This window comes from Spinacia oleracea, chromosome 4 (genome assembly GCF_020520425.1).
Source record: "Spinacia oleracea cultivar Varoflay chromosome 4, BTI_SOV_V1, whole genome shotgun sequence".
In the NCBI taxonomy this organism is placed as follows: domain Eukaryota; kingdom Viridiplantae; phylum Streptophyta; class Magnoliopsida; order Caryophyllales; family Amaranthaceae; genus Spinacia; species Spinacia oleracea.
This window is the reverse complement of record NC_079490.1, coordinates 70302990-70375078: the sequence shown is the minus strand read 5'-3', so window position 1 is coordinate 70375078 and position 72089 is coordinate 70302990. Positions and strand designations below refer to the sequence as shown.

The window sequence follows — 72089 nt, the reverse complement described above, 5'->3', positions numbered from 1 at the left end:
GAACTTGGGAAGATCACATGTTTGTTGACTTAATGGTTCTTCATTACAAAATGCGTAGAACCACTAATGTAGCAAGAAAGACTAGATCACAAAATAAACATACTCAAAAGATCTTATCATCATATCTCGAAGAACATTCGATGAAAAGGATATTAAGATTGGCAAAGCATGATAACTAAACCTATGCAACAAGTGAGAAGCAACACTCACGTTGTAGCACTGGAAATCAAGCATAGCTTTGAATTCCATGAACTGTTTTAAAGATGGGTTTGAGGCCCATGGTTGTAAAACATTGGGGTTGAACATTTATCATATATGAAATGAATTTTCATATTCCATTTAATCTTGGTTTAGTATTAAATGATGAGTCCCTTCAATTTGACGATATATTCAAGATAGATTGTCAGGACCAGTCCTGTGACTAAGAAATGTTTATCAAGTGAACTTGAATGTCAAAGGTTGAAAATGGTCCCTAGTCGGAGTTCTCTATAAAATTGGACGCATAGAAAATGTTAGACGACTAGAATGCAAGATGACTAGTAGTTATGTTTCTTGAACTATGTGGACATGGCAATGTCATAATCATTTGCATAGATACTTACTTTGGGAAGACTAGTATCGGACAGACCTATGAAACTTTACTGTAAGAGATGAAAATCTGTCATAAGTAAATTTCATTAAAATTATTAGACACTAAATCCTCAATACCTGAGTGATTTGAGATTACTTGTTTGAGAACTGGTTGCTTTGACGTTGACCAACCGTCGCACCGTAAAAGGAGGCTATAAAGGCAACGCTCAGGTAATCACCTATCAAACGAAGTCTAATCTCAAGATCGCAAGATTGGGATTGTCCTCCCATAAATCGGGATGAGATGCTTAAAAGTTGTACAAGGCCACTCGGAGAGCTAGAAACTGTGAAATGCATGGCCGTGCTCGGATGAATCATAGGCTATGATTATCTGTTTATTTGATCAGTTGAAATCTGAAACCGAGAAACACCTCTGGACATAATAAGGATGACAACTCTTACCTTATGTTCAAGAGCAAGCATCGAGCGACAAAGGAATTAGGAAATGCACACTTGTCCCTAAGGACAAGTGGGAGACTGAAGGAAATAATCCCTTGGTCCAAGTATGCATTCTATGTTAAGTCTAATAAGTGCGGTTCAGTATTAATTAACAAGTTAATAATTCAGTGAGATCAAGTGAGCTGAATGCCTAGCTAGAGGCCGCTTCAGTTCAAGTGGAATTAATGATATTAATCCACAGCTTACTCTTGACTGAACCCGTAGGGTCACACAAATAGTACGTAAACGGATCAAGTATTTAGTGGCATTAAATACTCTATCTATGGATATTCGGAATCGACGGATCTTGGTTTCAGTGGGAGCTGAGATCGTCACAAGCAAGAAATGAATACTCCGGAAACGATGATATTGCCGGAAACGGAAATATGGATCGTGTCGGAAATATAAATATTATCCAAATCGTAGATGTTTCCGGAAACGGAAACATGGTACGTATCGGAAAATATTACCGGAATCGGAAATATTGCCGGAAACGGAAATATTGTCAGAATCGGAAATATTATCGGAATCGGAAAATAATTCCGGAAACGGAAATATTAACGGAAATTGATTCCGGAATTTGAAATATTAAATATTGTTCGTATCGGAAATGAATTCCGGAACCGGGAATTTAATCGGAAGCGTATCGTACGAATAAGCATCGGACGAGGCCTGCCGGACGAGGGCCCAGCACGAAGCTAGGCCATCGCCCAGCAAGCCAAGAGCGCCACACGAACAGCCAAGGCCACGCCAGGCCCAGTGCAAGGCCAGGCCCAGCAGGCCATGGCAGCGCGCGCAGCAATGGGCTGCGAGCTGTGCTGCTGCTCGCGTGGGCTTGCGGCTCGCGTGGGCCGAGCGGTCGTGTGGGCTGTGCGCGGGCATGGCCTGCACGCTCGTGGGTCATGCTCGTGTAGAGTTTGTGTTCACATACGAAACCTAAATTGTATAGGATTTGTTTGATGATTAAATTCCTAATCCTAAAAGGATAAAATTAATTAGTTAGAGTCCTACTAGGATTCTAGTTTAATTAATTAGTATCCTAATAGGATTCCAGTTCCTTTTCTATACCTCTATAAATAAGGGCCTAGGGTCATTATTTGCAGGTACGATTGAAGTATTCAAAGGGTAAGTTTTTGAAAGAAAAATCAGCCATACACTTGCAAACACATAGCCGAAATTCCTAGTAACCTTAAGGGCGATTCTAGTTGGTCTAACTTGAGGCGGATCCGGACGTACTGTGGACTATCTACGGAGGGACGACATTTGGAGTCCTAAAGACTTGTTCTTGTTCGGTTCGGGCGCAGCTAGGGAAGGCACGCTGCAACATGTATGCATCTATTCTATGCTAAATGATTATGTGAAAATAATATGCTTTCCTGGCTTTATGGTTTTTCCGCATGATTTATGAATTGTCATATGTATCATAACCTAACAGTGTCGTTCCTCCGTAGATAGTCCACAACACGTCCGGATCCGCCTTAAGCTTGACCAACTAGAATCGCCCTTAAGGTTGCTTAGATTTTCGGCTATTTGGGTGCAAGTGTTTGGCTGATTTTTGATTAAAAATCTTACCTTGAATACTTCAATAATCGTCTGTTAAATATGTGACCCTAGGCCTATATTTATAGAGTTTATGGAAAGGAATTACAATCCTACTAGGATATGGATTTATTAATTAGAATCCTATTTGAACTCTAAATAATAAATTTAATCAATTAGGATTAGGATTTTAATCATTGCACGAATTCCGATAGGATTAGGATTCGTTACGAACACGAGTGTCGCACGACCACGAGGGACGCACGCACCCGCGCAGGCCTTGCGGCCCACACGAGTGGGCGCTGCCTCGCAGCCCACGAGCATACGCTCCAGCGCGCGCGCCTACGGCCTTGCTGGGCTGGCCTTGCGCTGGGCCTGGCAAGGCTGTGGCCTTCGTGTTGGGCGCTTGGCTTGCTGGGCGCGGGCCTGGCTTCGTGCTGGGCCTTCGTCTGGCAAGCCTCCTCCGATGCTAATTCGTACGATGCGCTTCCGATTAAATTCCCGGTTCCGGAATTTATTTCCGATACGACCAATATTTAATATTTCCGATTTCGGAATTAATTTCCGTTTCGAACAAATATTTAATATTTCCGTTTCCGGAATTATTTTCCGATTCCGATAATATTTCCGATTCTGACAATATTTCCGTTTCCGGCAATATTTTCGATTCCGGCAATATTTCCATTTCCATTAATATTTTCCGATACGTACCATGTTTCCGTTTCCGACAACTTCTACGACTTGGATAATATTCATATTTCCGATACGATCCATATTTCCATTTCCGGCAATATCGTCGTTTCCGGAGTATTCATTTGCTTGCCTTTGTAGATCTTAGCTCCCACTGAAACCGAGATCTATCGATTCCGAATATCCATAGATGGAATATTTAATGCCATTAAATACTTGATCCGTTTACGTACTATTTGTGTGACCCTACGGGTTCAGTCAAGAGTAAGCTGTGGATTAATATCATTAATTCCACTTGAATTGAAGCGGCCTCTAGCTAGGCATTCAGCTCACTTGATCTCACTGAATTATTAACTTGTTAATTAATACTGAACCGCATTTATTAGACTTATCATTTAATGCATACTTGGACCAAGGGCATTATTTCCTTCAGTCTCCCACTTGTCCTTAGGGACAAGTGTGCATTTCCTAATTCCTTTGTCACTCGATGCTTGCTCTTGAACATAAGGTAAGAGTTGTCATCCTTATTATGTCCAGAGGTGTTTCTCAGTTTCAGAGTTTAACTGATCAAATACACAGATAATCATAGCCTATGATTCATTCGAGCACGGCCATGCATTTTTTACAGTTTCTAGCTCTCCGAGTGGCCTTGTACAACTTTTAAGCATCTCATCCCGATTTATGGGAGGACAATCCCAATCTTGCGATCTTGAGATTTGACTTCGTTTGATAGGTGATTACCCGAGCGTTGCCTTTATAGCCTCCTTTTACGGTGCGACGGTTGGTCAACGTCAAAGTAAGCAGTTCTCAAACAAGTAATCTCAAATCACTCAGGTATTGAGGATTTAGTGTCTAATAATTTTAATGAAATTTACTTATGACAGATTTTCATCTCTTACAGTAAAGTTTCATAGGTCTGTCCGATACTAGTCTTCCCAAAGTAAGTATCTACGCAAATGATTATGATATTGCCATGTCCACATAGTTCAAGAAACAGAACTACTAGTCATCTTGCATTCTAGTCGTCTAACGTTTTCTATTCGTCCATCTTTATAGAAAACTCCGACCATGGACCATTTTCAACTTTTGACATTCAAGTTCACATGATAGACATTTCTTAGTGTAGACACCTACTTTTGTCCCCATTCCCAAAAGGGAAAGGTTCGATGATGAAAGCATAAATCTCCACTTGACAACGCATCTCCTATAAAATAAACGAATCTCAATTCCCCTTTTCATTTCACCTGAAACCTGCTATTTATGGAAACCTGCTAAAAATATCAACTGCCGTAAAAGGTAGCTTCTAAAAGTGGCAAATCATAAAGGATAGAAACCTGTTAGAAGTAGGTGTTGCATTCCAACATAAATCCTAAATGAGATAGAAAACTGCGAGAATCCTATTCCTAATATGATTCGGAAATAAGAGTTACGTATTAATTAAAATCCTAAAGAGCCTAGAGTTCGTAACGGGCCCAGACGCATTCCGTCATAAAATTGATACGCGCTAAAAGACTCGATTAAATCTCAAACTCTACGGATTTCAGGAATCCGAATCTGACTAAAGAAAACAGCCCAGACCCTATTTTCAACGCCTGGCTCTGGGCGCCGAAATCTTCGGCGCCCAGGCCTGGGCGCTGAAAATACCTGGGTACGTGTTTTTTCCTAATTCTTTGTGGATTAGAACTCTGCAATTCTATCTTTCCACGAACTCTTCCCTATAAATAGACCCCTAAATTCGACGTGAAAACAACACACACAACACACAATTATATTCTGAGTATTGACTCCAACCCTTAGCCTAAGCGTCACGCTGCGAAACTGTTCACGCGTTCTGTCGCAATCGATCCATAAATCGAACAGAACTTATCCTGTCCCATAATTGAGATTCGTTAAATAAAAAGGAGAAATAGCAAAGTCAAAGTGGTTAGTTTTCTGAGAACCGTGACGCACCTCTCAAGGGTGCGTCGTAATGTGTCCCTTTTCGATGATTTAACTGCTTTCCTCGCCCTTTTTATGAACTGTTAAACTAACTAAATCTGATTGTTCTATCACGCCTAACAAATATAATATTTTTGGGAAATCGGATTATCATGCTAGGTCCCTTAATGCTATTTAAATCAGATAATCACGATCGAATTAGTATTATATGTTGCATATTGCTAAAATCAACTCAGATTAGTTTAATAGTTAACGCATGTCCCTTCAATTATTTATGCTGAGCTAGTAAGGATATCCTGCCTCTGGAGTTATCGACGAGCGAAGTACTCCTCTCGGTAGTTACAGTCCCCCGAACCCTCAATCTCTACCTTGCGGGTGTATGTTGAGAGATCCCCACACCAGGGATCACAAGGGAACCTACGGCCGTCGTGGTCAAACATAATTGCACTCCCTTTATGTGACGATAACCGGGTTTTGTTAGTTTTTCTCATTGTCGTTAAAAACTGAATGGCGACTCCTATATTACTAGTCAATTGGGTGTAAACTCACAGGAAATCCAATTACACTTGATTGAATCAAAAGAATCGTCACACCCACGAGGGACGAGGTCACGCATTAGCCTCGTGCTTTTTCGACCCCCTCACACTTAGTCACAGGACTGGTCCTGACAGTCTATCTTGAATATATCGTCAAATTTAAGGGACTCATCATTTAATACTAAACCAAGATTAAATGGAATATGAAAATACATTTCATATATGATAAATGTTCAACCCCAATGTTTTACAACTATGGGCCTTAACCCCATCTTTAAAACAGTTCATGGAATTCAAAGCTATGCTTGATTTCCAGTGCCACAATGTGAGTGTTGTTTCTCACTTGTTGCATAGGTTTAGTTATCATGCTTTGCCAATCTTAATATCCTTATCATCGAATGTTCTTCGAGACAGGACGATAAGATCTTTTGAGTTTGTTCATTAAGTAATCTAGTCTTTCTTACTTCAAGAGTGGTTCTACACATTTTGCAATGAAGAACCATTAAGTCAACAGACATGTGATCTTCCCAAGTTCAATGAAGAACTCATTAATATAAACAACTCCGTTTTATTGCTTCTTAGGCAATAAGTACTTTTACTTCAACTGTTTAGGTTACTAGTGATGCTTTGTTTGGATTACTTATCCAAGTAGTTCACAGATATGTGGAAGACTTTCCAGCTGTATCTTAGAACATAGAAATTAATATTTAACTTCCCATGCAACAACTCATGATCTCCGATCCATGTTGCCATTTCAAAACACGATGCTCTATAGCTCGTCCTTGTCAATGGTTAACTCCAAAGGAATCTTGCTTGATCCTTTGCCAGTGTTTATGCGTGTAGCATCAATATTTAGCATATCTTTATTTCCTTGAATCAAGAACTACTCTTATGTACCTTTTCAAGTACCATAAGTTTTTCTTGATCTCTATCTAGTTGATGTTCACTTAGATCAATAGAGATTGGTATATGTTCGTCATGCCTAAAGTCATACGATACGTTTTTGGCGATCCTCATATTATATCATACAGGATAAATTCTTTTGCAGAATAATTCCCAATTGAATTCTATTCATGTAACTTTAGCTCATTCAATTTCAGTAGATATTGAATCCAGCTAAATTCTTTGACATATAATATAGGTTAAGAATCTCATTTAGATCCTTTGATGTTTAACTTAGTAAATGCTTATACATAGTTCAAACATTCATTACTTAGATTTATTCACATGGGTCGAATATCTCCAATGGAGTCTTCCGTGTTTGATTTAGTAAATGCCATTACTTAATCCAGAACAATATTATAAGATCTTTGTGAATGGATCTTAATACCCAGTATGCACTAAGTTTCGCCTTGGTCCATCTTTGATGAATAATTTCAAATCTAAGTTATTAGCATTTGAATGTTATTTCATAATAGAGAGATATGTGTGTGATACACATAGGACCAGTTAAGTTTTATGTACTCCCACTAAACTTCTTATATATCTATAAGAATCATGTACATTTTATGAAACTAAAATACTTATTAGCTTCACTAAAATATAGTTTTAATTCCCAATTGCTTGCTTAAATCTGTACTTAGATTTTATAAGCTAGCTTTCCTTTTCAAGCATTTATTTGGATCCACAAATCCTATGACATACCATGTACATAGTTTCTTCCAACATTTGATTGAGGAATACGTTTTGTCATCCAATTGCCATATGTATCAATATGCAATCATTGCTTGAATTATAGATTTGAGCATTATGATTATGCATGAGGTTTCAACACAATCCAGGTCGTGAATTTGCTTGTAACCTTTAGCAACTAATCTAGCTTTGTGTGTGAACACAATTCCATGTTTGATGGTTTTTATCCTTAAAACAAATTCGCAACCAGTAGGTGTGAAACTATTCTTGCAAATCAACAAAATTTCAATTTTGTCATCAAAACATTGGTTATGTTTTATGGCCTTTAACCAACTAAAACATTTGAGTCTATATATGGCCTCTAACCATTTTAGGGAATCTGGGTTTCGGCATAGCTTTCTTACAGGTCACAAACTCATTAATCTACATGATAATAGTTTGACTGCAAGTTGTAGGTTTCTTCACTATCTAATAGAAGAATCGCATAGCTTCAGTGACCTGAACTCCATGTTTCTTCACTATCTAATAGAAGAATCTCATAGTTTCAGTGACTTGAACTCTATGCCTACTAGGGTATAGAACATCAAACGATAGAATATCAACAGACACTTGAAAGTTCTTTGAATATTCTGTTCTCCTTGAAGCACTTGTAAAGTCTTCTAAGAGATGTCTATTCTTTAAAGCCACTTCTAAAGTCCTTAAAGAATACGTGTTCGGATTTTCTAAAGAACTTCGAAAAGCCTCCGGAATGTCCGTTTATGTTTGTTGTTCGCCTCGAAGACTTTCGAGGTCTATTTTCTCCCACTTGTCATTTTGGAAACGAATCTTCAAAAGGACATTATTTCGAGCAAACAAACATTATGTTCTCAAAAATTCGTGGTAGAAACAATACCTTGTGTCTCATTTGAATAAATCACAATGAAACATATATCTATACTTGGGCCTTAGTTTGTTGAATAACAAACACTAAGCTCCCACTGAGTTTAGGAACTCTTTAGATATATTATGAAAAGATATTCTGAAATTATTTTTCAATAGCTTTGACGAATTGGGTTTAGTTTGGTGGTAGTTGAGCATTTTGTTTATAAATTATAGGAAAATTCTTTATGATTCATCATTGATCAAATCAAATACTAATTGACTTCTCTCATTCCAACTTAGATATGCCATATCTTATAGAGCTAGATCGTGAAATTACAACACACAATCATTGATGATCATTCTTGACTTAAGCAATCATCAACAAGATCTAACCTAGACCTTTATGATTTCTTACCAAGTGGATTTTATACTTCTGAATCTTGAACTAGCCAAACAGATTCAAACTTATATCACTTTGAGTAAATAAACCTATATTACTCAAATCTATGTGAAATAATGAAGTCATAAAATCTTTCTTTAGCTTTGAACTCTATTGTCTAGGCGTTCTAACAATAGTTCATATCTTTTGTTACTTTCAAAAAGTAATACTAGCCTGTCTTGAATGATCTAGAAATCAATCAACTTTCAAAAGTCCATCAAAATAGAGCTTTAGAACGTTAACTTGTTGATATGGTCTAACCAACAATGCCAAAGATTAGTGGAACTCAAATCAAGGGGTTGATTTGAACCTAGTAAAGTTCTTATTGTTAAAGATTTGTTGGTTTTAATCAAGCATATTGACTCAACCCGTAATTGACCATTTCATTCAAATAAACAAACAAACATTGTTTTTGTTTTTCTTGAATGTGAGTCTTTCTGTGTTCGAAGCAGAAATTTAGGTATGCTGATTATGGAACAAAATAGCCATTAAGTTCCAGCCTCTAAAAGGACTTAAAACAAACCAAATGATCCTACAACTAATGTAGCATTGCCATGCTTCATTTCCCACTTGTAGGTCATTAGTGTAGCCTAGCTTCCATTGTTTGAGTTATTACCGTAGTAAGAACCTCAAGCGGTATATGATACCAAGGAAGTATGATTGCTAGGACACTATTCTTTAAACATAAACTTATAGGTAGAAACGAAATCGTAAAATTTCTTTCATTTGTTCCTTTGTTTCCCTATTTCTTGTACCCTTTCTTATAGTCTTAAGAACTGAATCCCTAGTGTTGACTTTTATACTTTGTTTAGACATGTCCAATGTCACTCCAACAAAGTTCTTACCATTTATGTTGAATATTCTGTTTCAACTAGATGATCTTACCAGAAGCTTCTAAAGTTCTCTAAGCATCGATCTATTCGAATGTCTAGGTACTAGACTCATTTGAGAATTAAATGGAAAAAGATTTTAGGTTGTTAACCATTGGTAAAGCTGAGCGTTTAAACTCAATGCTTTATGATCTCAAAACTACATTGTATTTTGAATTCACAAGCACCAATTGGTTTGCCATTCGATTTTGATACTCGAAAACAACCATAAAAGTCGCTAAAAGAAACGTACATTTTAAATTGCTCACATCTCTCATTTCCGTGAATCGTTCTTGGATTCACTACCAATCGAGGAAATTTACTATTACCTTTCTAAAAGGATTTATTGCAGTGCAAGATATTTAATTATAAACAATAATTAAAACATACATTGAAGCATGCAAAGTCTAAACATTTATCATGAGTAATAACTTGAAAATTAAAGCAATCATGCAATTTGAACAAGTTATTGGCATTTTATTCGAATTTATTGTTTCGACAGGTGTGAATAAAATGATTCCAAGATCCTAAAACCCATTGAAGAATTAAGCACATTATGTATTTAGACTCAATTCTAAAATATTTTAGGTAAGCAAAAGCCTTTTGCTAATAGTCTAGAAACTACTCTTGGTTGATAGGTACGTCTAAGAACTTATTAGGTAAACCCATCGATTTTGCCACGACATAAAAGAACTCCTTACTTATATCGTTGAGTTTTACCAAACCTAACATGTACTCACAATTATTTGTGTACCTTACCCCTTTAGTATCGATAAGTAACACCTCGCTATGGCTGAAAACTATTACTAAGATCGATGAAAAAAGGATGTCCAAGTAAGTGTTATTTTGGCATGACACCTTTTAACTCAATTTTTAAGTTTGGAACTTAAGGCTCTTACTATGTTGGTTAGATTTTAAGTGAACTAAAATCCTTAATCATGCAACATAGTCAAGCCACAATCTCATGCATATTTAAGACATATTTAAAAGCAATAAATAACTTAAAGCATGCATAAGATAATTGTGATCTAGTTGAAGGAAATAATGCCCTTGGTCCAAGTATGCATTCAATGTTAAGTCTAATAAATGCGGTTCAGTATTAATTAACAAGTTAATAATTCAGTGAGATCAAGTGAGCTGAATGCCTGACTAGAGGCCGCTTCAGTTCAAGTGGAATTAATTATATTAATCCACAGCTTACTCTTGACTGAACCCGTAGGGTCACACAAATAATACGTAAACGGATCAAGTATTTAATGGCATTAAATACTCTATCTATGGATATTCAGAATCAACGGATCTTGGTTTCAGTGGGAGCTGAGATCGTCACAGGCAAGAAATGAATACTCCGGAAACGATGATATTGCCGGAAACGGAAATATGGATCGTATCAGAAATATAAATATTATCCAAGTCGTAGATGTTGCCGGAAACGGAAACATGGTACGTATCGGAAAATATTATCGGAAATGGAAATATTGCCGGAATCAGAAATATTGCCGGAAACGGAAATATTGTCAGAATCGGAAATCGGAATCGGAAAATAATTCCGGAAACGGAAATATTGAATATTTGTTCGAAACGGAAATTGATTCCGGAATCGGAAATATTAAATATTGTTCGTATCGGAAATGAATTCCGGAACCGGGAATTTAATCGGAAGCGTATCGTACGAATAAACATCGGACGAGCTTGCTAGACGCAAGGCCTAGCACGAAGCTAGGCCCAACGCCTAGCAAAGCCCGCGCGCGACCAAAGCAAGCAAAGCCCAAACGCGAGAGCAAGGCCAGCAGGCGCGCGCCCCTCGTGGGCTGCGAGCACTTGCTGGGCCTGGGCTCAGCGCGCGCGCGCATGGCGCCCCTCGTGGGCTGCTGCGCCTGCGTGTGTGTTTGTGCTTGCGTACGAAACCTTGATCGGTTAGGATTCGTATAAGATTGATTTCCTAAGTCTACTAGATAAATTAAGTGATTGAATTTTAGATTAATTCAGATTCACTAAATGGTTTCCTAGTAGGATTCTAATATCCGATACCCATGCCCTATAAATAGGTGATCAATGCTCACAATTTATATCGAGTATTTTCAAGTATTCAAAGTGATTTTTGAGAGCAAAAATTCAGTCATACAATTGCCTATATGTGCCGAAAATTCTAAGTACCTTAAGGGCGATCCTAGTTGGTCAAGCTTAAGGCGGATCCGGACGTGCTGTGGACTATCTACGGAGGGACGACACTTGGAGTCCTAAAGACTTGTTCTTGTTCGGTTCGGGCGCAGCTAGGGAAGGCACGCAACAAAGTGTATGCATCTAAACTATGCTAAATGATTATGTGTAAATAATATGCTTTCCTGGCTTTATGGTTTTTCAGCATGATTTATGAATTGTACGTCATATGTATCATAACCTAACAGTGGTATCACGAGCCTCTTATTATTTTCATAATCTAAATTGCATGAACATGGTTAAATATTACAAATTTGCAAGAATTAAAAGGGGTGATTAATTTTCGTAATTGTTAATTAATTGCAAATTGCGTTTATTTAATTATACGTACGCAGTTTTTCGGCAGTTTCTTCGTTACTCATCCAAATCGAGTGATTTTTGTGTCAATTCCGCATGTAAAAGGCATTCTAAAATTCGAAGCCTAACTATGACTTTTCGGAGGTTTTAGTTTTTCGAATGCAAAATTTCGTAAATTTAAGATGTTAAATTAAATATTTGCGATTCTTGTTGATAAATCTTGAATTTTTGATTGACCTACTGTATATGTTTAACAAGTTTGAATGCCTAGCCTTGTTAATTATGCAATCTAATTTGTAATTATGATTAATTTGTTGAAAATTGGAATAATTTAGAATTAATTTGATTTTCATAATTAGTTATAATTTAATTAGATACCTATGATTAAAAACCACCATAAAAATTGTAAATTTATGTTAAATTTTAAATTTTTATGACCTAGACTTGAATCCATGTTAATCGGAAATCAATTAAATAATAAATTTTCGATTTTCGCCCTAAAATTATGAAATTAATATTATTTATTAATTTGTCATTAATTTTGAATATAAATTTTAAATTTTTATGCGATTCGCTCATATAACTTGCACGCACAAAGCAATGGACGCTACGTGTTACCCTTAAGGGGTGTTGTATAGTGCGGGCATGTGACGACGAGCAAGGGAGCTCGTCGCCCATGCGGTACGAATGCAATGAGCAAGGCCATGGTGCACGAGCACAAGGCAGCAGCCCTGCCTTGTGTCGTGGGCTGTGTGCGATAGGCGAATGGGCGAGGGCGAGAGCAAGGCACGAGCAGTCGCGTGTGGGCAGCAAGCGAGCTGCGCCACAGCGCGCACTGCCTCGCGCAAGCGTGCGGAGCCTCGCGCGCAGCGAGCGCAAGCTCGCGTGCCACGAGTGCTACGCCCCAGCATCGATCGCTCGCGCGCAGCGAGCGCTATTGTGCGTGCGACAAGCACTGCGCCCAGCGATGGCGTGCAGCGTGCTTGTTGCGACGTGCGACGAGCGCTGCGCCCAGCGATGGTCAGCAGCTTGCTTGTTGCGACGTGCGACGAGCGCTGCGCCCAGCGATGGCAAGCAGCTTGCTTGTTGCGAATTGCGACGAGCGCTGCGCCCAGCGATGGGCTGCGGCAGCATGCTCGTGCATCGAGCGCTGGCGCGCGCAGCGAGCACCAGCTCGCGTGATGCCTTGCGATGGTGAGCAGCAGCGATGCGATGCAGCGCATGGGCTGCGCGCACATGGCCAGCGATGGCTGTGTGCGTGTGGCCCATGGGCGTGTGATGCGTGGGATTGTTGCGTTGCGATTAGATCGTTTTGAAATTTTTAATTTGAAATTTTCAGTTTACGTAATTTTAATTAATTTTAAAATTGATAATTTAAATTATTTTCTTGGATTTTAATTTTGAATATTGTAATTATAATAAATTTTATTTATTCTAATTATTTTACTAAAATTAAAATCATGTATTAATTTAAATACGACTGAAATTAAATTAAACTTTTGGATTCAATTATAAATTTATATGAGCTTTAAATTTTAATTAAATTTGTATGTTTCCGGTTAGACTAGAAATACATTTTTATGTTTAAAATTAGTAAAGCATATGAATTTATTGGTTTAAGTGGGAGCCCCTTTTAGTCATAAACTCTTGATTAGGTCTACAAATCCTTAAGGTTAAAACAACTTGATTAGAATTAATAAGGACTGAATAATTTGTAGATTATTGGTGCCCTTGATTAATTGCTGCAAATGTTTATGTGATGCATAATGTGTTTTACTAACCAGCTATGTGGGCCATTCATGATAATGAATGGGTGAATGGTATATATATTGTATATGTACTATTTTGCAGGTTATGAAGTGACTAGTATGGCCCAAATAGGATAGAAAATATGGTCTGCGTACCATTAATTTGAATGTAATTGGTCTAAAGAACCAAAGTTGTTTTTCAATTCAAATATGGTCTGCGTACCATCAAATAGTTGTAATTAGTTTTAATTATAGCTTATCCTATTTGAAGAAAATGGTGCCTCCCACGGAGATTTTCAAGACGGACTTTGAAGTTAAAGCTTCAAGATGAAGTCGGGCCATACTAGATCACATTTATCTTATGCATGTTTTAAGTTATTTATTGCTTTTAAATATGTCTTAAAATGCATGAGATCAAAAGCTTGATTATGTTGCATGATTAAGGATTTTAGTTCACTTAAAATCTAACCAACATAGTAAGAGCCTTAAGTTCCAAACTTAAAAAATTGAGTTAAAAGGTGCCATGCCAAAATATACACTTGCTTGGATATCCTTTACATCAATCTAGTAATAGTTTTCGCTCAGCGAGGTGTTACTTATTGGTCCTAAAGGGGCAAGGTACACAAATAATTGTGAGTACATGTTAGTTTTGGTGAAACTCAACGATATAAGTAAGGAGTCCTTTTATGTCGTGGCAAAATCGATAGGTTTACCTAATAAGTTCTTAGACGTACCTATCAACCAAGAATAGTTTCCAGACTATTAGCAAAAGGCTTTTGCTTACCTAAGATGTTTTAGGATTAAGTCGACAAACTGTGCTTAGTTCTTCAATGATTTTAGAATCTTGGAATCATTTTATTCACACCTGCCGGAACACATAACTTGAATAAAATGCTTAATGAACATTGAATTATGCATGTATGCTAGAATTTAAGTTTATTCAGAGAAACTGTGAATGGTTATTTATTTGTTTATTCTTTTCAATTGTAGTTTTAAATATGGCAAACAACAATTCATTCAACATTCGATCAATTCTCGAAAAGGAGAAGTTGAACGGGAAAAACTTCCTTGACTGGCAAAGGAACTTGCAAATAGTTCTTATGCAGGAAGAAAAGGAGTATGTCCTAGAAGAGGCGATGCCCGAAGCCGCAGGCGACGGGGTCACTCAGGCAGCCCTCAATCGTTCGATTGATGCCAACAAGGATGTGAAATGTCTAATGCTCGCCACCATGAGTGCAGATCTGTAGAAAACGTTCATCAACTCAGATGCTTTCACAATCATCAGTGAGTTGAAGAACATGTTCCAAGATCTGGCTCGAGTCGAAAGATTCGAGACTCATAGGAAAATTCTTGAGACCAAGCTTAAGAAAGGCGAGCCCGTAAGTCCACATGTTCTCAAAATGATTGGACTCATTGAGAATATGAGTCGGCTGGATCAACAATTTTCTCAGGAAATGGCTATAGACACCATCCTCCATTCTCTTCATAGCGGGTATGATCAGTTCAAACTGAACTACAGTATGAATAGTCTGGACAAAACGCTCACTGAGCTTCACGGTATGCTGAAGACCGCTGAAAAGACGCTCAAAAGTGATAAGCAGGATGTGCTTATGGTGAGTGGGGGCAAGTTCAAGAAATCTGGAAAGAAGAGGAATGCTAAGAAAGGTGGCAACAAGGCCAGCCCAACTAAGCAAACTGGCGCCAAATCTGTAAAGAGGAAGGCCAGTCAACCCACTTCTGAATCCGAATGCTTCTACTGCAAGAAGAAGGGGCATTGGAAGAGAGATTGCTTGAAGCTAAAGGAAGATCAGAAGAACGGAACAGTCATTCCATCTTCAGGTATTTTCGTTATAGACTGTATACTTGCTAATTCAACTTATTGGGTATTAGATACAGGTTGTGGCTCACACTTATGTTCCAATCCACAGGGACTAAGAAGAAGTAGAAAGTTAAGCAAGGGTGAAGTCGACCTACGAGTGGGAAATGGAGCACGGATTGCTGAATTAGCTGTAGGAACTTATTATTTGTCGTTGCCCTCCGGGCTAGTTTTGGAACTAGAAGAATGTTTCCATGTTCCAAGTCTTACTAAAAACATCATTTCAGTTTCTTGCTTAGATGCTAAGGGATTTTCCTTTTTAATAAAAGACAATAGTTGTTCGTTTTAATTTAAAGAGATGTTTTATGGATCTGCTAGATTAGTCAATGGACTTTATTTATTAGATCACGACAAACAAGTATATAACATAAATACCAAAAAGGCCAAAAAGGATGATTCAGATCTCACCTATCTGTGGCATTGTCGATTAGGCCATATAAACTTGAAACGCTTAGAAAGACTTCAAAAGGAAGGAATTCTAGAACCATTTGACTTAGAGGATTATGGTAAATGCGAATCATGTTTACTTGGCAAAATGACAAAGCAACCTTTCTCTAAAGTTGGAGAAAGAGCAAATGAACTATTGGGTTTAATCCATACAGATGTATGTGGACCAATGAGTACAAATGCTAGAGATGGTTTCAGCTACTTTATCACTTTCACTGATGACTTCAGTAGATATGGTTATGTCTACCTAATGAAGCATAAGTCTGAATTCTTTGACAAATTCAAGGAATTTCAGAGTGAAGTAGAGAATCAATTAGGCAAGAAGATTAAGGCACTGCGATCTGATAGAGGCGGTGAATATCTGAGCTATGAATTTGATGACCATCTGAAAGAATGTGGAATTCTATCAGAATTGACTCCTCCTAGAACACCACAATGGAACGGTGTGTCGGAACGGAGGAACAGAACCTTGCTAGACATGGTCAGGTCAATGATGGGTCAGGCCAAACTTCCATTAGAATTTTGGGGACATGCACTAAATACAGCTGCACTCACTATAAATAGAGCTCCGTCTAAAGCTGTCGAAAAGACTCCATATGAATTATGGTTTGGAAAGCCTCCAAATGTGTCTTTTCTGAAGATTTGGGGATGTGAAGTATGCGTCAAACGATTAATTTCAGACAAACTTCATCCAAAATCTGACAAATGTATCCTTGTGGGCTATCCAAAGGAAACAAAGGGGTATTACTTCTACAATACATCTGAGAACAAGGTGTTTGTTGCTCGAGATGGTGTCTTTTTGGAGAAAGATCACATTTCCAAAATGACAAGTGGGAGAAAAGTAGACCTCGAAGAAATTCGAGTCGAACAACAAACTCTAGAAAATGCTCAAGATGACATTCAGGGTGAAACTCAGAGATCTTTAGAAGAATCTGGTGAGAATCATGGTCAATCTAGAAATGTTACCCCGCGTAGGTCGCAAAGATATAGATCTCAACCGGAAAGGTACTTAGGTATTTTGACGAACGAGAGCTATGACGTTCTATTACTTGAAAGTGATGAACCTGCGACTTACAAACAAGCTATGGCGAGCCCTAGCTCCAAGCAATGGCAAGAAGCCATGCAATCTGAATTAGACTCCATGTCTGAAAACCAAGTATGGGATTTGGTCGATTTGCCAGATGGCTACCAAGCCATTGGAAGCAAATGGGTTTTCAAACTGAAGAAAGACAAGGATGGGAAACTTGAAGTTTTCAAAGCTAGATTGGTTGCAAAAGGTTAAAGGCAAGTCCACGGTGTGGATTACGATGAAACCTTTTCACCAGTTGCAATGCTAAAGTCTATTCGGATAATGTTAGCAATCGCTGCATATTACGATTACGAAATATGGCAGATGGATGTCAAAACTGCTTTCTTAAACGGCGTTTTAACAGAAACTGTGTTTATGACACAGCCTGAAGGTTTTGAGGATCCAAAGAATGCTAAAAAGGTATGCAAGCTAAAGAAGTCAATCTACGGATTGCAGCAGGCATCCAGGAGCTGGAATATACGTTTTGATGAAGCAGTAAGTGACTTTGGTTTCATGAAGAACGCAGACGAATCTTGTGTATACAAGAAGGTCAGTGGGAGCAAAATTGCTTTCCTAGTATTATATGTCGACGACATATTACTTATTGGAAATGACATTCCTATGTTGAACTCTGTCAAGATTTGGCTTGGGAAATGTTTTTCGATGAAAGATCTAGGAGAAGCACAGTACATATTGGGCATCAAGATTTACAGAGATAGATCTAAAAAGATGATTGGACTTAGTCAAAGCACTTATATCAATAAGGTGCTTGATAGGTTCAAGATGGCGGACTCCAAGCGAGGCTACCTACCCATGTCTCATGGAATAACTCTAAGCAAGACTCAGTGCCCAAAAACACTTGATGAGCGTAGACGAATGAATGGGATTCCATATGCATCATTGATTGGTTCAATAATGTATGCTATGATATGTACACGCCCGGATGTTGCGTACGCACTCAGTGCTACGAGCAGATACCAGTCAGACCCAGGAGAGGCGCATTGGACTGCTGCCAAGAATATTCTGAAGTACCTGAAAAGGCACAAAGATGACTTCCTGGTCTATGGTGGAGATGATGAATTAATTGTTAAAGGCTATACGGACGCAAGTTTCCAAACCGACAAAGATGATTTCAGATCACAGTCTGGGTTTGTCTTCTGCCTCAACGGGGGTGCAGTAAGCTGGAAAAGTGCTAAGCAAAGCACCATTGCGGATTCTACAACTGAAGCGGAGTACATTGCTGCACATGAAGCAGCAAAGGAAGCTATATGGCTAAGGAAGTTCATAGGTGAACTTGGTGTAGTCCCCTCCATTAAAGGACCAATAGCCCTGTATTGTGATAATAACGGAGCTATTGCACAGGCAAAGGAGCCTAGACACCACCAGAGAGTCAAGCATGTACTTCGTAGATTTCACCTTCTACGAGAGTTCGTTGAAAGAAAAGAAGTCGAGATAAACAAGATTGGAACTGATGACAACATATCAGATCCATTGACTAAACCTCTGCCGCAGGCGAAGCACAACTCGCACACTACAGCTATGGGAATCAAGCATATTGGAGAATGGCTTTGATATCCCTGTTTAATGTTTTAAAGTTTTAGAGTTTAAATCTTTGTAAAACATTATTGGTTAATCATTCACAATAAATTAAAAGAATTCATTTTTTCCATTTAATTTGTGGTTTATTAAATGATGAGTCCCTTCAATTTGACGATGTATTCAAGATAGACTGTCAGGACCAGTCCTGTGACTAAGAAATGTCTATCAAGTGAACTTGAATGTCAAAAGTTGAAAATGGTCCCTAGTCGGAGTTTTCTATAAAATTGGACGCATAGAAAACGTTAGACGATTAGAATGCAAGATGACTAGTAGTTCTGTTTCTTGAACTATGTGGACATGGCAATGTCATAATCATTTGCATAGATACTTACTTTGGGAAGACTAGTATCGGACAAGACCTATGAAACTTTACTGTAAGAGATGAAAATCTGTCATAAGTAAATTTCATTAAAATTATTAGACACTAAATCCTCAATACCTGAGTGATTTGAGATTACTTGTTTGAGAACTGGTTGCTTTGACGTTGACCAACCGTCGCACAGTAAAAGGAGGCTATAAAGGCAACGCTCAGGTAATCACCTATCAAACGAAGTCTAATCTCAAGATCGCAAGATTGGGATTGTCCTCCCATAAATCGGGATGAGATGCTTAAAAGTTGTACAAGGCCACTCGGAGAGCTAGAAACTGTGAAATGCATGGCCGTGCTCGGATGAATCATAGGCTATGATTATCTGTTTATTTGATCAGTTGAACTCTGAAACCGAGGAACACCTCTGAACATAATAAGGATGACAACTCTTACCTTATGTTCAAGAGCAAGCATCGAGCGACAAAGGAATTAGGAAATGCACAAAGTGGGAGACTGAAGGAAATAATGCCCTTGGTCCAAGTATGCATTCAATGTTAAGTCTAATAAATGCGGTTCAGTATTAATTAACAAGTTAATAATTCAGTGAGATGAAGTGAGCTGAATGCCTGACTAGAGGCCGCTTCAGTTCAAGTGGAATTAATTATATTAATCCACAACTTACTCTTGACTGAACCCGTAGGGTCACACAAATAGTACGTAAACGGATCAAGTATTTAATGGCATTAAATACTCCATCTATGGATATTCGGAATCGACGGATCTTGGTTTCGGTGGGAGCTGAGATCGTCACAGGCAAGAAATGAATACTCCGGAAACGATGATATTGCCGGAAACGGAAATATGGATCGTATCGGAAATATAAATATTATCCATGTCGTAGATGTTGCCGGAAACGGAAACATGGTACGTATCGGAAAATATTATCGGAAATGGAAATATTGCCGGAATCGGAAATATTGCCGGAAACGGAAATATTGTCAGAATCGGAAATATTATCGGAATCGGAAAATAATTCCGGAAACGGAAATATTGAATATTTGTTCGAAACGGAAATTGATTCCGGAATCGGAAATATTAAATATTGTTCGTATCGGAAATGAAATCCGGAACCGGGAATTTAATCGGAAGCGTATCGTACGAATAAACATCGGACGAGCTTGCTAGACGCAAGGCCTAGCACGAAGCTAGGCCCAACGCCTAGCAAAGCCCGCGCGCGACCATAGCAAGCAAAGCCCAAACGCGAGAGCAAGGCCAGCAGGCGCGCGCCCCTCGTGGGCTGCGAGCACTTGCTGGGCCTAGGCTCAGCGCGCGCGCGCGCATGGCGCCCCTCGTAGGCTGCTGCGCCTGCGTGTGTGTTTGTGCTTGCGTACGAAACCTTGATCGGTTAGGATTCGTATAAGATTGATTTCCTAAGTCTACTAGATAAATTAAGTGATTGAATTTTAGATTAATTCATATTCACTAAATCGTTTCCTAGTAGGATTCTAATATCCGATACCCATGCCCTATAAATAGGTGATCAATGCTCACAATTTATATCGAGTATTTTCAAGTATTCAAAGTGATTTTTGAGAGCAAAAATTCAGTTATACAATTGCCTATATGTGCCGAAAATTCTAAGTACCTTAAGGGCGATCCTAGTTGGTCAAGCTTAAGGCGGAACCGGACGTGCTGTGGACTATCTACGGAGGGACGACACTTGGAGTCCTAAAGACTTGTTCTTGTTCGGTTCGGGCGCAGCTAGGGAAGGCACGCAACAAAGTGTATGCATCTAAACTATGCTAAATGATTATGTGTAAATAATATGCTTTCCTGGCTTTATGGTTTTTCCGCATGATTTATGAATTGTCATATGTATCATAACCTAACACTAGTATGGCCCGACTTCATCTTGAAGCTTCAACTTCAAAGTCCGTCTTGAAAATGGATTGGAAACTCCGTCTTGAATTTCACCGTGGGAGGCGCCATTTTCTTCAAATAGGATAAGCTATAATTAAACTAATTACAACTATTTGATGGTACGCAGACCATATTTGAATTGAAAAACAAATTTGGTGCTTTAGACCAATTACATTCAAATTAATGGTACGCAGACCATATTTTCTATCCTATTTGGGACATACTAGTCACTTCATAACCTTCAAAACAGTACATATACAATATATACCATTCACCCATTCATTATCATGAATGGCCCACATAGCTGGTTAGTAAAAACATGTTGTTTGCATCACATAAATATTTGTAGCAATTAATTAAGGGCACCAATAATCTACCAATTATCCAGTCCTTATTAATTCTAATCAAGTTGTTTTAACCTTAAAGGATTTGTAGACCTAATCAAGAGTTTATGACTAAAATTGCTCCCTCTTAAACCAATAAATTCATATGCTTTACTAATTTTAAACATAAAAATGTATTTCTAGTCTAACCGGAAACATACAAATTTAATTAAAATTTAAAGCTCATATAAATTTATAATTGAATCCATTTTATTTAATTTATTTTTCAGTTGAATTAAATGAATTTAAATTAATTCAAGGTTTAATTTTAGTAAAATAATTAGTATAAATATAATTTATAATAATTATAATATTCAAAATTAAAATCCGAGAAAACAATTTAAATTATTAATTTTAAAATTAATTAAAATTATTTCCGAACTGAAAATTTCAAATTAAAATTCAAAACGACTCAATCGTAACACGACGAGCACTTGGGCTTGCGCCCAAGCCCCGTAGAGTGCACGAGGCTTAACGCCCCTCGACCGATCGTACAACACCACGCAAGCAGGCCACACGCAACGCAGCAAGCACAGGCCACGCTGCGCGTATCCCGCTCACTCGTCGCGCATGCTTGCTTTGCGTCTGCTTGCTTTGCTGGGCGCGGCAGCGCGTGCTGTGGCGTAGCACGCTTGCTGCCCACACGCGTCTGCTCGCTGGCTTGCGCCGTGGCCCATCGCCCTTGCCTACTCACCCACTGTGCGCACAACACTCGACACAAGGGCAGCGTGCTGCCTTGTGCTCGTGTGCCATGGCTCTTGCTCGTTGCATTGTACCGCATGGGCGACGAGCTCCCTTGCTCGTCGTCGCATGCCCGCACTATACAACACCCCTTAAGGGTAACACGTAGCGTCCATTGCTTTGTGCGTGCAAGATTTATGGGCGTTTTCATAAAAATTTAAAATTTTTAATTTACAATTAATGACAAATTAATAAATCATTTTAATCAATTAATTTCCGATTAACATGGATTCAAATCTAGGTCATAAAAATTAAAAATTTAACATAAATTAACAATTTTTATGGTGGATTTTAATCATTGGTACCTAGTTAAATTATTAATTAATTATGAAAAACAAATCAATTCTAAATTATTCGAATTTCAACAAATTAATCATAATTACAAATTAGGTTGTTTAATTAACAAGTCTAGGCATTCATAATTGTTAAACATATACAGTAGGTCAATAAAAAACTCAAGGTTTATCAACAAGAATCGCAAATACTTAATTTAACATCTTAAATTTACAAACTTTTGCGTTCGAAAAACTAAAACCTCCGAAAAGTCATAGTTAGGCTTCGAATTTGGGAATTCTGCGTTCGGCCGGAAAAAAAAATACTTTTGTCAAAATTTTAGAATGCCTTTTACATGCGGAATTGACACAAATATCACTCGATTTGGATGAGTAACGAAGAAACTGCCGAAAAACTGCGTACATATAATTAAATAAACGCAATTTGCAATTAATTACGAAAATTAATCACCCCTTTAATTCTTTGCAAATTTGTAAAATTTAACCATGTTCATGCAATTTAGATTATGAAAATAATAAGAGGCTCGTGATACCACTGAAAGGTTATGATACATATGAATAAACATAAATCATGCGGAAAAACCATAAAGCCAGGAAACATATTATTAACACATAATCATTTAGCATAATTCAGATGCATACACTTCGTAGCGTGCCCTCCCTAGCTGCGCCCGAACCGAACAAGAACAAGTCTTTAAGACTCCAAGTGTCGTCCCTCCGTAGATAGTCCACAGCACGTCCGGATCCGCCTTAAGCTTGACCAACTAGAATCGCCCTTAAGGTTCCTTAGATTTTCGGCTATTTGGGTGCAAGTGTTTGGCTGATTTTTGATTAAAAATCTTACCTTGAATACTTCAATAATCGTCTTTTAAATATGTGACCCTAGGCCTATATTTATAGAGTTTATGGAAAGGAATTACAATCCTACTAGGATATGGATTTATTAATTAGAATCCTATTTGAACTCTAAATAATAAATTTAATCTATTAGGATTAGGATTTTAATCATTGCACGAATTCCGATAGGATTAGGATTCGTTACGAACACGAGTGTCGCACGACCACGAGGGACACACGCACCCGCGCAGGCCTTGCGGCCCACACGAGTGGGCGCTGCCTCGCAGCCCACGAGCATACGCTCCAGCGCGCGCGCCTACGGTCTTGCTGGGCCTGGCCTTGCGCTTGGCCTGGCGAGGCTGTGGCCTTCTTGTTGGGCGCTTGGCTTGCTGGGCGCGGGCCTGGCTTCGTGCTGGGCCTTCGTCTGACAAGCCTCGTCCGATGCTAATTCGTACGATGCGCTTCCGATTAAATTCCCGGTTCCGGAATTTATTTCCGATACGACCAATATTTAATATTTCCGATTCCGGAATTAATTTCCGTTTCGAACAAATATTTAATATTTCCGTTTCCGGATTTATTTTCCTATTCCGATAATATTTCCGATTCTGACAATATTTCCGTTTCCGGCAATATTTTCGATTCCGGCAATATTTCCATTTCCATTAATATTTTCCGATACGTACCATGTTTCCGTTTCCGGCAACATCTACGACTTGGATAATATTTATATTTCCGATACGATCCATATTTCCGTTTCCGGCAATATCATCGTTTCCGGAGTATTCATTTCTTGTTTATGACGATCTCAGCTCCCACTGAAACCAAGATCCGTCGATTCCGAATATCCATAGATGGAGTATTTAATGCCATTAAATACTTGATCCGTTTACGTACTATTTGTGTGACCCTACGGGTTCAGTCAAGAGTAAGCCGTGGATTAATGTCATTAATTCCACTTGAACTGAAGCGGCCTCTAGCTAGTCATTCAGCTCACTTGATCTCACTGAATTATTAACTTGTCAATTAATACTGAACCGCATTTATTAGACTTAATATTATATGCATACTTGGACCAAGGGAATTATTTCCTTCACAACCTATCCCGGCTGCGGCTGCGCATGTGCCTGTACAAGTGCCCGTGGCTGTGCCTGTGCCTGTGCCTGTGCAAGTAGCCGTCCCTGTCCAAGTGCCCTTAGAAGTCTCTGTGCCTGTGACAGTGCCTTTTGCAATGGCTCAGCCTGCTGAAGCAGTGTCTGTTGAAGTGTATGTGCCAACTAAGACTGCTGGCAACAACGAGACTGCTGGCATAGGGACAAAGTTGGTGCCTCTGGCAAATGCTATGCCAAACCCTGCTGATATGAACACAGGCAAGGAGGATGACAAACAAGAAGAAGAGAAAGAAGATGAATAGATAGATGATGAAGAGATAGATGATGAAGAGAAAGATGACGATGGCCATCTAAAAAAGGACAAGAAAGATGGTGACGGAGGTGATGGTAGTACTGGTGGAACAGCACTTGTGATGGACCTTAATTCCGGTACTGGTACTCCCAGTGACAATCAGAAACCACCGCCGAGTGAGGACAAGGAACAACGTGATAGTGCAGATGGTCAAGGTTCTGGGGAAGCCGATCCAAAAATTGTTCTGGCTCTAGAAAACAAGGTTCTGAAGGTGATCAGTAAAACAAATGCACCACCCAACACACGTGGTCGTGGAAGGTCTAGTAAACCAGCTAAAATTCCCAGTTCAATCCGAACACGTACACAAGCATTCATACAGGAGCCCCTGAATGAGGTTGAGAGTTCAATTCTGAAATACGTGGAGTCTTGCAACCCTAAAACAAAAACAGAGTATGTTATTCTACTGTATTAATTTCTTAATTTTCTTTGAAAGAAATGTATAATAATGCTTGTTAATTGTTTTTCAAGGGGAGCTATGTTGATTGAATGTGATGGGAATGACGCTAGTCAGAGGATGTGCTTTTCAGTTGTTAATCCTAAAGCCTGTGTTAATTCCCAGTATGTTCGGACCATAGCAAATCTATACAACAAGGAATGGGCTGCTGATTACCCGAACTCTTCCCGACGAATCATGTTGGACTCCTCTTTTTTAGTACGTTCTATACTTAACAATTTAACAATACAAATACATAATTGATTGTTGTGTTGGGTAGTCAATCCATTTTGATTATATTGATTTATAGTATCAGAGCCTGAACACAAGGGAGACCTATGCGGGTTTGTTGAAGAAGTGGTCGCAGCCCCTTAGGAAGGTGGTTTCTTCGTACATCTCTGTGGTATGATATTTGTACCAAAGTTGACTCATGTTGACTTGTATGAAACATAATGGTGTTTGTGTGTATGTGATACATTAATTAATTTAATAAATAAACATATGAGGTTCTTTAATTCTTCTAACACATAGGGAGTAAACAAGCTACACATAGTAATGATATATACATAATGGTGCTTGGTACCGAAGTTGTGTCTGGTTCTGTAGCATATGGAGTAATTCTCTGGTTGGTACTTCTGAAACATAAGTTAAGTAGTAATGTCTGGTTTGGTACTTCCGAAACAAACTATTAATGATTCTCTGTTTGGTACTTCTGAAACATAAGTTAAGTAATATCTGGTTTTGTAGCTTATGTATAAACACGGGTTTACTGTATCTTAAGATGTTATATATTTTTGTAATATGATGGTCCAGGTTTATGTTCCAGTTGTACAAAATGAACACTGGTGGTGTGTTGCTTTCGCATTGAAAGACAAGAAGATATGGTTCATTGACAGCATGTTTAATAATCCCGCTTGCGAGCATTCTAGGGAAGTAAAGAAATTGGTATATGGACTGGAGGATAGATATGTAGGAATTTAGGGTTCCAAATTCTTGTAATTATTCAATGTCAGTCATTGACTATTCTTTTAAATTTCCAGATTCCGGCGTTGGATTACATTTTGCAAGAAACTGACAAGGATTACATGCCGCTTCACATTGACGACGGGGGCAAACCCCCACATAAGTCAAACACTGCGGCAGCAATCATGCCGCGCCCAACTTATGACGGGAGCAAACCCCTCATAATTTGTCGTTTTCTAAAAAAACATGAATATTTTATATAGGCAAATAGGTTCATTCCCTATATGCCGCGGCAACAAACGTGCCGCTTCACATTGACGACGGGGGCAAACCCCCACATAAGTCAAACACTGCGGCATAAAACGTGCCACGCCCAATTTGCGACGGAGGCTAACCCCCACATAAGTCAAACGCTGCGGCAGCAATCATGCCGCGCCCAACCTCTGACGGGAGCAAACCCCTCACAATTTGTCGTTTTCTTAAAAAACATAAATATTTTCTAAGGCAAGCAGGACTACTCCTACATGCCGAAACAAAAAATAGTCCAACTGCGAGAAGCCGCACAATAATCCCCATACCCAAGTTCAGCGGCAATCATACTGATTGATTGACTTGCGTCAATCAATCAACTAAAATAAACTTGGGCATGGGAGTCTGGTTCAGAGACTTGCAAACACCTGCTCTGGGGCATAAAATGGACGTCTAATCACACACGACATGAACAGAGAAGGCGTTTAAAAGTCTAACAAGAAAAATAACATAAAAAGGTGACGAATCACCACCGGTCTGCGCTCAAATCGGCGCCAAATTCATCAAAACAAAAAATTAAAATTATCCAAACAAACGCCATAGGCGTTGAAACATAAATAAAAATTATTCATTACAGACGCTCGAGGCGCCATAAAAACTGATTTTTTTGATAAAGGGGAGTGGAGTTAGGACCCAGCAGGACGAGCAGCGGCAGAATGAGCGGAGGTCGACGTGCCCACACCATCTGGACCGTCGACGGCAGGCTTTGAGATTGGCTGAGCTGAAGTCTCCTCCTCCTGAGCCGGTGAGTTCACCTCCTCACTTTCGGCGTCAGAATCCTCAAAAACGGGAGGAGGAAGACCTTGTTTCTCGGCCTCAATAATCGCACCCTGCTTCTGAATTCGCCGCTCAAACCAGGCGAATGAGAAGTCCTCCATGCAGGCGTCCCAGGCTCGGCGAGTTCTCTCTCTCACCTCCTCAACAGCCAACTTGGCCTCGGCCTTGACCTGAGAAACCTCGGCCTGAGAAGCCGAGACCATCTCTTCAAGACTGGCCACTTGCTGGCGCAAGCCCGCGGCTTCTTTCACCTTGGCTTCGGCCTCCTGGAGGAACGACTGGGTAGAAAGGGCTTCGGCATTAAGGGTCTCAATAGCAAGAACTTGTTCATTAATTTTGATCAAGCACTGCCTCTTGTCACTCCTCAGGACGGTCAGCTCCTTGCTCTGAGCTTCAATGGTCTCCTGCATCTCTAGCCGAACCTTTTCCACCGTCGCCATGGCATAGTCCCCTGCATTGGTGGCCTTATGCACCTGCCGCTGAAGCTGACTGGTGACGTCAGCTCGCCAGCGTTTAAAGCCCTCGGCCTTAAAAAGCAGCTGCAAGAAAAATGTAAGTAAGAAAGAGTAAAAATTGCTAAGTACAGGAATGAAACAAAAAGACGGATGCTTACATCCAGGAGAACCGCCTGCATAGCCCCGAATTGCGCATCCGCCGCCGGAGGGAACTGCTCCACATATTCCTTCGGCACGGCCTTAATCACCGAAGAGATGATCTTAGCCTTATCTCGGGACGAGAAATGCCGAGACGGAGGAATATTGCGGACCTCATCGTCCAGAGCCGCCTGCCGGCCAGAAGCTATACAAAAAGAAGAGATGAGAACCCACAAAAGTATTTGATCAAGAAAACAATTCAACTTGAAGAATTTAACATTTACCTGGGTCGTCGCCTCCCACATGAGGAGGACGATGAGCTTCTGAATTCTAGGCCGCCTGGGCCGAAGGCTGGTCGTCCTCACCATCAAGGACCTCGACCGGCGTAGGGGAAGTAGCCCTCTTGCTGGGACCGGCTCCGCCTCTGGCATCCCCTCTTTTGGCCGAACCCTCCGTAGGAGGATGCTGCCGCAGAGGAGTCACTGCCATAGGAACGACTTCCACCGGAGAATCAGACGACTTCTCTGGCAAGTCCTCCCTCTTGGGACGCCGGATCCCCGCCTTGACCTTAGGACGCTTCCCCGCCGCGGAAGCATCCCTTTCTTCGGCCTTGCGCTTCGAGCCGGCCGGACCCTTCTTACCCTTCTGCAAAGACAAATGCAGACACCATCAAGAAAATGCTGAACCAACATACCAACACCAGTAAAAAAACCAACTCACCTTCGCCGGAGCGCCTCCGCCGACCCCTTTGAGCTTCTGGTCAACCATCTGGGTTAACCACTCCTTGGTGCTAATGACCCCCTTCTCTTGCGGCGGAAGCTTGGACATGGCGACGGCTGCAAAAGGAGATTTTATAAAAGTTAGCAAGCAAATAACATCCAATACATAAAAGCAGTAAGGCCATGATACCTTGGTCCAACCCATGGTCTAGACCAGCCGCTGCCAGAAACACAGGGTCCCTGAGCTGAGAACAAGACGGAAGCCAGGACAAGGGAATGTTCAAATTCTTGGATTGGGCCGTCACGGCCTCAGCTTGGAAGTGGACCGTGATTTGATCCCATTCCTGTGCCGTTAAAGCCGGCAACTCCTCATTCCCCCCAACAAAGCAAGGATTTACTTGCCAACGGCTAAATTTTAGCTCCGCCTCCTCGTCGGCGAGCCACATCACCACCCACCTCATTCTCCAGATGTGGTGTTTTGACGGCTTGTCAAAGGTGGTGGCATACTCCCCCTTGTTAGCCAATTGGAACCAACCTTCGGCTCCCTTCACTTTCTGAAAACGCACCAATCTAAGAAATGCGTTGAAGGACGGCTTCAGACCCAACAGCTCACACTTGGCGACGTACCCAAGTACGTTCGTCCAAGAGTTGGGTGACAATTGACAGATTCCAATGCCGAACCCATCCAATACCTCCTCCACAAAAGGATTGAGTGGAAAACGTAACCCGCTTTTAAAAGCTCCAGCATACACAGGAAACTCAACTGGGCCCACGTCAAAAATGGTGGACGCCTCACTCTCAGGGAATCTCATTTCATAGCCAGGGCCGGTATTCATACCGGCGGCATAGTTTTCCTTGTGTCTTTCCAGCCATTCAGCCACTTCGGGTCAGCCCCAATATGACCCGCGTCAATCTGGGCATTCTCGCCCTGGACGTCCCCAGCAACAACCTGAGGCACTTCAGCCGCCTCCTCTGCGACTTCCACACCCTCAGCCTCGCCGCCGCTCTCATCTTGCTCCGATTCCTCGAACGAAGCGGCGGGCTGTTCCGATGGACTAACTTCCATCTCTTCTATCCAAAACTCATCAAAATAAGTAACTCCTTGACGCGCACTACTAGGCTCACCTGGGGGAGTCCGACTTACTTCCCCCGCCGACACTTTGATGGATCTCCCTCCTGAGAAAGAAGGGTCCATCTGCTGACCTCTAAGCCGCAAGTCAGCAATGTTTGCCGTCCTTTTCGTCCTCGCCATCGTGTCCTGCATAAAGACGCAATGGGAGGCCAAACTTAACGACGGGCTTAAAAAGAAACAATGTGGGATATTGGTGCGGCGCAAATCAGACCACCAAACCCAGGAGTCCCAACCTTAACGGCTCGAGAACCATGAGCCATTGTTCCAAAAAGAAAAATGGACGACGCCAAGACTGACGAATAACGAAAATACAGGAAATAGATAACATACTGACATTAGGTCCTTACCTCAAAAATAACGGAGATGATGGCGTCAAAGGTGAGCGTCACGAAAAGGGAGACGGAAGGCTTGTCCGGTCTTTTCTCCGTCGTAAAGATGGGCTGAATCGAAGATGCGTCAGAAATATCTGAAAAATCTCTCTCTAGAAAAGCACAGAGGTGAAATTTCGGAAAGTAAAAAATGAAAATTTTACCCCCCCTCGCATATATATAGGGAGGGCAGAATAGGAAAAGTCGCCACGTGGCGCATGCTCTTTGGTTCAAAAAGCTTAATCAGGAGATTAGAGGTCAAGAACGGGCATCGCGCCAACCATTTTACCTAAATACCCTTCTTAAGGGGCAAATGATGTGGGTAAAAATACCCCGCTTACGTGGCTCCATTAAACGTGAGACACGTGGCATTCCCCGGTTAGCCAGCCATCTATTTGGCTGCCATTTAGGAGCTACACTGCGCTGATGTATGACTAGCCAAGTTATGTCAGCAACTTTGAGGCCCATGGCCCAAAAAAGGAGATTTGTGATGGTGACACATGTCACCATCTGATGAACCAACCAATCATATGAGGTCACTCTAGGGTTTCCCCCAAAACGGGGGGGGGGGGGGCTATAAATATACTCAATTCCCAAGAAATTGACACACAATTCTAGATAAAGAAACATTCTACTACTTACTTTCATGCTTTATGTTTATTAATTACATCTTCCTTAAAACCCGTGTCTTACTTAAGCATCGGAGGAAATATTCCTACGGGAATATTCTTGTTTTGTAGGTACGCCGCCCACGTGGACTGGACTCAACGCTACGTGGAACCTGATACCTCCTCGTCATCATCCAAGGAAAAACTCCCACAACAAGTACCATATATATAAAGTAATTACACCAAACGGATTAGCAGAGCATCACTGAAACTGATAATATCAACACATACCTTGAAGCCACTTATAGCTTTGCTTTGTGTCCTTGTTTGTGTCCAGCTTATATTTTTTAATTGCTTCAGCCCAACCTTCCTCGAACTCTTCTGGTGATAAACTGTTGTAGATTACATTCTGTAACACCACTTTAATTTGGGGATAATCTGTAAGAGAACCAAATTTACGGCTGAACTTCTGCATAATGTGCCACATGCACCACCGATGTCGGGTATGTGGCATTGGCATCGCTATTCGAATTGCCTTCCTCATTGCAGCATCTTGGTCAGTCATCATTGCGGCTGGAGCTTTTCCTCCCATACATGACAACTAAGCCCTAAACAACCACACAAAGGTCTCTGCATTTTCATGGGACAATAACGCACATCCTAACAATATAGTTTTCCCATGATGATTAACCCCCGCAAAGTTCGAGAACGGCAACTCATACTTGTTTGTCAAGTAGGTCGAGTCAAAACATACAACATCACCAAAATACTGATACGCCGCTCTGCTACGAGCATCCACCCACATTACGTCCTGCAACTTTCCTCCTTTATCTAACCGGTGCAGATGGAAAAGTTTTGGTTATCCTTGGTCATTTTATCTAAGTAGTTGATCATTGCTGCAGCATCACCATCTCTAAGCCTCAGTCTCATCCTCTTATTCAAAAGATTATGCATATCTTTCTTCGAAAATCCTATATTCTCAACCCCATTCCTTCTTCCTGCTAAGTTGTTGAAAATCTGTGCAACGGGCGTCCCTGAATCATGATCATTTTCAATCTGTTTCAATATCACATCTGTAATCTTTTTCACCCTATACATCGAAATATGATTAGACTTGCTTGGCGTAGGGTTATGGTTCATGTGTTCGTTTACAACAGTCTTCACAACCCAGTTATTCTCATTGGTACGAGAACCATACAACATCACAGGGCAATTACACTTCTTCGACTTCTTCTTAACCATTGGTTCTTCAAAACAAGTCACTTTTTTTCCCATTAATCACGCGCCGGTAAGTGGTTCTCCCATAACATTCACACCTCCATACATAGCTCTTATGGGATTTTGATTTCCCACTTTCTTTGCCACTTTCTTTCCTTTCTTTGCTAGATATACTTCCACCAACACAAACTACACCAAATCCTTGTTGCTCCAGATACGAACGATAATAGTTATTCATAGCTTCCCAACTACTAAAACTCATACCAACAACAGGGGTCGCCATGACCGGACCATTTGTACCTTTTGTCTTCTTAATAGGGGTAGTATAAACTGCAGAACTTCTTCCTTCTCCACCTTCCCCATTACCTAAATCTCCAACAACCTCATCCAACTCCGTATCCTCATTAAGGTCATCATCATTTTCCACAAATACTTCTTCATCCAATTCATCACCTGCATCCAGTTCCTCATCATAATCATCAATTACTTCGTAATCATTACCATCTTCAACCCCATCATCAACATCTTCTTCAACTACATCAACATCCTCATCAACCTCATGACCCTCATCACTCTCATCACCCTCACCCTCATCACCCTCAACCTCATCATCCTCATCACCCTCAACCTCATCATCCTCATCACCAAGTAAATCCCAATGCTCATCTAAAGAATCTTCATCCAGTTGATTATCAACAACCTTCATTACCAACACAACTTACTTACTGACTAAACATAATAAACAACAGACGTACTAAACTATATATATTCCATAAATGTATATAGTTTGGTACAGTAACAATAACATCCGAACTCAAAAATAATAATGTATAATGTATCAAACATCGTTTAATCAGTAATAATAAATCATTAATCGTATAATCACTCATTAATAAAATTATTCATTCATCATAATTCAATCGTATAGAATATCAATACATCATTATGCTTTAAAACAATTTCATTTCAGTTCCTAATTTCATTGTGTTCCTAATCTGATTGTGTTCCAAAGCAAATCATATCAATAAATTTATTAACCATAACCCTAATTATTAAAACCCCTCAAATTATTAAATTCCTAAAATAATTCATTCATGCTTGTAAACTTACAATTCTAGGAAGATGAAATCTTTCAAATTAATGCAAATTTACCTCGTCTAGTTGTAATCTTCTCCTTCTTCCCTCCACTGTCCTGCTTCCCTCCATAGCTTGTAAACTGAACCGGATCTGGATGCCCTTTAAGTGTCCAAACCCAACCCAACTCTGGATTTAAATTATTAGGAATAACAGAAACTGAACCGGATCTGGATGCCCTTTAAGTGCCCATTTGCGAATGAAGAACTATTTCAAGATCTTGGACAAAATAATTTCGTAGAATTAATAAATGGTTTTTATTTGGAGAAAATGCATTTGTAATTGTTTTAATTTGGAGCAGCGGAAATTAATTTGTAAATTTTTTTTTGGATCTCGCCGAAATTAATTTCAGATGAGAAACAAATTTTTGGAGGAAGGAAGAAGAAGAACTGCTAAATGAAGAACTAACAAATGAAAGAGGAAGTGGGAACCTTTGGTTTTGCCGCCAACAAAATTTCACGAAACTTTGGCACAATTGGTAAAAATTTCACTCTCTCTCTAGCATTTCAGTTGGCGCCAAGTACTATACCATTTTGCTTTTATTTTCTCAGTTTAGTAGCCCCACAATTGTACCATATGAATATATAGCATTATTTAATTGCTATTATAGGTTTTGCAATCTATAATAATTATAGATTCAGACTTTCTCGGACTATGACATTTTAGGGAGTGGGAGGTGGGGTGTAGTTCTGAAATTATTGGTTTAATAGGGTTGTGGGACATAAGATATATTAAATAGATTATTTAATTAGATGGTGGGGTTGATAAGTTACTAAAAATAGTAAGTATATCTCTTAAATAAATACGGCCGGAAAAGGCAAGTGTATCTCTTAAATAAATATGGAGTGAGTAGTATAGTACCCATGTGATGCACGATTTATAATCTAAATACTCTCTCCGTCCCAAAATTATAGTTTTGTTTGACTAAAAACAAGGATTTTAAGAACAGTGGAATATAGTGTGTGGAAAATTAAAATATAGTACATTGATGTTGAAAAAGTAGAATAAAATACATATAAAAAATAATAAAGTACATGGGGACGATCGATTTGGAAAATAGGACTATGATTTTGGGACGGATGGAGTATAAATTATTATGAAATCTGGTAGACAATTATGACCAATATAGAGTTTATAGATATTCTTCAAATAAAAAATAATTAATAATGGACAAATTTGTTGTTGCTCATACGGTGTCTAGCTTATTAAAATAATTAAAGCAAATAAAGGTACATCGATAAAATTATTTTCATTTTCATTAACCACTTGTATCAAGCATAAAGTTATATCACCCGCCTTTCACTTCGTTATTAATACTCGCACAATCACTCGTCAACCTGGTTACCCGATCACTTAACAGTTATCTAGACCAGGTACTTTATTGAGTTAGAGATGACTTTGAGGCGGGGCCAGACCTGCACACCAGCACCCACCTACAATTCTCATCTTCATCCCATCCATCCACGATAAGAAAGATACCCACCCCTCCCAACCCCCGTCTCGAGAAGTACAAATAAAATCCATCACCTCTTCATCACTCCCATTCCCGTGTATCCACACCAACCCCTAGACTCGGCTTTTTTTTTGTAAGAGAGTTTCGAATTTTAAAACTCTATTATACAACCTCTGAAAATGCGTCTGTCTGATTAGAGTTACTGAGTAAATAAACAAAACATTATAATATGTAAGTTAGATGAAAGATTAGCGGCTTAGACGGGTACAATCTGAAATCCATCATCGCCCTTCACCCGCGACAAATACATTTTTTGACCTCATTACCCAATAAACTTTTGTACATCGCCGCCCACTTAGGGAGGATGCACAAGGAGATCTCCCAAAAAACCCGCCCCACTAACAATCTGACATCCCTATATTCGATCAATAATCCAATTTTCCTTTCAAATAATTTTTAATATATTGACTTAAGTTTATTACGAAGTTTCAAATTTGATTTTATTAGTTATAATATTGAAAAAAATATATTTAAAAGTGACATACATAATTAGGATTGGGTGAGTGTTCTTACTTCGATCAATTCATACTCGCCCCATTACCAAGGTGGTTACATATTATCCTTATACCCATCCACTAAATATCTCTTCTTGGTAGTCAACATTAGTCAATCATCTATGTTTAACTTTGTCGTTAGACCAATCTAAAATCCAAACTCGCCCCATCATCAAGTGTGATTCACCATTTACATATATAAATTTTATTTTGCACGAAATTTAGTGATACTGCAATCATTTACATTAATACATAAAAAGTATTTTGTTATTACAAACATATTAATAATAAGGAAGCTTAATCATCTAAATCTTATGACTTTGGACATAGTTGATTACGATATATTAGTCAAAACTTCAATCAACATGCACTTAAGACTTTAATAATATATGCGAATAAATTATTATCCGTGCTCCGTATAAAAATATTACGATAATGAGACCTATAAAATGTTTGAGATAACCTTGTTAAATACATTAAATCAATAGTTAACTTTATTATTCATATCCGTACTCATTATTTGACACAAATTATTAAAATATTGACAGTATTATAATAATATAATTGATAGTCCAAGTTAAATTATTATAAGATTTTCTATATTAAAGGAACGTTCGAATATATCCGTACTAAGTATATGACATAATTTCTAAACAAATCATGATAGCACTTACAATTAGTCATTATTTATGTTATAAGAGAGGAAAATCATAGAGTGACATTTGCCATCTCTACATCGATTTCTCTCTCTTTTAGTATAGTACGGAGTATATAGATTTAAATTAAGAAATTTATGGACATGAGTAAATAAGTAATTCGTTTAATCAATTATTACCTAAGTAAATAGAAGATTTTAGGTAAAATATATACTGTTCCGGTGTTGAAGTGGATAGAACAATGGGCTTCGAATGAAGGCCCTTTTTGAGTGTGTTGAAGATCTTGTTAGCTTAAGTGAGTAATGTCCGAATTCACCTGCACAAAGACAAAGTTACTAGCCTCGGGGGTGTTTCCGAGGAAAGCCCCTCCGATGCCTAAGTAAGAACAATGCTCGGATTCTAGAGAGAGAAGTTCTCTAGAGAGTAGTCTTAAGGCAATAAATTGGACGTTCCTTGAGGTGTGAGCCTTGGCGGCTTATTTATAGTGTTTGCATAATAAATGCCCATAGGTCATTTATTGATATTGGGCCTTGGGCCTTGGTTGATGGCTGAATAGCCTTTTGGTTGTGGCGGGTTTGATGTTGTTGCTTTGAGCCATTGGGCTTTGGACTTGGTGGCCCAATTGATATTCAATTGGGAGCCTAAACAACATGCCCCCCAGACCCGGTCCATTTATAACTAAATGGGTGGGTTTCCAGCTGTAAGAAGTCCAAAGGTTCCCTCTCTTTTTTCGAAAAGAAGGTGATTTAAATTCGCGAATGGGTGACAAGTGTTGAGGAGCAGAAGTTGGACGGTTTTTAGAACGTGGCCTATAAATACCGCACCTCTTTCCTCATTTTGAACTTTATTCACTCAAACGCTTTCCATATTTCTTAAGAATTCCGGCAGTTTCTTCGGGTGTTTTCTTCAGATCTTTGCATATTCACTGAGAATCTGCCTCGGGACCTTACTTCATTCGTTTCATCGGCGTTTTCCGCTTCCGGAGAGGTAATTTGCTTTCCGATTTCGATTCCTTTTATTTCTATTCTTTTCTGTGTTTCTTCGGCGTTTCCCATTTCGCCATGGCTGGGGGAAGATGGAAGAAGAAATCCGGTGTGGTGTCCTCCTCTAGTGGTGAGGAAGAGAATAGGGTTGCTTCCGAAGGGCCGAGGCCAGCGTCTCCCGAGGTTAATGCTGAGGGGGATTCGGGGAATGAAGCTCGCGCTGAGTCAAGCCAAGGGGCTGGTGTGACTGGTCGCTTTCCCATTCGCCCATTCTTTCCGACGCGGTGGGAGGAGGCTGACCCCTTGGGGAGGCTTGCTAGCCTTTTTGAGGATAAAATCGAGATAGCTGGTCCGGATGGTGTGGCAGTTGATGGGAAGTGGTTAGTGAAAGCCAAGAAGGGGAGATATCATCGGCTTGCCGAGGATTTGTATGGCATTCAGCACGCCTTGGGTTACTGGTGCGAGCTTCCGACGCAGAAGAATGCGAGGGTGACTCGTACTCCTCCGGGGTACATTGCTGTGTATCTCCATCATTTCGACTACGGGCTTCGGTTCCCTTTGGATCCGTTTATCGCTCGTGTGCTGGAGGAATATAACGTCTCTTTGGGCCAGCTAACCCCGAAGTCTATGCGCCATATTGTGGGGTATCGCTGGATGTGTGACTACCTCGGCTATGAGCCGTCGATCGAGGTTTTCAAAGAGATGCACGAGCTTGTTAGGAATGCGAACGCTGAGGTTGGCTGGTGTGCCATCAACAATAAGAACAAGCGGAAAGGCGAGGACCTTTATATGACTGCCTTTCCGTACGTCTCTTCGATCCATGGGTGGAAGGAGCAATGGTTGCTAGTCCGTGTTCTTGTGGATCCGAAGCATCCTCACTATTTTTCGCCTCAGAAGTGGTTCGTGAAGCCGGATCCTTCAATGTCGCGGGTTGGCTCTGTTGACTAAGAGAATTCTGATCATGCCATGCAGCTGGAGTGGTTCAAAGCCAAGTCTGCTCGGGAGCCATTGCATTGGCTTCCGAACCTGCACTACATTACCCGGGAGGTCATCCTCGCTGCTGCCGGTCTCAGTAGGATCTATGACAGGGGTGAGGTTTTCTATGCTGAGATCGTGCTTCAATTGAGGTGTTAACCTCCCTTTTTTATTTGTTTGACTCTCATCCTCTTTATCTTCTTTGTGCAGATCAAGGCGAGAAAGCTATTGTTCCCGAGGTGGTTGGTTACCAGCTCAACGGTGACGGGGTTCTCACTCGCTGCCCGCCGTACGATTTCAAGAAGCAGAATCCTCGGCAGCCGAAGCTCGAGGACCACGAGTTCTCGGACCACGCTCTCGCACATCTAGGCGACGTTCGCGCCGACCCTTGGGACTCTCAGAGTCCTGGCGAGGCCATTCCGAGGCGGACAGTGCTTCCTGAATTGGTAACTACCTCTGATCCGGTAACGCTGATATAATATATATTTTTACTTTGTTTAGACTTCGGTTCTGTGAACTCTTATGGTTTCGGTCTTGATGTCGCCACCTGTGTTTGTATTTCAGGGACCGGAGGTAATAGCTGCTGCGCCTGTTATTTCCTCTGCTTCGTCTCCTCCCTCTTTTGCTGCTCCCGAAGTAAGCAACATTTCTTCCGCGCTCTTTTTGCTATTTTTGTGTTGATCGCTTCTCATATGCTCTTTTCTTCCTTTGGTAGGAGTCGAAGAAGCTGAAGAAGAGGAAAACTTTGGGGAGAGACACTTCTCCAAAAAGGCAGAAGAGAGAGAGATCCCCTTCGAAGTTGAAGAAGAAAGTTACTTCTTCGTCGAAGTTAACTCCTAGTCCTGAGGTCCTCGAGTTTTTGAGACGTCGTCCTTATCTGACTGAGGAGAGAATTCGGCAGGTTGTTGCTGAAGATCCTAGTATTGCCGAGGCAGGTGAGCGCTATCTTGCTCGGCGGAGAGGAGAAATGGGTCCGCCTAAGAGCCTTCGCGGTAAGCTTCCGCTTCCTGGCCAGAAGCTGAAGAGTGTGGCGGTTCTGGTGCATGACGAGCCTGTGAACCAACCTTTGGCCGAAGAGGTTGCTATACCTTCGCCTTTGAAGCCTTTGACTCCAGTGGGGGGGACTGTTGCTGATATTACTCCAATGGTGGAGAAGTTTGAGGTTGACCCCCCTCTTGGCTCCTCTGAGGTTCCTGGTTCCAGGGATGCTGCTGCGGCTGGAAAGGGAGATGATTTACAAACTCCCCCGAAGGTGGTAGTAGACCTTACTTCTTCGGGGAATGAGGAGGGTGGTCCTTCGGCTAGCAAGGACGCTGAGGGTGCGGTTCCCGATGGTGGTGAGTCTGCTCAACAACACGGAGTAAAGAGGAAGTTCCGTGAGACGTTGGGCTCTACTTCTACCTCGGTGCTGGAGCGTTTGGCTTACCCATCTTTTGACGTTCCAGTCAGGAGGGTGCCTCGGAAGGTTAGGGAAACCATGGCCCGGTTTGCTCGGGCATCTGTTCTGGGGGAAGATCCCGAGGCTCATCCCGAGTCTATGATCGGTCCCAGTGCTGCTAGGGAGAACATGCTTCGGGGCATCCCTGATTGGCGTGTTCCTAGGCAAGAGGCGAACCACCCCACTCAAATGGCTCAGTTTCACTTGAATGAGGTAGAGAAAATTTCACTTCCTTTGCGGACTTCGCTTTCATCCTTTTTTGGTATTTATTTTTCCTTTCATCTTCGCGCAGGCGCACTTCTGGTCCTCCTTTGCTGCTGAGTGCCAATATTTCGATGAGGTGCGGCTGGCCAGGTTCGAGGAGCGCTATAATCATGATGTCCCTCTTCTGGATGAGAAGGCGAATACTCTTCTTGACGAGCTCGGAGAGACGAAAGGCTTGGTTACCGAGTTTACTCATGGATCCTTCCCTTTTGAACTGCAGCAGCATTTCTAAGCACTAGGTCGCCGACCTTTAGAGGTCTGGCATTGAGTCTTCGGTTATAGTGTTTTCTAACCCTCTGCTGGTAGGCTGCGTTTAGGGTTCTGGCTTCGTCCCGAGCTTCATCTAGTAGATCTAGGGCTTTGGACAGAAGTTGATCATTGCTTTGTCCGTGGGTTCCATCATACTTGTTGTATGCTTGGACTCTCAAACTTTCTGCTTCGATCTCTACAGGGATGACAGCTTCGGAACCGTAAACCAAGTGGAAAGGCGTCTACCCCGTGGCTTCCTTTTCGGTGGTCCGTAGGGACCAGAGTGTTCCAGGGAGCTCTTCTAGCCACTTACTCTTTTCGTCCTCGACTCTCTTCTTGAGTGCGTTGAGGATGAGCTTGTTCGCGGCTTCGGCTTGGCCCTTGCTCTGAGGATGGCATACTGCTGAGTAGGCGAGGTGGATACCGAGCTGCTTGCACCACTTCTGCAGTGGCGTGTTGTCAAATTGCTTTAATTTCCATGGTCGAAGACCATGAGCCTTGGTATTCCTAACCTTGTGATGATGTTTTGCCAAATGAATTTGCGGACTTGTGGCTCAGTGATGGACGAGACTGCTTCGGCTTCAATCCATTTGCTGAAATAATCAACTCCTACAATCAACCATTTCTTCTGGTTCACAGCCGAGGGGAATGGACCGATGATGTCCAAGCCCCATTATGCAAATGGTAAGGGGTAGAGTGTTGATTGTAAGGTCTGAGCTGGCTGATGGATTGTTGGTGCGAACTTCTGGCATTTCTCGCACTTTCTTGTCAGCGCTTTCGACTCGGAAACCATGGTGGGCCACCAGAATCCGGCCCTTAGTGCCTTGTGTGCCAATGCCCTGCCTCCAATGTGATTTCCACATATGCCGAGGTGGATTTCCCTTAGGATGTAATCGACATCAGTTGGGCCGACACACTTCAGCAATGGGGCTGAGAATGACTTTCTCATGAGCTCTCCGTTGGCGTCAATGACGAACCATTTGTTGAATCTTTTTAACTTTCTTGCTTGCGGCTTTTCTTCGGGAAGTTCTCCCCTCTCTTTGTATGTGATGATTGCGTCCATCCAGCTTGGTTCGGGACATAGATTACAGACTGTGGGGGGTTGCATGTCAATGCTCCTTTCTTGGTGTACTTCCACATGGACTGACCTGTTTAGGTCGATGAACGTTGAGCTTGCAAGTTTGGATAGTGCATCCGCTTGTGTGTTCTGACCTCGGGGGATGAGGATGACTTCGAAGGATCTTAACTTTGACGTTAAGGATTTAATTTTTGCTAGGTAAGCTGTCATACTTGGCCATTTGGCCTCATACTCCCCTCGGATTCGGTTGGCTACAAGCTAAGAATCAGTTTTGAGACAAACATGTTCGGCCTCCAGAGATAAACATAGCTCTATCCCTGCGATCGCGGCCTCATATTCGGCCTCATTGTTGGTTGCTTTGAAACCGAACTTCAGGGCATATTCGATGCTTTTTCCTACTGGAGGTATCAGCACTACTCCGGCTCCCGAGCCGTTCACTATGGAAGATCCGTCAGTGTATACTTCCCATGTTCTTTTGGTGTCATCCAACATCTCCTGATATGAGCATTCGGCCAAGAAATCAACGAGTGCTTGTGCTTTGATGGCGGTCCTCGGCTGATACTTGATGCCGAACTCAGATAGCTCGAAAGCCCATGCAGCCAATCTTCCCGACCTCTCTATCTTGTCTAGTACTTTTTCCAGTGGTTGGTCAGTTAGCACCACTATTTGATGGGAGTCGAAATAGGGCCTTAGCTTTCGAGCAGCTACCACCACTACGTATGCTACTTTCTCAATGAGTGGGTACCGCGTCTCGACATCTGTTAGAGTTCGCCTGGTAAAGTAGATTGGCTGCTGTTTTTTCTCTTCTTCCCGAAGAAGTACTGCGCTTACTGTCCCGGGGCTAACTGCGACGTATAAGTACAAGGTTTCCCCCTCCTTTGGCCTGGCTAGCGTCGGCAGTTGGGCTAGGTGAGCCCTGAGCTACTAGAATGCATCCTTCTGCTCTTGTTCCCATGTCAGCTCAGGGTCTACCTTCCTCGGGACGCCTTTCTTTTTGATAGGTTCCGCTTCTCCTCCTGGGAGGGTCTTTGGTTTGAGAGCTTTGAAAAAGGGTGCCCCCTTGTCCGAAGCTTTCGATATGAATCTCGGCAGTGCGGCTAACCTTCCTGTTAGCCTCTGCACGTCTCTCTTCGTCTTTGGCTCGGGTAGGTCTAATGCTGCCTGGACCTTGTCCGGGTTTGCATCAATTCCTCTTTCCTTCACCATGAATCCGAGGAATTTTCCTGATTTTACCCCGAAGACACACTTCTTCGGGTTCAGCTTCATCTTCTATTTCCTCAGGTTGGCAAGGTTTCGGCCAAGTCTTTGATGTGTTCTTCTTCCTTCACACTTTTCACTATGGAATCATCTACATAGACCTCGACGTTTCTTCCTTTTTGGTCGGCGAAGACGTGATCAACTAATCTTTGGTAGGTGGCCCCGGCATTTTTCAATCCGAAGGGCATCATTATGTAGTTGAACACTCCCCACTTGTGATGAAGGCGGTTTTTGCTCTATCGTCGGGGTGCATGAATACTTGATGGTACCCTGAAAAGGCGTCCATGAAGCTAAGCAATGCATGGCCACTGGTAGAGTCCACTAGCTGATCTATCCTCGGGAGGGGATAGCAGTCTTTTGGGCAAGCTCGGTTCAGGTACGTGAAGTCTACGCACATGCGCCACGAACCATTTGCTTTCTTGACCATAACCACGTTGGCTAGCCACTTGGGGTACATACACGGATCAATGAAACCTGCTTGTTGCAGCTTCTTCACCTCCTCGGCGATAGCTTTGTTCTTCTCCGAGGAGTAATTCCTCTTTTTTTGTTTGATTGGTCGAGCCTCGGCATTGACATCCAGCTTGTGACAGATCACCTCCGGATCTATCCCTGGCATATCGGCTGCTGACCATGCAAAGATGTCTTTGTGATCCCTCAGCAACTAGATCAGATCGATTCGGAGTCCCGAGCTTAGGCCTCTGCCTATTCTGACACTTCTGTCTGAATCATTCTCCAGGGGGATGTCTTCCATTTCTTGGTCTGGTTCGGGGGAAAGGGTTTCAGGCCGAGCATCAACCTCTGCGGGCTTTATTAGACTGCTCGGCCCTGCCTTTCTCTTCTTTGCATCATTTTCCTCTCTCGGGGGGAAACTTTTCTCATCCTCCTCTTCAGGATTGTCTCCCAGCTTTGGCTTTCGGATGGCAGTGTGACATGTTGATCTTGCCACCTCCTGGTCACCTTTTATCCGTTCGGCGAAACCTGCGTCCGAGACGTACATCATCATCTGGTGGTTTGTGAATCATGGTTCGTCCCATGATGACAATATATACCGAGTCGCAATCCATTACCAAGAATTCTTCTTGGACGTTTCTCGCCGCTAGGCCCTGGCCGATGGTAACGGGAAGGGTGATCTTTCCTCGGGGAATTGCTGCGGATCCGTTGAAGCTAATCAGAGGGTAACTGACCTTAGTCAGTGACTCTTCTCCTTCCTCGAGGATGAGCTGCTTGAAATAGTTTCTGAAGATTATGTTGACGGCGCTCCCTCCATCGACCAGTACTCTGTGGACATTGTGGTTGTTGAGATCCATTTCAATTACCAACGGGTCGTCATGTTTGTACTGGGTTCTGAGACAATCATCAGCAGTAAAATTCATGTTCGGGGGTGTAGGTCGGTTCTCCCCTACAGTGCTGAAGTTGACTCGGTGGGAGAGAGCTCTCAAGTGTTGCTTGCTGGCGTGGCCAGATCTTTGTCCTCTAAATACCACGAGAATTGGTTTTTTCTTTTGCCTTTCGGTCTCGTGGACTCTTCTCTGGGCTTGTTCTTGTAGTTTTCCAGACGTTGCTTTTTCTTTCTCTTCCCTCTCCGTTCTTCGGTCGAGCAAGTATTGCTTTAGGTAGCCTCGGCGGATGAGGTCCTCGATGTTGTCTTTCAGCGAGTTGCATTCTTCGGTGGTATGGCCGAAGTCATCGTGAAACTCACACCACTTGTTCTTGTTTCTGCGAAGGGGGTTTGATCTGAGCTTGTCTGGTAGCTTCCACTTTTCATCGTCCTTGTGGAGGCTGAAAATTTCTCTTCGGGGTATGGTGAGTGGAGTGTAGTTGATGTAATTGGGTTGAAATTCACCCTTCTTCCCATCTTTCTTTGGGCTCGCTTCTCTCGCACCCACCTTCTCCTTCCCTTTTCTCGAGTTGCCCTCGGGCTTACTCTGATTCATTTTGGTATCCCTCGTATCCGAGGGACTTTTCAACCTTGCTGCTGCCTTGTTGAACTCTTCCGTTCTGATGAACGCATCTGCCATTTGAAGTACGTCAGCTATTTTGGAGGGGTTTTTCATTGACAGGTCATCTCGAAATTTCCCCTCCCGGAGTGCGTGCTTCAAGGCGAAGATTGCTACGTCTGGCTACAGGTTCGGGATGTTAGTTGATTCTTTCATGAATCTGGCCATGAAGTCCCGAAGGCTTTCATCTCGTTCTTGTTGTATGGAGGTTAGCTCTGCGGTAGTTCGTTCAGGACGATTTTCGCTCACAAATTGTACGCAGAACCTCTTCTTCAGCTTCTTCCAGGTTTGGTCGATCCCTTCGGCAGCGACCTGAACCATTCTCCTGCAAATCCTGTCAGTGTGGTTGGGAAGCATTTGCACCAAAAATCCTCGGAGTAGGGGCTCAGGAACATTTGCTGCTCGTAGGAGATGACGTACGTGATCCCTCGGATCCGTAATCCCGCTGAATGTTAAGTGCGCCGGCAGCCTAACTTTAGGGATCTCCTCCATAACAATGTCATCTGAGAACGGGGAAGATGCTGGGGTCATGATCCTCTTTCCTAGCCTCGCCCTGATACCTTTTCTCCTCGAGTTTCCTCTGTGGGATTGCTCTGGGGCGTGTAGGGAGCTAGGAGTTCGGTCACTCCTCCTTCTCCTTCTCGACCGACCACTGCCTTCGGGTTGCCTACTGGACCCACTGGTGCTGCCTAGCCTATCATGGACCGAAGGTCGCAACCTGCTGTGTACCGAGCTTCGGATCCTAGTGTGGTCACTTGCCCCGCTTTGAAGAGCTTGCGGTGTTGGAGATGGTGTTTCAAACCATTCTGGCTGCTGTTCTGCCCTTTGTTGTGTGTCCCATGTACTCTCTCTCTATCTTGTCGTCAAGTGTGTTCCCGACATCGTAGGGAGAGTGCGTTCGGGTCTCGCAGATTCTTCGTGAGGCGGTGGCCTGTTCAGCAGAAGTTGTCGCCTGAGTCTCCTCGCTTCTCGGCGATCCTCCGCCTGTGCCTGCTCTTTCTCATTGAAGAGGTAATTCTGCAAAATAGTCATGGATGCGGCGAGCTCTTCTCGAGAAGGGAGTGGAGGCCTGCTAGCTGTTGCGGCGGTAGCCCTTGTCGGCTGTGACTTCGCCACTGATTGCAATTGCTCCCCCTCTTCGGATCCTGAATCCGTTTGGACAAGGACATCGTCACGGTTGTCATTGTTGGGAATTTCCATTTTTCCAGTGAAAAATGGGGTGTTTTTCAAGGCTTTGAAGTGTTCTTCCCCACAGACGGCGCCCAATTGTTCCGGTGTTGAAGTGGATAGAACAATGAGCTTCGAATGAAGGCCCTTTTTGAGTGTGTTGAAGATCTTGTTAGCTTGAGTGAGTAATGTCCGAATTCACCTGCACAAAGACAAAGTTACTAGCTTCGGGGGTGTTTCCGAGGAAAGCCCCTCCGATGCCTAAGTAAGAACAATGCTCGGATTCTAGAGAGAGAAGTTCTCTAGAGAGTAGTCTTAAGGCAATAAATTGGACGTACCTCAAGGTGTGAGCCTTGGCGGCTTATTTATAGTGTTTGCATAATAAATGCCCATAAGTCATTTATTGATATTGGGCCTTGGGCCTTGGTTGATGGCTGAATAGCCTTTTGGTTGTGGCGGGTTTGATGTTGTTGCTTTGAGCCATTGGGCTTTGGACTTGGTGGCCCAATTGATATTCAATTGGGAGCCCAAACATATACAAATTATATTAAATGTTTTATATGTTAGGCCCTGTGCTGTTCACCTTATTTCCACTTATTTCAGGAAAAATAAGTTCAGATAAGTTTAGATAAGTTAAGTTAAGTTTAGATAAGTTAAGATAAGATAAGTTCATGAAAAATAAGGGTTGACCAAGTACAATTTATAACTAAAATAAGTTTTGATAAGTTTTAATAAGTTCAGATAAGTTCAGATAAGTTCAGTTAAGTTCAGTTAAGTTTAGATAAGATAAGTTCAGATATGATAAGTGAAAATCAGGTGAATAGAACGCATCCTTAGTCACCATTCACCAATATTTTAAAAGAGGCAAATCAGAGCGGCATTTGTTAGCTCCACATTAAATTACTATACATATGTTTGTTGAAAATTGACTAAAATATAAGTCATTTGTCAGCCTAAAATATTTGGCGGAACTTTTTTAAGTAGAGAGGATTCCGTGTTAGTCGCACATCATTTTTCTTGTTTACGACTTCTTGCATCTTTTTTTGGATAAACAACTTTATTTTCACGGTTGTTAAAAATAAATTCAACTATTAATATCTTAAATTATCATTTAGTAAAACTTATTTAAAAAATAGTAGTATTATGTAATATATTTAGAAAAATCCAACAAAAATTCTACGGAGTACATGACTTTGTTCATCATTAAATATTAATAATCACAAAAAAACAGAGAAAATAGAGGTATGTGTGAATATAACAACCAATGTAAAAATCAAATAGTTGTATCTAAAAAATTTAGGAACTACGTAGAAAAATAGTAGATGATTAGATAATACAAATAATTTTGCTCATGTTTAAAGAAGTTACATAATTTTTTTTAAGTAGTACAATATTACTACCAATAGTGGTGATAATTATTGAATTTAGTTGCTAAATATACTACGTATAAAATAGTACAATCAATGACGGTTATAATTATCGTATTTAGTTGTTAAAATGATATAGAGTACTATTGTAATTTTTTAATACATTCTTATTCATACTTGATTAATTATCTAATTTATTTGTATTCAAATTATGTAAGTAAGAAATACAAATAAATAGACTACTTTTAATTTTTTATAAAAATCATACTACATAATCCTTATAATGGATTAAATTTTTATAAAAATATAATCTTATATTGGTTATATTTGTCTATAAAAAAGATAATCTTATTATTCTTATATTGGTTATATTTGTTACCAAATATAAAAAATATTCTCTATATATAAATTGAAATATTTTTATTTTAAGGAAAAGAGAATCAAATATTTTTTCGAGGTAAAAGTTAACAAAATAATTATAGCATCGAGTATTTTATTTTATTTTTTAATTTTTTTAATATCTATAAGAGAGGTCAATCAATGAGTGACATTTGTCATCGCCACATCGTTTTCCTCTCTTTTAGTGTATTATATAGATTTGATGTACTATTATATGCTCGTGCTAATGCACGGGGCTTTGTTAATACATAAAATCAAAAAATATTTACAAAAATTAATGGGATTAAAATGTGCGAATTAGTATTTTACAATAGCTAAACAAATACAAATTTTTATGTCTACACAACCATATAGATTTTAATTTAAAGTTTTTGTCCGGAAATGAAAGAGAGAAATAATTAAAAAGCTAACTCAACTTCGTTTGTAAACTTGAAAATGTGAGATGGCGTAAAATAACACTTAAGGGACCTTGATAAGACCTATTGTTGTAACCCTGTCATTTGGACCTCACAGAAGTCATTGTTTACTCCAAGTAAAAATAGCTAACATCAAATTGCACCGCCTGCGTGAATATGAGAAAACTATAAGAAAAGACATTTAATTAAATAAATAAATGCTCCATCTAAGAATTCGTAATCCATTAAAGCCTATATGGCTATATAAAACATATTCTTATTAGTAGAAATGTCTCATTCTTAACTATTCTCAATTGTCTGTTGGTTCAGTGACGACTGGGGCTGAACTTGGTAGGGAGGATCGCGTGTTCGATCCCCCGCAATACAATTGAGAGGGGACTTATACATGTCCACCCAAAACTCATCCCAAATCCGGATTAGCCCTAAGGGTGAACAAGGTCGTAACAAAAAAAAGCAATTCGAAAAAGTCAACCTTATCAACAAACAAAACAAATGTACATATTGAACAATGATAATAATAACTAATAAGCTTTTGGAAAAGAATAAAATTTAATAACTAATAAGCTTTTGGAAAAGAATAAAAATTTTAAACGGGGTCAAATCATAATCTAAAGAAAAAAAAATTTCATAAAATTAGTTAGCGTAATTAAAAGATGAAATCGAATATGAAAATAGAATATACCCAATGATTTTATTGTTGTGGTTAAGATAGAATCGAGAGGCAGCATCATTGTCAATGTTCATCCCTATCTTATTCATCTTCTTCCTCACCTCCTCCATACTTGTCTCCGACTTCATCATCTTCTTCAATAGAGAGAGGTGTTTTTCAAGCGGGTATATTTTTTTGGTTGACGGTATTTTTGTTCTTTTTTTGTTGTGATACTCTATGAAACTATAAATGTAGGAGTAGTAGTTTTTAGGGAGGTTATAATGTAAGTGGGTTTGCGAGCAGATTTTGTGTTCTATTTGTTTTTTTAAGAAAAACCCATTTGAATTTTGTAGATTAGATTTTATTGGTTTTGACGGGAATGCACATAAATACTCCATTAGGGATTTAGAGTCCTCACAATAGCCACTGACTTTTTTTTATTATTATATAGGATAGGATTTTGATTTTTCATTGATTTTGAAAAATGGTAAAATGTATTTATAAAATACCAAATTTTTTTTCTGAAAAAGATTGAAATAATATTTGGTTTATAATTGTAACGAATTAAACACTAAGGTCCTGTCCTTTTGGACTTTATTGCATTTCCATTCAGTTTAGTTCAGTTTAGTTCAGTTCAGCTCCATTCGGTTCAGTTCATTAAGTTCAATTCAGTTTAATTCAAAAGAACGAATTCATCTTTCTTTGTATTTATTTTTATTATTGATATTGCAATTATAATTGAAAATTATTACTTATATATATAAATTATTATTATCGTTATTATTACTTAAATATTACTATTATTATATTAATATTATATGTAATTATTGTTATTAATAAATAATTATGATTATTTTAGTTGTTATTTATTATTATGAGTATTGTTATAAATATTAACATTATAATAATTAATAATTATTAATTATTAATTGCTAATTATTAATTATTAATTATTGATTATTAATTATTAATTATTAATTATTAATTATTAATTATTAATTATTAATTATTAATTATTAATTATTAATTATTATTAATTATTAATTATTAATTATTAATTATTAATTATTAATTATTAATTATTAATTATTAATTATTAATTATTAATTATTAATTATTAATTATTAATTATTAATTATTAATTATTAATTATTAATTATTAATTATTAATTATTAATTATTAATTATTAATTATTAATTATTAATTATTAATTATTAATTATTAATTATTAATTATTAATTATTAATTATTAATTATTAATTATTAATTATTAATTATTAATTATTAATTATTAATTATTAATTATTAATTATTAATTATTAATTATTAATTATTAATTATTAATTATTAATTATTAATTATTAATTATTAATTATTAATTATTAATTATTAATTATTAATTATTAATTATTAATTATTAATTATTAATTATTAATTATTAATTATTAATTATTAATTATTAATTATTAATTATTAATTATTAATTATTAATTATTAATTATTAATTATTAATTATTAATTATTAATTATTAATTATTAATTATTAATTATTAATTATTAATTATTAATTATTAATTATTAATTATTAATTATTAATTATTAATTATTAATTATTAATTGTTAATTGTTAATTGTTAATTGTTAATTGTTAATTGTTAATTGTTAATTGTTAATTGTTAATTGTTAATTGTTAATTGTTAATTGTTAATTGTTAATTGTTAATTGTTAATTGTTAATTGTTAATTGTTAATTGTTAATTGTTAATTGTTAATTGTTAATTGTTAATTGTTAATTGTTAATTGTTAATTGTTAATTGTTAATTATTAATTATTAATTGTTAATTGTTAATTATTAATTATTAATTATTAATTATTTATTACGGAGTATTTATTATTTATTTATTTTATTATTTATTATATATTATTTATTACTCCCTCCGTCTCCTTTTGTTCTTTACGTTTTCCTTTTTGGGTATTTCAAAATGTTCTTTACATTTCCTTTTATGTTATCACATAAATGACTTAGTATTCTATCAAAATTTGTGTCCAATTATTATTTTAACCAATTAAATTCATTGTGTCATTAAATTTTTCTCATTTTCCAATATCAGAATTTTGATATAAGTGAAAATATTATAAATAAACGTAATTTATCTTGTTTAAATAAAAAATTGAGGAATCTCGATGCAAATTAATTAATCGTTAAAACGCGTGAAAAATACAAAACGTAAAGAACAAAAAGAGACGGAGGGAGTATTTATTATTTATTATTTACTATTTACTATTTACTATTCATTCAGTTCCATTCAGTTCAGTTTAATCCAGTTCAGCTCATTCAGTTCAGTTCAGTTCAGCCAAACAAAGTTTAGAAGAACAGAGCCTAATTAGCCAATATTATATTAACCCCCGCCCATTTGCAGCACCAATGGCATCACCGGAAACCTCGTCGACATGACGACAACCAATTATGCCGGCATGACCCACATATGCCGGCGACGACGTACTTTCCCCGGCAGTCGACCTCTCATATTTCCGCCTTATCTCGTCACCGGAGTCGGAAAATTTTACGTTCGTTTTTTCCGTCGCCTCTTCCCTTTCCCGTCAATTGTCTCTCCTCTCCCCACGTTGTTCTCTCTCCTCTCATCCATCTTCACCACGTCGTCCTAGAACATCCTGACATTGGGTAATTCGGTAGAGCAAATAAAATTGGAATATAAACTAGATCTGAAAAACAAAAACTAGACCTACAAATAATTCATATAAGAAAATCCATCACAAAAGATGGAAAAAATCCACTTGTTGTTTGGTCAACAATCAAATGGGGTTGATTCATATTTGTAGGTCAACAATCAAATCCAGAAAAGAGGTCAAAGGAAGAAGATGAATAACCGATCCGCAGTTGAAAAATTCGAAACCACATACAGAAAATGTTAGGTAATCTCCCAGATAAGGTATGGATATAACCAGCTAAGATTTTGTTATGACAAACGTAGCCCATAGTGGTATTATCCAACACCTGTTTTGATGTATACCAATACTAAAAAAAACATGAATGCTATGGATTTTAAGGAAATATTGGTTTGATCCATTTTCCAATTGTGTTCGACTGTCCGTACTATAATTCCACTCGTATAAATATTAAGTTGTCCCCCACACACAAACAAACAATTTTTAGGATAAGATCAATTGTCATCTCCAATTAACGATATTTTGATTTGCGTGTGATCACAAGGATTTTTAGGTTCGACAGGCCACACTATATTCCACTGTTTTAAATATTAAGTTTTCCTCCCCACACACACATAGAAATAGACTATTTTTTAAAAAATACTTTAGATAGTTTATTATTAGGAATATAATTACCAAAAATGGCCTTTGTTCACTTTAGTTCATAAATTGCATTGTTAAAATATTAGTTGCTGGTGGACTTGTGATTCTTATCAAACAATGGTTTGGCCATTAGCAACATATTAAATTTAATGTACACAACTAGTTTTGTTATTATAATTATAGTCTTATATGTGTAGACGCCTACATTTGTCCCTAGGCCCGATGAGGTGTGTTCGATGATGAAACCAAACACTTCTTGACTAAACTTTCCTAAGTATGCAACAAACGATCCGTGACTTACTGACAACCCCCTAAACCATATTTCCATTTGCGTAACTGCTATTATAGTAACTAGTATGTTTAACCGCTGTCCAGAATGGTAACCGTATAAGATAAATATTCAAGTGATTAAGTTTCATTACAATTGATCATTGGATAAAGAATGAGAGTTGCATCCCAACCAGTATTCTTAAGAGATAAAACCGTGAGTGAGATTCGGATAAAATCGGATAAAACTGGAAAAGAAGAAGTAAAACACCAGCGCTAGAAAATTCTAGCGCTCAGCACACATACGCTACAATATTTCCAGCGCACCAAACAGAGCGCCATACTTTTCTGGTGCTGCCGTTTGGTTCTCACCCAACCACGCAAAGATAAAGTTTTAATCCAGCTGTCAAAAACAGATCTGGCGCTAACCTGCTAAGCGCTAGAAAATAACAGCGGTCCTGATCAGAGCGCTGGAATATTCTAGCGCTGCAAGTTACTCTTCAAAACACTCTTATTTTCTCAAACTTATCTTATTCTAGCCTGTTTCACTATAAATAGGGCCTCTGAAATCCAAAAAATAACACGCAATCCTTACCTAAAATCCCTCAGCTTGAGTATTGACCGAAGCTTTTCACTATCCCGCATTCTCGCCCGTTTTCCGTATTAACACACTGTTAAGTAGACGCTGCTCACACGATCGCGTAGTTCAGACGCTGCCGAAGTTCTGACCCAATCTGTAACACCCCTACAATTCTCCTTTTTCTAAAATAACCCTTTTTATAAATATAACTATAGAGAATTATCAAAGTATTATCGCCCGTGTGAAAACGTAACGACTTATTCAGAATTTTACAGCAGAAAACATAAAACTAACTTTAGGTTTATAAATAATCGATTACAGATTGAATCCCAAAAACCAATCAACGAAATTAAGGAAATGTAAATAGTACTACAAGTTTAAAGTCCAATTTAACAAACCCAAATCACTCAGCAATACAAAATAAATACAAGCTCTCTAATCTCGATCCCAATGATGTTAGGTTATGATACATATAAAGCATATATATTTCATGCGGAAAAACCATAAAGCCAGGAATCCAAATTAATTGCCACAATTAGCATAATTTAGGATGCATACATTTGTAGCGTGCCCTCCCTAGCTGCCCCCGAACCGAACAAGAACAAGTTTAGGACTCCAAGTGTAGTCCCTCCGTAGATAGTCCACAACACGTTCGGATCCGCCTTAGATTTAATTAACTAGAATTCAACCTAAGGTTTTAACTTATTCGAATATAATTTGTGGCAAATATTAACTTTAGTTTTAACCTTAAAACTATACGAATACTTGAATTGGGTGATTATAAATTGTGAATGCCATCACCTATTTATAGGGTTGGATTATTGGAACTAGAAGCCTACTAGGTTTCAATTAATCTAATCCTATTAGAATAAGACATTAATTAAAACTATTAAGTTACTGTTTAATTTAACAACTAACTCTAGTAGCTTTAGGAAATTAATCTTTAATCTAATCCTAATTGCTTAAGGATTCGACGCATGCACGAACTCAACGCACACACGCACGCATAGCCACGAGGGGCGTTGGGCGCACGCGGAGAAGCCTCGGCCCAGCAGCGCTGCAGCCCATTGCTTGGGCGCGCCAGCCTTGCCTTGCTCGCTGGGCCTGGCCTTGCGTGCTACTTGGCTGGGCCTACGTGCCTTGGCGGGCTGCTGTGCTGCCTTGCGCGCATGGGCTTGCTAGGCGCAGGCCTGGCTTCGTGCTGGGCCGTGCGTCTAGCAAGCTCGTCCGATGTTTATTTCGTACGACGCGCTCCCGATTAATTTTCGATTCCGGAATTCATTTCCGATTCGAACAATATTTAATATTTCCGATTCTGGAATTAATTTCCGTTTCGAACAAATATTTAATATTTCCGATTCCGGAAATATTTTCCGATTCCAATAATATTTCCGATTCCGACAATATTTCCGTTTCCAGCAATATTTCCGATTCCGGCAATATTTCCATTTCCGATAATATTTTCCGAGACGTACAATGTTTTCGTTTCCGGCAACATCTACGACTTGGATAATATTTATATTTCCGATACGATCCCTATTTCTGTTTTCGGCAATATCATCGTTTACAGAGTATTCATAATTTTCCTTTTGACGATTTCAGCTCCCACTGGAACCGAGATCCGTCGATTTCGAATATCCATAAATGGAGTACTTAATTCACTTAAATACTTGATCCGTTCACGTACTATTTGTGTGACCCTACGGGTTAGTCAAGAGTAAGCTGTGGATTAATATTATTAATTCCACTTGAACTGAAGCGGCCTATACCTAGGCATACAGTTCACTTGATCTCACTGAATTATTAACTTGTATAATTAATTAATACTGAACCGCATTTATTAGATTTAGCATTGAATGCATACTTGGACCAAGGGCATTATTTCCTCCAGTCTCCCACTTGTCCTTAGGGACAAGTGTGCATTTCCTAATTCCTTTGTCGCTTGATGCTTGCTCATGAACATAAGGTAAGAGTTGTCATCCTTATTATGTCCAGAGGTATTTCTCGGTTTAAGAGTTCAACTGATCAAATAAATAGATAATCATAGCCTATGATTCATCTGAGCACGGCCATGCATTTTACAGTTTCTAGGTCTCCGAGTGGCCTTTTACAACTTTCAGCATCTCATCCCGATTTATGGGAGGACAATCCCAATCTTGCGATCTTGATATTAGACTTTGTTTGATAGGTGATTACCCGAGCGTTGCCGTTATAGCCTTCTTTTACGGTGCGGCGGTTGACAACATCAAAGTAACCAGTTCTCAAACAAGTAATCTCAAATCACTTAGGTATTGAGGATTAGTGTCTAATAATTTTAATGAAACTTACTTATGACAGATTTTCATCTCTTACAGTAAAGTTTCATAGGTCTGTCCGATACTAGTCTTCCCAAAGTAAGTATCTATGCAAATGATTGCGACATTGTCATGTCCACATAGTTCAAGAAACAGAACTACTAGTCATCTTGCATTCTAGTCGTCTAGTGTTTTCTATGCGTCCACCTTTATAGAAAACTTCCGACCAGGGACTATTTTCAACTTTTGACATTCAAGTTCACTTGATAGACATTTCTTAGTCACAGGACTGGTCCTGACAGTTTATCTTGAATATATTGTCAAATTGAAGGGACTCATCATTTAATACTAAACCAAGATTAAATGGAATATGAAAATACATTTCATATATGATAAATGTTCAACCCTAACGTTTTACAACCATGGGCCTCAAACCCATCTTTAAAACAGTTCATGGAATTCAAAGCTATGCTTGATTTCCAGTACTATAATGTGAGTGTTGCTTCTCACTTGTTGCATAGGTTTAGTTATCATGCTTTGCCAATCTTAATATCTCTTTTATCGAATGTCTTTCGAGATGGGATGATAAGATCTTTTGAGTTTGTTTATTATGTGATCTAGTCTTTCTTACTTCGATAGTGGTTCTACGCATTTTGCAATGAAGAACCATTAAGTCAACAGACATGTGATCCACCTAAGTTCAGTGAAGAACTCTTTACGTAAACAACTCTGTTTCATTGCTTCTTAGGCAATAAGTACTTTTACTCAATTGTATAGGTTGCTAGTGATGCTTTGTTTGGATTTATATATCCAAGCAGTTCACAGATATGTGGAAGACTTTCCATCTATATCTCAGAACATAGAAATTAATGTTTAATTTCCCACGCAACAACTCATGGTCTCCAATCCATGTTTCCATCTTAAACCACGATGCTCTGTAGCTCGTCTTTACCAATGGTTAACTCCAAAGGGATCTTGCTTGATCCGTTGCCAGTGTTTATGCGTGCAACATCAATATTTAGCATATCTTTCTTTCCTTGAATCAAGAAATAATCCTATGTACCTTTTAAAGTACCATAAGTTTTTCTTGATCTCAATCTAGTTGATCTTCACTTAGATCAATAGAGATTTGTATATGTTCGTTATGCCTAAAGTCATACGATACGTTTTTGGCGATCCTCATATTATATCATACATGATAAATTCATTTGCAGAATAATTCTCAATTGAATTTTATTCATGTTACTTTAGCTATCCAATTTCATTAGATACTGAATCCAGCTGCTAAATTCTTTGACATATAATATAGGTGAAGAATCTCATTAGATTCTTTGATGTTTAACTTAGTAAATGCTTATACATAGTTCAAACATTCTTTACTTAGATTTATTCACATGAGTAATATGTCTCCAATAGAGTCTTTCGTGTTTGATTTAGTAAATGCCATTACTTAATCCAAAACATTAATATAAGATCTTAGTAAATAGATCTTAAAACTCAATATGTACTAAGTTTCGCCATGGTCCATCATTGATGAATAATTTTAAATCTAAGTCATTAGCATTTGAATGTTAATTCACAATAGAGAGATATGTGTGTGATACACATAGGACCAATTAAGTTTTATGTACTCCCACTAAATTTCTTATATATCTATAAGAATCATGTACATTTTATGAAACTAAAATACTTATTAGCTTCACTAAAATATAGTTTCAATTGCCAATTGCTTGCTTAAATCTGTACTTCGATTTTATAAGCTAGCATTCATTTCAAGCATTATTTGGATCCACAAATCCTATGACATGCCATGTACATAGTTTCTTCCAACATTTGATTGAGGAAGATGTTTTGTCATCCAATTGCCATATGTACCAATATGCAATTATTCCTTAATTTATAGACTTGAGCATTACGATTTTGCATGAGGCTTCAACACAATCCACACCGTGAATTTTCTTGTAACCTTTAGCAACCAATCTAGCTTTGTGTGTGAACACAATTCCATGGTTTTCATCCTTAAAACCAATTTGCAACCAATAGGTGTAAACCATTCTTGCAAATCAACAAAATTTCAATTTTGTCATCAAAACATTGAGTATGTTTTTATGGCCTTTAACCAATTAAACTGTAAGTCTATATATGGCCTCTAACCATTTTAGGGAATCTAGGTTTCGTCATAGCTTTCTTACAGGTCACAAACTTATTAATCTACATGATAATAATTTGACTGCAAGTTGTAGGTTCCTTCACTATCTAATAGAAGAATCTCATAGCTTCAGTGACCTGAACTCCATGTTTCTTCACTATCTAATAGAAGAATCTCATAGTTTCAGTGATTTGAACTCTATGCCTACTTAGGTATGGAACATCAAACAATAGAATATCAACAAACACTTGAAAGTCCTTTGAATATTCTGTTCTACTTGAAGCACTTATAAAGTCTTCTAAGAGATGTCCATTCTTTAAAGCCACTTCTAAAGTCCTCAAAGAATAAGTGTTTGGATTTTCTAAAGAACTTCGAAAAGCCTCCGAAATCTCCGTTTTATGTTTGTTGTTCGCCTCGACGACTTTCGAGGTCTATTTTCTCCCACTTGTCATTTTGGAAACGAATCTCCAAAAGGACATTATTTCGAGCAAACAGACATTATGTTCTCAAAAATTCATGGTAGAAACAATACCCTTGTGTCTCATTTGAATAAATCACAATGAAACATATATCTATACATTGGCTTTAGTTTGTTAAATAACAAACACTAAGCTCCCACTGAGTTTAGCAACTCTTTAGATATATATTATTGAAAAGATATTCTGAAATTACTTTTCAATAGCTTTGACGAATTTGGTTTAGTTTGGTGGTAGTTAAGCATTTTGTCTTAGAAATTATAGGAAAATTCTTTATGATTCATCATGACCGAACCAAGTACCAATTGACTTCGATCATTCCAATTTAGATATACCATATTTTATGGAGCTCGATCGTGAAATTACAACACACAATCATTGATGATCGTTCTTGACTTAAGTAATCATCAACATGATCTTACCTAGATCTTTATGATTTCTTTCCAAGTAGATATTTTTTGTATACTTTTCTATGAATCTTTGAACTAGTCAAACAGATTCAAACTTATATCACATTGAGTAAATAAACCTATATTCACTCAAATCTAGGTGATATAATAAAGTCATAAAATCTTTCTTTAGCTTTGGACTCTATTGTCTAGATGTTCTAACAATAGTTCATATCTTTTGTTACTTTCAACAAGTAAGACTAGCTTGTCTTGAATGATCTAGAAATCAATCAACTTTCAAAAGCCCATCGAAATAGAGCTTTAGAACGTTAACTTGTTGACATGGTCTAAGTAACAATGCTAAAGGTTTATGGAACTCAAATCAAGAGATTGATTTGAATCTAGTAAAGTTCTTATTATTTAAAGAGTTTTTTTGTTTTAATCAAGCATACATGACTCAACCCGAAATGACCATTTCATTCAAATAAACAAACAAACATTGTTTTTGTCTTTCTTGAATGTGAGTCTTTCTGTGTTTGAAGCAGAAATTTAGGTATGCGGATTATGGAACATAATAGCCATTAAGTTCCAGCCTTAAAAGGACTTAAAACAAACTAGATGACCCTACAACTAATGTAGCATTGCCATGCTTCATTTCCCACTTGTAGGCCATTAGTGTAACCTAGCTTCCATTGTTTGAGTTATTACCTAAGTAAGAACCTCAAGAGGTATATGATACCAAGGAAGTTTAATTGCTAGGTCACTTCTCTTTAAACAAAAACTTATAGGTAGAAATGGAAATCGTAAATTCCTTTCATTTGTTCCTTGTTTTCCTATTTCTTGTACCCTTTCTTATAGTCTTAAGAATTGACTTCTCTAGTGTTGACTTTTATACTTTGTTAGACATGTCCAATGTCACTCCAACAAGGTTCTTACCATTTTATTTATGTTGAATGTTCTTTTACAACTAGATGATCTTACCAGAAGCTTCTAAAGTTCTCTAAGCATCGATCTATTCGAATGTCTAGGGACTAGACTCATTCGAGAATTTAAATGGACAAAGATAGTAGGTTGTTAACCATTGGTAAAGCTGAGCGTTTAAACTCAATGCTTTATGATCTCAAAACTACATTGTATTTTGAATTCACAAGCACCAATCGGTTCCCCATTCGACTTTGATACTTGAAAACAACCATAAAAGTCCCTAAAAGAAACGTACATTTTAAATTGCTCATTTTCTTTCATTTCCGTGAATCGTTCTTGGATTCACTACCAATCGAGGAAATTTACTGTTACCTTTCTAAAAGGATTTACTTCAGTGCAAGATATTTAATTATAAACAATAATTAAAACATACATTGAATCATGCAAAGTCTAAACATTTATCATGAGTAATAACTTGGAAATTAAAGCAATCATGCAATTTAAACAAGTTATTAGCATTTTATTCGAGTTTATTGTTCCGGCAGGTGTGAATAAAATGATTCCAAGACCCTTAAATCATTGAAGAATTAAGCACATTATGTATTTAGACTCAATTATAAAATATTTTAGGTAAGCAAATCCTTTGCTAATAGTCTAGAAACTACTCTTGGTTGATAGGTACGTCTAAGAACTTATTAGGTAAACCTATCTCATTTGCCACGACATAAAAGGACTCCTTACTTATATCGTTGAGTTTCACCAAAACAAACATGTACTCACAATTATTTGTGTACCTTACCCCTTTAGAATCAATAAGTAACACCTCTCTTAGGCGGAAAACTATTACTAAGATTGATGTAAAGGTTATCCAATTAAGTGTTATTTTGGCATGACACCTTTTAACTCAATTTTTAAAGTTTGGAACTTAAGGCTCTTACTATGTTGGTTAGATTTTAAGTGAACTAAAATCCTTAATCATGCAACATAATCAAGCCACAATCTCATGCATAATTAAGACATATTTAAAGCAATAAATAACTTAAAGCATGCATAAGATATAAATGTGATCTAGTATGGCCCGACTTCATCTTGAAGCTTCAACTTCAAACTCCGTCTTGAAAATGGATTGGAAACTCCGTCTTGAATTTCACCATGGGAGGCGCCATTTTCTTCAAATAGGATTAGCTATAATTTAAACTAATTACAACTATTTGATGGTACGTAGACCATATTTAAAGCAATAAAACTTTGGTACTTTGGACCAATATTACATTCAAATTAATGGTACGTAGACCATATTTTCTATCCTATTTGGGCCATACTAGTCACTTTCCATAACCTGCAAAACAATACATTTACAACATACCACTCACCCATTCATTTATCAATGAATGGCCCACAAAGCTGGTTAGTAGAACATATTATGCATCACATAAATATTTGCAGCAATTAATCACGGCTTCCAATAATCTACAAATTATTCAATCCTTGTTAATTCTAATCGAGTTGTTTTAACCTTAAAGGAATGTAGACCTAATCAAGAGTTTATGACTAAAACTCTCCCACTAAAACCAAGAAATTTACATGCTTTACTAATTTTAAACATAAAATTCTGTTTCCTAGTCCACCCGGAAACATACAAATTTAATTAAAATTTAAAGCTCATATAAATTATTATTTGAATCCTTTAATATATTTTCAGTTTATTAAATAATTTAAATTTAATCAAGGTTTTAATTTTAGTAAAATAATTAGTATAAATAAAATTTATAATAATTAAATTATTCAAAATTAAATCCCGAGAAAAAAATAAATTACGAATTTTAAAATTAATTAAAATTGTTTTTCCAATTGAAAATCAAAATTAAATTAAAGCGTATCAATCGGGTCAAGACGAGGCTATGGGCTTGCACAAATGCCCCGTCGAGTCCACGAGGCAGCATCGCCCCACTCGAGTGATCGCATAGCAAGGCACGAGCAGCCACGCGTAGACGCAGCAAGCCGAGCCACGCCTACGCGCAGCAGCAGCTCGCTCGCTGTGGGCGAGGCATCCCTCGCTGGGCGAGGCAGCGCTCGATGGTGCGGGGCAGCGCTCGCTGGTCGAGCTAGCTCTCGCTCGCCGCGCGCGCGCCTCTGCTTGCTTGCCTTGCTTCTTCGCCCCACCCACCCATGCACGTCGCAGCACTCGACGCAAGGCAGGGCTACTGCCTTATGCTCGCGTGCCACATGCTTGCTCGCTGCATTCGTACCGCATGGGCGACGAGCTCCCTTGCTCGTCGTCGCATGTCCGCATTATACAACACCCCTTAAGGGTAACACTTAGCGTCCATTGCTTTGTGCGTGCAAGATTCGTGAGCGGATTTTATAAAAATCAAAACTTTATAATTTAAATTTATAGACGAATTAATAAATCATATTAATTTCATAAAATTAGGGCGAAAAATCGAAAATTTATTATTCAAATTAATTTCCGATCAAGTTTATTTTCATGGATTCAAATCTAGGTCATAAAAGTTTAAAATTTTCCAAATTTAAAAACAAATTTTATGGTGGTTTTTAATCATGGATTCTGTAGACACCTAATTTGTGTCTCCCCTTTGGGATGATGACGATACCATTATCCTTGTTAGGTGATTGGAGTAACTCCAGGCGGAAATCCCAATTGCTAAGAACATCTCCAAAATTCAAGGTCCAAAATCCAATCCCCGAGGCCGTTCCCCTCCCGGAACTCGGTACAAAATACAACTACCAAAATCCAATTTCGAAATCCATGTACAATCTCAACTAGTAGACCATCCCATTGGTTTTACTAGGCCTTTTCCACTCAAAATCATATAAGGCAAGTCAAATTCGGGCGCCAACCCACAAAACCGAGCATGCTGGGCCCCGTCCCGTAAAACCGGAATTCAAAAACCCGAGAAAGGCTTGTTTTTAGACGCTAAACTATGCCTTATCCTCCAAGAAAATACAAAACGCCAAACCTAGTACAATTCATACAACAGGTACAACGCTACAAGACGAAACAAGGACGATTCCTCGTCCTTGCTTTGGCGGCATTCAAGCCACGTCAACAGCGCGCAGCGCTGGCCTGGCGCCAGGCGCTGGCATGTGCTGGAGTTTTGCACCATTCCCCTCCTATAAATACCCCTCATTTCCATCGAAAAAAGGGGGGAGCACAACACATACAACGTCGTAATTTCGACATTACTCCTCACAATACAAACTCAAAAACTCCTCAAAAACACATACAAAATTCTTAAATTCAAAAGCAATTGGGAGCTCTTGCCTAAACCTAACTAGGTAAATCCGAATCCCATTTCAATCAATCATGCTATTTTGATTTTAAATGATTAGCAAGTTGGTGTTTTTTGCCATAAAAAACATCACTTACAACAATCATACATGTTTTTTTTAAAAATACAAACTTTTTCAAAATACAAAATACAAACTTTCAAGATTCAAGGATGTTCAAAGTTGCTTGCATTCATCTCTTTGAACTTGAATCACCTTCAAGTATGGAGTAATCAAAGATGACACCTTTTTAGCATTTAAAGGTTTAGTCTTTTGAGATTCAAGACTCCATTTTTCAATATACAAGTTCAAGTTTTCAAATTTCAATCATTTTAAGTTCAAGTTTCAATATTTTCAAGCTCAAACCTTTCAATATTCAAGCTTTCAATTTCAAGTTCAATATGCAAAATCTAGGACATTTTTGGCTTTGAAATCGTGTCGGGCGCACTTATTTTTAAGGAGCCGCTTGGCGTTCAAATCTCATGTGCCCAAGTACAAGTTTTAATTATGCAATTTCAATATCGCAATTTCAATATCGCACTTTCAATTATGCCATTTCAATATCGCAATTTCATACCGCACTTTCAATACCGCACTTTCAATTCCGCAATTTCAATTATGCACTTTCAATTCCGCAATTTCAATTCCGCACTTTCAATTCCGCACCTTTACTTGCGTAGTCCATTTCTAGGCAATGTGGACCTACTCCCTAGTCCATTTCTAGGGGGTCTTGTATTTACTAATTCCGCATTTTATTTAGTATTGTGATGTTGCTTTATTTGCTTTATTGCTTTCATCACCAACATGCTAAATACAACAAACTACAAAGGTTACACCACGCTTAACAAAGATAATTTCTTGGACAAACCGGCCTTAGGTTCCTTAAATTAATCTTTAAAGCAAAGTGACCACCATACAATTAGAAATTCTATTTGCTCTAAATTCAAACCCACATAGTCTAATCTAGGGTGTATTTTCAAAATAATGTTGTGGCAACGTACTTGAATATTTCTAAAGCTCGCCGAATAAGAATTTTCGTTCCCGAGCCCGGATCTCACCCATCCGTTTCAAGGATTCAAGGCCTTATCCAAAAATAGAGACATTTTGCGGTCCTCCCAAATGGGACCTAAAGTAAAGTTTGGTGGCGACTCCTTTGAGGTGCAAAAACAATTCAACGGTTCTCTAAACGAACCGCCGCGTGCCAACCCCCCTTGTAGGAAACAGAAAACACCCCCCTACAATTCTGGCGACTTCACTGGGGACATTTCTAATTTCAATTTTGAAAATGAGAGCAGATTTTGATCAACCAGCCACTGATCTGCCGAAGTACTGGATTCCAGCATTGGTGCCAGGCGCAGCCCCTGCGCCCAACGCCACTGCCTGTATCCAGGACAGTGGCTCACAGTGGCTTGTCGCCCACTTTTGCTCAACTTTTCGTGTTTGGAGTTAGTCTGTTTTTGCATCTGGAAGGACGCTCCCAAACCTCGTGAACGAGTGCCGAAAAACGAGCTTTACAAATACAAATTCAAGTACGATTTCAATTTCAATTTCTAGGCATTTCATGCATTTTTCGAAAACCATATTGTGCAAAATGAATTTCTACCTTTGCCCAAACGGATGTGTTCTACATTCGGACTAGCCCCGGGGGCAACGAAATGGTGACTCTCCATACGGTTCCGGACCAAAGTGTGTGACCATTTCCGCGCCTACCGAAACTTGGCATTTACTTGACATTCCCGATGTCAAGTATGGAGGCCGTCTTCCGACACACACTTCCCTTAGGCGGAACGTGAAAGCTTGTCGCCGGATCCGTCTCTTAGCCAAGTACCTTTTGACACCCAAAGCCGACCACTTGCATCATACAAAACTTAGACCGACCTTAGGTTGAGAAATTTGCATGTCGCATTCATATTCATGATTAGTGTGACAACGTGCTACTTGTGCATTGTGGGGGCGTCTTTGCACTCGTGAATGGCTAACCTCGAGTTCTAGCTTGCCAAAACCAATTAGCCTCCAACAAGGAAACCAAACCCTGAGGAGCATCATTCAACCTCATGCATCTAAATCGCCGATTTTAGGGTCTTTAAGAGTGCCACTCCGTTTGATTCAAAACCCTCAAACACGCCTCACGCACAAATTCAAAATCAACCCAACGGCGTCATAATGCCGGATTTTCAAGTCCAAATTCCAAGCTACAAATTCAAAATCAATCCAACGGCGTCATAATGCCGGATTTTCGAGTTCCAAATTCCAAGCTACAAATTCAAAATCAATCCAACGACGTCGTAATGCCGGATTTTCTATACCGAGTTCCAAATTTCAAGTTCAAAATTCAATCCAACGGCGTCATAATGCCGGGTCTTCAATTCCAAATTTCAAGCTTCCCATTCAAAACCCAATTTTCTAGTCCAAAACCTCAATTGTCAAATCCAAATCCAACGGCGTCATAATGCACGATTTCCTAGTTCAAATTTCGAGTTTCAAGTTTCAAGTCAAATCCAAATCCAACGGCATCATAATGCCGGATTCTCTAGTCAAAATTTCAAGTTCAAAACCCAAATCCAACGGCGTCATAATGCCGGATTTTCTAGTTCATGTTTCGAGTTTCAAAGTTTCAATTCAAAGCCCAAATCCAACGGCTTTATAATGCAGGATTCTCTAGTCAAATTTCAAGATCAAATCCAACGGCGTCATGCCGGATTTCCTATTTCAAACATTCAAGTCTTCAAACCTCAAACTCAAGTTGCTAACTCCAATCTCAAAACCTCAAGTTCAAATATCCAAACTCATTGCCGGCGTAATGCCGACTTTTCAACTCAAACCTCAAGTTCCATGTTCAACCTTTCGAATTTCAAGTCCTGTACTCAAAGTTTCAAGTTCGAAATTCACACCGTCATAACGCCAACTTTCCCATTCCATATTTCAAACCTCAAGTTCGAAGTTCAAAAATTCCAAACCTTCAAACCTCAAGTCCTATACCTCAAAATTCCAAGTCCACGGCGGCATAATACCGGACTTTCAAGTTCCCAAATTCAATGTTTCAAATCCAATGGCGGCACAATGCCGGATTTTCCAAACACAAAGCCTCATATTCTATATACGAAAGTGCACCTCTTCTCATTTCAAAATTCAAACTTCAAGCTCATCTTCAAGCTACAAAAAATCCTTGCCTTCCCAATACAAGAGTCAAAATACTTCCAACGGGTTGAAAATCCCCTAAAATAATACAAGTCCAATTGCTCAACGGGTTGAAAATCTCCTGAAATAATACAAACTCCAATGGGTTGAAATTCCCTTCAAATACTCCAATTCTAATGGGTTGAGATTCCCCTAAAATATTAACGGGTTGAAAATCCCTTGAAATAACACAAACTCCAATGGGTTGAAATTCCCTTCAAATACTCCAATTCCAATGGGTTGAAATTCCCTTCAAATTGTCTGGTATGTCCTAACTAGCACTACGACAAAAAATGTATTTATAGCGCTTAATAATGCTTTTTACAGCGCTTCATGAAGCGCTGTTGATGGCTCCGCTATTAAAAGTAAAAGGTACATTTAATAGCGCTTTTCAAAAGCGTTGTAATATGTCATATCAGGATAATTCAAATGTTTATTTCATAGCACATTAAAAGCGCTATTAAAGAAACGCTGTCAAAGATTTACTGCCAACTTTTAAATTATTTTCTAATAGTGGATGTATATGAAGAGCTATTAAAGTTATTATTTTTAATTATTTTTTATTATTTATAATATACCAGAAAAATATTTCATTTTTTGTCACAAAATAACACTATATATTGAAGAATGGTAAATAGTTGAAATTAATTTCCAAACCTCGATTAAAAGAATTTTTACAATTGTCACCCTAACAAAACCGATTACATAGATCTAAAATAAAATTCTAAACATTAAACTATGCAAAATACATTAAATAATAAAATCGTATGTTTGTTGGTTCGTTCAACATAACCTAGCAATTACACAATTGTTGGATATGGCGCACCCATTCGGTTCTTACTTCGTGAATCTGCTCTTTGTCCTAACTTGGAAACTGACAATCTGAAAAGTACTGTGAATCAATGGGGTATAAGGATTCATATATATATAAAAGGGAAAAAATCGAAAGAACTAGTATTACCATAAACAATAAGTGCCATACATGAAGAAAAAAATGAACTTCACATCATAGGAATAGATTATTGTTGTGGGGTTTTTCCGGGAGATTTAGACTTGGAGGTTTCCGGTAGTTAAGGTTTTAGCAAGAGTCTATCTTTAGAGAGAGAAAGTAGAGAGAAGGCAGAGCAGTAAAATATTCTTGATTGTGTTGATTGTGACCCCTTTTTCTAGGGAAGTGGGGCTATTTATAGTACTATATTTTTGTAGGAATAACCTAATATTCCTTTTACATGATTGGCTGAGGTATGAGGGGAGGACACGTGTCCTTCCTTCTTACAGTTTACTGGCCCTTTTAGGCAATAGTGGGCTATTTGGGCCTATTGTGCGTATTTATACTCCGTAGGATACTTACTACTTAAGCCCCTTTTTGGGTGTAGGTAAAATACATACATTTATACACACATAGATACGAATACATATACATTGCAGGTACGTAGATTGATACCCATGCTCCGGAGTAGACTTCGTATGGTTCCTGCTTACGGGGCGTAATACGTGCCATATGTCACATCCTTATTGGTACACGAAGGCACGGTAGTTTTGCCCACAACATTTGCCCCTCAAGAAGGGCATTTCTGGAAACAATCTTCCGGATATCGCTTCTTGACCTTTGATTTGCAGCTTCGCCTTTGGGACGAGTGTTGAGATAGTGACACGTGTCACTTTTCTCCTTTTTGCCCTTCCTTATATATAAGGGGGGAGGGGTAAATTTCATTTTTTACATTTCATTTTCACAGAACTATACACAGGCGATTTCTGGCATATTTCCACCACCAGCAGGCGATTTCCAGCCACCGTGAGACTCAACTTGTTCTTCACCAAACTCAACCTGTTCTTCATCAAACTCAACCTGTTCTTCACCCAGTACTTCACAGATCTTTCAAGGTTAGTTTTCTCCTTTCTTTCTTGTTTTTGTTATCCCCTCCTCATTTTTATCCTTGCTAGCGCCCGACACCCTAGTACTAGGTAAGGGTTTGATAGTTTTAACTGAAATCTTTACGCCGCTCGTCTTTTGTCGGGACGGACGCCCAATCACGTATTTTTCTTCATTGTTGGTCACCCCTAAGCCGTGCTTCGTTCACTATGCAGAAGGCATGGCTAGAACTAAGCAGACGACAGATCCTACTCGCCTGCGCTTGCGGGAGGAAGCATCCACGCCCCCTAGGGAGAGATATTCTTCCACCGCCCCGGCGGCTGACGCAGAATATGCCGATCTCTTTCAAGAGATCGACAAATATGTCGAGGCTGAGGAGGAACAAACGGTAAGCTCATCAGGGGGTACAGCGAGCCAGGCAGTGGGGGAGTCGAGCGTCGCTCCATTGTCGTCGGCTGCCGAAGAGCAAGAGGTTGCTCCCCTGCCCATTAGACCCAGAGGTCGGGAAGAAGCCCAGCTGCTTCCTTCAGAGATTCACCCAGACATTGGCTGGATGAGGTGGCTAGATAGGCATGGAGCCAAAATGAGGGACGATCTCTGTGTGGGGGAAGGATACCAAATGCGCGTGCCGGCCGGTCTTGACTCGACCGTTAGCTTGCTCGCTGAGGGAGAACTCCCAGTTTATGCCGCGGCTATTAAGCTCGGCATGAGATTCCCTCCACACCCCTTCGTTGTGGAGGTTCTAGATGGTTTTAAAATTGGCGTGGCTCAGCTGACCCCCAACTCCTGGGCAGATATTTTTGGCTATATCGCCAAATGTGCGCTGAACAATGTGGAGCCGTCGTTCAACGCGTTCTTGCATCTGGTTTCTATCTCGCGTTCCCCCAGTGCCGCCAAAGGGTGGTTTAATCTGAACAGTCGTGGTACATACCAGACGGTGGTCGGCAAGCTCAGCAAATGGCACATGTGGAGGAAGAGGTGGGTCGTGTTTTATACGGAAGACCAGGAAATGTATGACAGGATGAGCCGTTGGAATCGCACGGCCAATTATATGGATCGCGACGAGCCTCTCCCACCTCTTACTGCCGAGGAGTGGGATCAAATAATGGTCCTGTTCAAGGCTAACACTCACCACTTAACTGTTGACAAGACCTTCCATGTGCCGGCTGAGTGGCTGCCGCACATAAGTCAGTTTCGAAATGAGGCTTTTCTAGCGGTCGTAGGCCTAGGATGCTCTATGACCCGAGGTAGTATGCCAGATTGTGTGCCGTTCCACTTTGTTCTATTCTTTTTCTAACTATTGTTCCTTTTTGTTTTGCAGAGGAAGGGATGAACAAACTGTCCGCAATTGATATTGGGAAGGGCGACATGACCGACTGGATGACCGACATCTATGAGGCCAAGATGAAGAAGGCCAAGGCCGAGTTGGAGGAGAAGGTGAGTATCCTTCTAGTTCGTTATTTTTTGTGAGTTAAGCCTTTACCCGTCCAGAGTTGGCAGCGAGCGTCCTTTTTAATGACGAGCCGCCACCTTGTGAGTGGCTCGTGATTGCTAAGGTGCGCCTCGTTAATTTGGGACGGGCGTCCTTTTTAACGACGAGCCACTTTTAGTGAGTCACTTGTGATTGCAAAGGTACGCCTCGTTATTTTTTGGACGGGCGTCCTTTTAATGACGAGCCACTTTTAGTGAGTCACTTGTGATTGCAAAGGTACGCCTCGTCATTTTTTGGACGGGCGTCCTTTTTAATGACGAGCCACTTTTAGTGAGTCACTTGTGATTGCTAAGGTACGCCTCGTCATTTTTTGGACGGGCGTCCTTTTTAATGACGAGCCACTATCTAGTGAGTGACTTGTGATTGCTAAGGTACGCCTCGTCATTTTTTGGGACGGGCGTCCTTTTTGATGACGAGCCACCATCTAGTGAGTGACTTGTGATTGCTAAGGTACGCCTCGTCATTTTTTGGAGGGGCGTCCTTTTTAATGACGAGTCACTATCTAGTGAGTGACTTGTGATTGCTAAGGTACGCCTCGTCATTTTTTGGACGGGCGTACTTTTTTATGACGAGCCACTATTTAGTGAGTGGGTTGTGATTGATAAGCTACGCCTCGTCATTTTTGGACGGGCGTCCTTTTTGATGAAGAGCCACTATTTAGTGAGTGTCTTATGACTTGCTACGCTACGCCTCGTCATTTTTGGACGGGCGTCCTTTTTGATGACGTGCCACTATTTAGTGAGTGTCTTATGACTTGCTACGCTACGCCTCGTCATTTTTGGACGGGCGTCCTTTTTGATGACGAGCCACTATTTAGTGAGTGTCTTATGACTTGCTACGCTACGCCTCGTCATTTTTGGACGGGCGTCCTTTTTGATGTCGAGCCACTATTTAGTGAGTGTCTTATGACTTGCTACGGGGCCAAGTATCTGACTTTAGTATTTTTGTTTAGCAAGTGAAGGACGCGGCTAAGGCGCCTGGGAAGAAAAAGGGGACGACTCTGTCCCAACTGAAAAAGAGGTCTGCACCGGCTGACTCGGAGACTCCGAGTACCTTCAAGAAGCCCAAGCCCAAACCCCGGCGTCTTGTGAAGAAGGACGAGTCTCAAGCCGCCGAAGGGGGTCACCCTACTGACGACGAGCTGGGCGTGGATAAGCCATCTTTCGTTGTGGACTTGGTGTCCAGGTCGAAGTCTAGGGGGCACTCTGCCGAGCCAGAGGATCCTCTCTCCGGGATTCCAGCCAATGTTAGGTCCCAAATCCCTGCGGAGGTGGCCCGCCGAGCTAGGTCGTCAGGGGGTAAGTTTTATTCGAACGTTGTACAGACGTGCTGAGTCTCTTCTAAAAGTTCTTCTTACTCTCCGCGTCATCCTAAAGCCATTGTTTTTCCTATAGCTAAAGACAAGGGAAAGGAGGCAGCTGTGGCGGTGGACGAGGATATTCCCGCTACTCCTCATTACTCGGCAAGAGACAGGGCGGCAATATGTCGCAAGGTTTTTAAGGCCGTCCCTTCGGAGTACGTTGCTTCTCTTCCTGGCCGTAAGACAGACGCCCAATTTGGTGCCATCCAAGCCACTCTACTCGACGTGAGTTTGTCTCCAACTTTCGTATGTGTTTGTTTGTTTGTTTTTTTTTTTTTGCTTTTCCTTTTAGAGCTTTTACTAACATGTAGCCCCCTTTGCAGTTGTTCTGCCGCATGAAATTCTGCAAGAGTTGGAAGACTCAGACTGCTGAGGAGCTCAAAGATCAAGTGGCCGAGTCCACCCATCATGGTGATTACGCGTTCAAGTCGATTGAAGAGGCCGCTTGCAGATGCAGACGACCATAGACCTTCAGGCGAAGGAGGTGGCTTCGTTACGGTCTGATAAGGCCGAGCTGCTAAAGAAGGTCTTGGCGCAGGACAAGGACATGGTGGCGATGGTCGAGGAGGCCAAGGCGGCAGCGGAGGAAATACGCACGCTTCAGGACCAGCTGTGGGAGCTTCCCTAAATCAAAGAGGCGGCTGAGGATGCTGAGCAACTTCGGGGGGATCTGGAGATTGCCAGGTCGCAGGTTCGCACCCTGCGAGAACGTCTTCTCGAGTCCTACGATCATGGGGAGCAGGCGGCGAAGGACGCCGTTAAGCATGCCTGGGAGAACTACATGGAGGAGTATGACCTCGCGTGGTTTCAGCGGCGCTTAGAACACAGTGCTGTTATGTTGGCTGCAGAGCGTCTCGGGCAGCCGCCCCCTGAGTTTGTACCCTCCGATGACGAGGACGATGCTGCTGCTCCCTGATCTGCTTCCTTCTGCTTCATCAAAATTTTATTCAAGTGTTCTCATGCCTAAGGGCAAAAACAATTATTTTGTTATGTTTTGGCGCCGCTGGCGTCTGTACTATTGTGCCTGCTGTGCACACAACAATTTTATTTTGCATTTTTGGCCACTTTTGCACGCCTTCTTATGGGCGTTGTTCTATAAATAGGCTATTTCTGTTTTATCTCGTGTTTACTTGTTTTTCGTATTTTGATTTTTCTTAGCGATGCTACCAATCAATAGGTATGGTCATCAAGTTATCTGGCATTTATCAAAGGTGTAGCCTGCCTGTCAGATAAAGATGTCGACCAAGATATGTGTTATGCGACGTTGCCGCCGGCCATTAAGCATACACCAAGCAGTTATGTATGTTAGGTTATGATACATATGACAATTCATAAATCATGCGGAAAAACCATAAAGCCAGGAAAGCATATTATTTACACATAATCATTTAGCATAGTTTAGATGCATACTCTTTGTTGCGTGCCTTCCCTTGCTGCGCCCGAACCGAACAAGAACAAGTCTTTAGGACTCCAAGTGTCGTCCCTCCGTAGATAGTTCACAGCACGTCCGGATCCGCCTTAAGCTTGACCAACTAGGATCGCCCTTAAGGTACTTAGAATTTTCGGCACATATAGGCAATTGTATGACTGAATTTTTGCTCTCAAAAATCACTTTGAATACTTGAATACTCTATACAAAATAATGACCCTAGGCCTTTATTTATAGAGGTATGGAAAGAGAATTGTAATCCTATTAGGATACGAATTAATTAAACTAGAATCCTAATAGAATTCTTATTTAATTAATTCATCCTTTTAGGTTTAGGAATTTAACCATATGTCGAAACCTGATAGCTTTAGGATTCGTATAGCACACCAACACACACACGCACACACAGCAGCCCACGAAGGGCGCCATGCGCGCGCGCAGCCCGCGAGCTCGCAGCCCATTGCCACGAGGCCCACACGCTGCCGCAGCGTTGGCGCGCGCTGGGCCTGCCTTGCGGTGGGCCTGGCGCAGCCTTGGCTGGTGCGTTGTGGCGCGCTGGCTTGCTGGGCGATGGCCCGGCTTCGTGCTGGGCCTTCGTCTGGCAGGCCTCGTCCGATGCTAATTCGTACGATACGCTTCCGATTAATTTCCCGATTCCGGAATTCATTTCCGATACGAACAATATTTAATATTTCCGATTCCGGAATTAATTTCCGTTTAGAACTAATATTTAATATTTCCGTTTCCGGAATTATTTTCCGATTCCGATAATATTTCCGATTCTGACAATATTTCCGTTTCCGGCAATATTTCCGATTCCGGCAATATTTCCATTTCCGATAATATTTTCCGATACATACCATGTTTCCGTGTCCGGCAACATCTACGACTTGGATAATATTTATATTTCCGATACGATCCATATTTCCGTTTCCGGCAATATCATCGTTTCCGGAGTATTAATTTCTTGCCTGTGACGATCTCAGCTCCCACTGAAACCAAGATCCGTCGATTCCGAATATCCATAGATGGAGTATTTAATGCCATTAAATACTTGATCCGTTTACGTACTATTTGTGTGACCCTACGGGTTCAGTCAAGAGTAAGCTGTGGATTAATATCATTA

At 39.7% G+C, this 72089-nt stretch overlaps 1 long non-coding RNA gene across 1 annotated transcript; it reads right to left on the bottom strand.

Moving 5' to 3' along the window:
- Nucleotides 1-47156: 47156 nt before the first annotated feature.
- Nucleotides 47157-48431, bottom strand: LOC130459460 (uncharacterized). Its single transcript, XR_008918855.1, has 2 exons — nt 47966-48431; nt 47157-47429 (listed from the first exon to the last, which is right to left on the bottom strand). It is a non-coding gene; the product is annotated as an uncharacterized lncRNA (long non-coding RNA).
- Nucleotides 48432-72089: the final 23658 nt, after the last annotated feature.